Here is a 72,089-nt window from a genome sequence, read left to right as displayed (position 1 = left end):
AGAATTTTCAAATATTTAAGTTTTCACCCGTTTCCATGGCAACAAATGGTAAAGTTTGCTTCTAGAACATAATTCAAAGAACGTTCAATAGTTCCTGATTACATTCCGCACAGATATCAGTCAAGCCACGCCCTGGTGTTTTTTGCATTTTTTCGATATTTTGTTTCCATGACAACAGATTCAATAAACCATTGGTGATTTGTGTTTCCTCGCTCATCAATCAAGAGGACAGCTGCTTACTATAATACTTTTCGATATGTTCATCTTTTCTGTTCCTTCAAATTCCATCGAAACAAGTGGAAACCCCAGTGTATACAATGATAGCAACTACCCCCCAGCGATGTCCTCATAGGAACACCATCCTACTGAGATGACTGAAGGTGAGCTGCCAGCGTATCACTTTCATTCAATGACATTGACGTTCTGGCACAAGGGTATCGAGTCTCACACAAAGTTTAACATACCACTGGCAGGGATGTGAGTACTTCATGCTTGTTAACGATGGATCCCAGACTGAATTAGGTACAGGTATTTGGGAGTATTGATGACCGCACCTGACAGCATTCACTCGCTCATTCTGCTTGGGTTGTCATGTGTAACCATGTAAACTTATAGTCTTTATTTCTTGTTGTCAAGCGATACAACCCTTTCCATATTCACAAGAAATTTCTACTGAAAGCAGATTCAAATTATACACAAAAAAGTTAAGCACGCCCTAATATATTTCATTATTGTTTGGTCCCAATATTTGTAACGGTCATGAAAGATATAATTACGGGAAGAATTATGTTTTCTCGAGATGATGTAACCAGTCAAGGCGATTATCAAACGCCACAAGATGGCAAATAATCGGCATGCATAACGTAGGAATGTCTTGTAATGGCATTGGTCGGGGTATCATCACACTGTCGTAAACCGTTTAGTCCAGAAACATGCTCAGACCAGTGATGTACAAGACCGTCCCAGATCCGGAAGACCTCCTGTGACGACACATCGCGAAGACAGGGACCTTCTTTGTCCCATACGCCGAGAACCCTTTTTAACAAGTACTCGTCTGAAACAGCTGTGGTTGCCCAATCGCCATTTCAGCACCAGAACCGTCAGGAACCGACTGAAACTGAGGGCTTGGCGAGTCACGACGTCCCTTGTTGAGAGATCACCACAAAGCTGCTCGTTTAGTATGGTGTATTGCGCGACAGAAATGGAATCTGAGAACTTAAAGACGGATCCATTGGTCAGACGAAAGTCGCTTCCTGCACCACGTCACTGTTAGAAGAAAGAGAGTTTGGAAGCACCGGAACACGGCCTACACCCCCAGGAACAATAAACCGACTGTTGCATACGGCGGGGGCTCGGTAATGGTTTGGGGTGTATCTCTCATGATTGCAGGTTGGATTTGGTCACCATAAGGGGCAACTTAACAGGGGCTCAGTACATCCGGGACGTTTTGAGGCCAGTCGTCGTTCCTCATTTTGACAACCACCCTCTTGCTACTCGACTCATAGATGACAATGCCAGGCCTCATCGTTCGCATGCTGTCGTGGATTACAAGAGGGCTAATGCAATATCGACTCTACCCTGGCCAATAATGAGCCCAGATTTGAACTCCCGTGAACATGTTTGGGATATTCTGGGGCGGTGCATACAGGCACGAGATCCTCTTGTACAAGATGTACGCCAATTGGAAGCAGAATTGCATCAGGAGGGGTTGTTGTTGACCCATCAACAGACCCAACGTCTGACTGGAGGCATGAGACGTAGGGTGGATTCCGTCATCCGGGCACGTGGCGGTTATACCCGCTACTGATCTGTTTCACGTTTCATGTCAAGTAGAAACTTAAGCAACATTTTGAAACACGGGAACACATGAAACATCAAACGTAACTCGTTTACTTAATCCTGCAGCTTTCGTGTGAATATTTGCTACTACCAGCAAAGAAGGACGGGGGTCCAAAAGAACATTTTAACATATAGCAACTCAAAGGAAAATATGATATCCTGGAAGGGGCATTGTTGCGATGCATATGTCGCAATTTGAATAATATTTTTGGATTAATATTATTATACCAAAAGATGATAATAACATACAAGACGAAAACGGTCAAATTTCGCTTTGACGTGCCTTGGCTATTCTTGACACTTCCTCTTGTAAAGGCGACAATGCGGCAACGAGACAATATCCCTTCTAGGATTCCATAGAAACACGTTCAAAGGCAAGGATTGAGCATGCTGACAACCTGGATGACAGACGGTGAAGATGTTAATCTTCAATGTCGACCCGTGTACGCAAGTACATTGAAATACAAAACATTACTATTTTTATATAAAACTCTACAGGGCACCAAGGGCTAAGCTATAAACGATAGAATAAACCCTTCCAAACCAGATGTGCCGTGTACGTCGGACATACATAATACATCTTTCCAGTGCTCTCGGCGGCGACCGGTGACATCTGCGCTGAGTTAAACATATGTATTTGAATATAGACTATCTGTCTCCCTATACCTTAACAAAATGGCGGCCTTCTTCCTTAATGTGTGACGGCCTTTGAAACTAAACTACCAGGCAAAATGCTTTTACACCCAGGTTTGATGGTGGGTAAAAATGAAGCAAATTAGAAATGGTTTTTCGATGCTGATGTATTTGATGCGGGTATCATTGGTGATAGTACATGCATCGTACCAATAAGTGTCTCACAACAAGATGACGTAGACAGGACATCTCAGGGTACATGGAGGCTACAATTTCAAATCCAGTTTTCAAGTGTATACTTTCGTTTGGTCGGTAGTGTAGTTGTACAGAGGTTATTTACCAAGGATCTGCTGATCTTGGGTTCGAATCCCAGAATAGTGGAAACAGTCTACGATTTGCGTCACTTATGTATTTCCTCTTCCGCCGTGCCAACAGGTTATGATACTCGTATAATTGAAATACCATTTAAAATGTTCAAAACGGTGTTAGACCAAACTCCCTCCCTCGAAAAATTATAATTCTGAAGTTTACTCACAATAATTGTTCGTGTCGTTATTGTGCTCAATATGTTTTATACATTGTAAGCATATGGTACGTGTAGATATAATAACGACGCATTTATTAATATATTCAACTTGATAAAACCACCTCCCTTCTGTCACAACACAACAATCAGGCAGTGTCCCCGCGCGCCAAGGTGACCTGCACAGACGGAGTGCACTCGAGAACACCACAGTAAATGCCACGTTGAGAGTATCACACACGGAGGCCACGGGTCTGACATGATGTTTCTTCCTATCTTGATTTATTGCTGCCTGCTAATGTTAGCTGTAGAAGTCCAGTCACGTAAACACAATATAATGTATTTTATAACAATATACTGTAAGTATTTTATGACATTCAATCAGATTTGAGTTTCAGAAATGTTTTTTTTAAACTCGTAGGCAGTGAGGCAGTGTAGTTCCCGTTGAAACATAGAAATCGGATTGTCATAATAGGTGGTGAGTTTAAGTATGTTTGTATGGGTTGAACATCTCAACGTGGATATCGTAGATGTAACGTATCCCCAAGAGACGAGACCTGGATCAGCTAAACCAGTATCGAACCAGGACTATCGAGGAATGATGTCACATAAAGTTCTCTAGTGTGTTCGAGTGAGTCAGTGAGTCAGTGAGTGAGTTAGGTTTAACAGCATTCCAGTTATATCACGGCGTGTCAGCTTCATGTGGGAGGAAATCCTCACAGGTCACAATGATGCTGGTCTCAGACGTTTACCACTTCGGTGAAACCCACGAGCACGGGTATGGTGCTGACAAACCTAGAAACATTATTGGGGCGAACCAGGTTTCGAGAAAAACAATCATAGGTTGGGACGCAACTCTGCACTGCGAATCGCGGCGCCATAGGCGCCTGGGCCCCCCGTGCCCCCCGTGCCCCCCTGGTGTGTTCGAGGGTGGCACGGATGGTCACGTCACCGCTGTACGCTGTGCAGAGTTGTATCTCTTAAGAGAGAGAGAGAGAGAGAGAGAGAGAGAGAGAGAGAGAGAGAGAGTAGGGCTTGTGTAGTATTAACCAGTGGAAGAGATGGTGGGGAGGTGGGGTGACCGAACCTATTGTCCTCGCTAATGGAATCAGAATCGCGAAATATCGCAATGATTAACGAAGATAGCTGTATGGGTGCTGATAAGTGAAAACGAGACAGTCCGATGACGAGTATTACTTACGGTAAAAACAAAGTGCGCTTTTTAAGGTATATCCGTTTTGCTGGCGTTGTTTTGAAGAATCGGCAGTCGGGTGACTGCGGGCGGTTATATTTAGCAATGACGTTAGTGTTTGTGTGGTAAGGGCTAACCTTTGATATATATGTAAATAGCATGAAAAACAAACAGTATCTCTATCAAAAGTTGAATAGTATAAGAATAACATGGTGTTTAAAAGTCTTTTAGAACCTGAAAGAACCTGAAAGAAAATTCAGAAACATAATTGTAAGATTTAGAGCAGGTCTTTTAAAATTGAAGAATAATGAAGTCGATAGAAAAGTCTTTTCGAATATGTCCAGTCTGTAATAATGGTATAGAGGATGAATTTCATTTTTTACTCATTTGTTCATGTCATAATGATCTCAGAAAAGAATACTTACCGGCAAAACTTTGCCGATATCCTAGCTTGAACCATTTCAAATCTATTATGTGTAATAACAATGAAGCAGTCTTAAATAGTTTATCACGTTTCCTATATTACGTTTATGTAAAAAGAACAAGTAGTACAATTCAATTATGACATAAGTCATGTGTCACGTTCCTTTACCGTTGCATCTGTGAACAATTGGTATATTGTGAAAGGTAATTGTATATGGAGCCCGAGGCCTTCATGCAAATAAAAATTATTCTTCTTTTTCGTCTTAACATGGTGTTTGGGGGAACACGGCCCGATATTTAATTCATTGTTGTTCATTAATTGTTGTTGTTGTATTTGTTTTTTGTTTGTTGTTTAACGCCGCACTCAGCAATTTTCCAGCTATATGACGGCGGTCTCGACCAGACAATCCAGTGATTGATACGCGCATCGACCCACGCAACTCGGATACAATAACATGCATCAACCAAGTCACCAAGCCTGACCACCCGATCCCGTTAGTCGCCTCTTACGACAAGCATAGTCGCCTCTTATGGCAAGCATGGGTTGCTGAAGACCTACTCTACCCCGGATATTCACGGGTACCGTTGTTGCTATAACTGTCATTGTACCTAACGATATACGATCGCAATTAGAGACGTTAGAGGGAGTGGCATGTGCATCATAATTTGTCGCATTTATTATAAGCGGAAAAACAACGGAGGTTAAACCTGACAGCGATAAATAACACAGGGGCCCTTTTTCACAAATCATCTCAGCGCAATGCATATCGTAACTCCTATACTTTAGCAATGGCCCAGATGAAATGTCAAACAACACTCCTTTAACTTCGACGACGTGACCCCGGGCAATGTGACGTCAGTTATTATGTATATGCGAGATTACGAACACGCGTATCCTTTGTTGGCATTTTGCAAATAGCCTGGTTATTTCCTTGTTTAAGGAAATGCCCCATAACCCCAAATACTATGAAATGAGATTGGTTAGGACATTTCCTTTTGTAAAGAAACAAAACATCTGTCAAATTGCACAGTAACAGGTCGGATTATATATTTCTTCCGACCGACCCTTTTTTCCCCCTGTCGAACCAAAATACAACTGGAACTTTTCATTTCACTCCAACTCCATCCCAAGGGGCAGATTAGTTAGATGAGTTATACGCTCTTGGATTGCTGGAATAAAAACCATACTCACTCACTCACTGTACGCTCTTGGAAGCCGTGGTGTCCAGCACCGGATGGATGTTTGAGATTTGAACATTCACACGAGAATTATTCTGTAAGGAGTGAGTGAGTGAGTATGGTTTTGCGCCGCTTCTAGCAATATTCCAGCAATATCACGGCGGGGGACAGCAGAAATGGGCTTCACACATTGTACCCATGTCGGGTCCTCGGCGCGACGAGTGAATGCTTTAACCACTGGGCTACCCGACCGGCCCTGGTTCTGTAAGGAAGACAGGGCACATGTCAATAACAAGCACAATGAAACACTGACCACAGAAGAGTTCCTTACGTCTATAATAACTATATAATGATATTATTCTCGGTTAAGGGACGGTCGGGTAGCCCAGTGGTTAAAGCGTTCGCTCGTCACGCCGAAGACCCGGGTTCGATTCCCGACATGGGTACAATGTGTGAAGCCCATGAACATGCCAAAATGTCAATTTACAAATCAATAGCCTGTTTGTCCACCTCTGTTGCGATGCAAGCAACACATCTTCGTCTCATGAAATGGACCAGACGTCGCACAATGTACTGTGGGATATCTGTCCATATCTGCTGGAGCATGTTTCGAAGTTCCTGGAGTATTTGTGGAACACGTGGTTGACGTCGAAGGTGCCGATCCATCTCATCCCTCATGTGCTCGATTGGTGAGAGATCAGGGGAGCGAGCCGGCCAGGGGATGACATTCACGTTGTTTTGTTGAAGAGAATCCTGAACAAGTCGAGCAATATGAGTCCGGGCGTTGTTATGTTGAAAGGTAATGCCTGTGTCATGACGACGCAAAACCACTATCAAACGGGTACTCTGTCTTGCTGTAATCCCACCCCATACCATAACGCTGCCGCCCCCGAACCGATCTTCTTCCATGACACAATGATTGACGTAACGTTCACCTCGACGTCGGTACACTCGAATCCGTCCATCGCTGTGGCTGAGATGAAAATGAGACTCGTCAGTGAATGGAACTTGTCCCCACTGCATGGCCGTCCAGCGAAGACGCTGTCTGCACTACTGTAGACGTGTGTGACGGTGGTTTCCTGTCAAAATGGGACATCTGGCGGGTCTTCTGGCGACGATCCCAGCACATCTGAGGCGACGACGTACGGTTTGTGAAGATATTCGTCGAAGGCTAGGGATGCTTCTTGCAGTCACTATTGCTGGCTGGAATCGATTTCGTAGGTGTGTTGATCGAATCCAGTTGTCTTATCAATTATTGGTTACGCGTGGCCTGCCACTCCGAGGATGGTCTCTGACTGCATTCGTCCGTTGCCAACGTTGCAATAAACACCAAAAACATCACGTTGACTCGATCCTGCTTCAAGCATACCAATGGCTCGCAGACGCTCATTTTCGGACAGGCGTGGTATTTTGTAATGTTGAATAATTGTGTAATTTTTTGTTGTTGAGTGGTGGAATGCATGTGGAATCCCGTTAACGTTAATGTTTTTATACCCATTCTTGGGAAGTGAAATGCATGGGGCTTGCATAAAAGCCAACTTTTGCATGGAACGCATGCTTTTCTGTGGCACTTGACTTGATTCCATACATGTACTACAATATTGAAAACCAAACTTTACTTGTTTGAAAAATACACTAAAATATCGGTGTCACGGGAACTTTTGTTGTTGAGTATATATCTAAAACTTCTAAAGCTATTTACTCTGTTAGCTACATCATATTTCGGAGTTGCGTTTTGATGAATTATTCACAGATGCCTCTTGCGACCTGAACAGGAAACAAGGTACGTTGCTGTCGCAAAACTGTTCGCGTCTACTTCATAACGCTCAAAGCGACAACTTGTGCCTTGCCGAGATGTGCCGAATGATACACACGGAAGAAGGCGATATCTGACGGATGGACGGCCACATCTCGGCACGTGAAGATTTAAAACACGTCCGTCGGCTGCTGGAAGGCAACGCTATTATCTCACTTCAGGTTTGGATGAATGAGTGTCCCTTCACTTTAGACTCCAGCGGGAATGTATATTTCTTAACCTCTAAAGGTAATGTATAATACCACGAAGTCTGACCGCGGGTCTTTGAAACGGAACAAACGAGAAGTAGAGGAGTGAATGACTGCGGTTTTACGCCGCTTTTTAGCAATACTGCACACAATAAAAACAAAATTATAAACAGAGAGAGAAAGAGAGAGAGAGAGAGAGAGAGAGAGAGAGAGAGAGAGAGAGAGAGAGAGAGAGAGAGAGAGAGACCGAACCTATTGTCCTCGCTAAAGGAATCAGAATCGCGAAATATCGCAATGATTAACTAAGATAGCTGCATGGGTGCTGATAAGTGTAAACAAGACAGTCCGATGAGGAGTATTACTTACGGTAAAAACAAAGCATGTAAAGTGCGCTTTTCAAGATATATCCGTTTTGTTGGCGTTGTTTTGAAGAATCGGCGATCAGGTGACTGCGGGCGGTTATATTTAGCAATGACGTTAGTGTTTGTGTGGTAAGGGCTAACCTTTGATATATATGTAAACAGCATGAAATACAAACAGTATCTCTATCAACAGTTGAATAGTATAAGAATAACATCTTGTTTTGGGGGACAGATGTTCTTCATTAATTGTTGTTTTTGTATTTGTTTTTGTTTGTTTGTTGTTTAACGCCGCACTCAGCAATATTCCAGCTATATGACGGCGGTCCCGACCAGACAATCCAGTGATTGATACGCGCATCGACCCACGCAATGGGATACGATGACATGCATCAACCAAGTCAGCAAGCCTGACCACCCGATCCCGTTAGTCACCTCTTTCAACAAGCATAGTCGCCTCTTATGGATCTTCACAGGTCCATTGTTGCTATAACTTACATTGTACTTAACGATATACGATCGTAATTAGAGAAGATATTTCTGAGAACGAAAAGCTATCCTTAAGACAATTCCTCAACTAGCACATATTGCTGTTCTGAAACTTGCAATGAAAAAATTTAATTTATTATATTTTTATTTAAAAAAAGATTGCCAAAATCAGTGTAGTTTTCCATTCAAATATATTTTAAAAACATGCCACGTGTAAGCTGCATAACTGCTGCAGGATGTGAAATAAATCTTAATTTTTTTGTTTGTGTAATGTTCATGAATGGAATTCCTCAACTGTGGTAAACGATGCGGCCCTGTTACCGCGACCTTAACATTCATTCAGTCTGCCACACCGCAGACGGGGCGGTACTCGGTAATCGTACACAACAAGACAAATTCTTTTATTTTTTTGTCATTATATTTAATGTTTCTGTGTTATTTGTTTACAAAAGAACAAAACAGCCGACGTTGTTTAGAAGCATTTGTCTTGTCTGTTTCACAAATCTAAGAGCACGTAAAATTGCATCCATTACTAATTACCCTTAATGCGCTATACATATATTCATGTAGCTGTTGAAGCTGGTTCAAGTGTATCCGAAAAAAAGAGAGTTATACCTCGGACCTTATCTTCTCGATATATGGTTTAAAGAGAATAACTTCAGCGTCCAGTACAATGCCACATCGGCATTATACAGATTTCCACGTCGAAATTATACTTACTACTATATCAACATTATACAGACTTCCACACCGACATTATACCGTAATCCGTTTGTTTTGAACAAAGCAAATATATTTTCGACATTCTCAATGCAAGATTTTATTTGACAATGTTTTATTTAATACATGACCTATTCACGGATCTTTGGGCATAGCTATGCAGCTATTTAGCCACACCGCTCTGTTTATTTTGAACTCCAACTCTTAAATGACAGGTTAAAGGTATATTGGATAGCTTTGTTGTCAAAGTGTTCGGGTGACACTGATCGATTCCCGACATGGAAACAATATGTCCATTTTTTGGTGTTTCAAAAATAGGTGCGTTGCTCTAGTATTGCTAGAAGCGAAGCAAGCCCATACTCACTTAATACTCATAATCTCACTCACTAATTCAAACAATCAATCATTCAATACAGCTATCAATCCATCAATGATGGAAAATCAATCATTCAAAAGTCAACTAAATAATCCTTATTAATCAATCAATCAAACAAACAAACAACCAACAAACAGATAATGGTGAATGTTTCTTGCAGTGAAATGGTACATGTACGGGGTAGAATAGGTCTTCGGCAACCCATACTTGAGTAAAAGATGACTATGCATGTCGTAAAAGGCGACTAACGGGATCGGGTGGTCAGGCTCGCTGACTTGGTTGATGCATGTCATCGACCTCAATTGCGTGGATCGATGCTCATGATATCAATCACTGGATTGTCTGGTCCAGACTCGATTATTTACAGACCGCCGTCATATAGCTGGAATATTGCTGAGTGCGGCGTTAAACAACGAACCAACCAACCAACCAACCAACCAATCCGATGCGTCACGCCTAACGCTTAAGTCTGCAGGTACTGTATTTCGGCAACTGGTAAGCCTGTATAGTAACGTGTGATATTGTTTACGGTTTGTTGGTCAAATCCAAGTCCAGTGTGAATACTTTCTTTTGCCCGGCATTAACACAGAATCAACGTGGAGTTTCGGATCAAAACAGTCCCCAGTTCCCGTGCTTGTCCTCATGACAATCGGATGGTCGCAAAGAATGACTCGATTGGATGCGTGCATAGCGGCGTGGACCGTTGTCATTGTTGCGAAAAACAACATTAATACACTCACCAATCACACTTTGTTACAATCAAAAGATCAAACTGTTAATATTTTCAGTTCACATGTTATTAAAGAAGGGTTTATAGCACTCTAAAGAGCCCTAATTCTCCAGGGTGAGTGAGTGAGTTTCAGTCTCCGATCACCGGGGTAGACACCGCGGCCTGTTCCACCTACGACTGTCTTTCAGTGAGTGAGTCAGTTTGTATTAACATTATTTCAGTTATATCACGGCGTGAAAGCTTGGCGTGAGAAGGCTGAAGTGATGCAGGTCTTAGACGTTATATCACGGCGTGAAAGCTTGGCGTGAGAAGGCTGAAGTGATGCAGGTCTTAGACGTTATATCACGGAGTGAAAGCTTGGTGTGAGAAGGCTGAAGTGATGCAGGTCTTAGACGTTATATCACGGCGTGAAAGCTTGGAGTGAGAAGGCTGAAGTGATGCAGGTCTTAGACGTTATATCAAGGCGTGAAAGCTTGGAGTGAGAAGGCTGAAGTGATGCAGGTCTTAGACGTTATATCACGGCGTGAAAGCTTGGAGTGAGAAGGCTGAAGTGATGCAGGTCTTAGACGTTATATCAAGGCGTGAAAGCTTGGTGTGAATTAAGGCTGAAGTGATGCAGGTCTTAGACGTTATATCACGGCGTGAAAGCTTGGAGTGAGAAGGCTGAAGTGATGCAGGTCTTAGACGTTATATCACGGCGTGAAAGCTTGGTGTGAGAAGGCTGAAGTGATGCAGGTCTTAGACGTTATATCACGGCGTAAAAGCTTGGTGTGAGAAGGCTGAAGTGATGCAGGTCTTAGACGTTATATCACGGCGTAAAAGCTTGGTGTGAGAAGGCTGAAGTGATACAGGTCTTAGACGTTATATCACGGCGTGAAAGCTTGGCGTGAGAAGGCTGAAGTGATGCAGGTCTTAGACGTTATATCACGGCGTGAAAGCTTGGCGTGAGAAGGCTGAAGTGATGCAGGTCTTAGACGTTATATCACGGAGTGAAAGCTTGGTGTGAGAAGGCTGAAGTGATGCAGGTCTTAGACGTGGTATCACGGCGTGAAAGCTTGGCGTGAGAAGGCTGAAGTGATGCAGGTCTTAGACGTTATATCACGGCATGAAAGCTTGGCGTGAGAAGGCTGAAGTGATGCAGGTCTTAGACGTTATATCACGGCGTGAAAGCTTGGCGTGAGAAGGCTGAAGTGATGCAGGTCTTAGACGTTATATCACGGCGTGAAAGCTTGGCGTGAGAAGGCTGAAGTGATGCAGGTCTTAGACGTTATATCAAGGCGTGAAAGCTTGGTGTGAATAGGCTGCACAGCGAATTGAGCTACCTTAGCCAGATCAAAGTGTTTCAGAGGCATTAGAAGTTGGGAGAATGTGAATACATGACACTTTTTATGGATAGCAACTTCTTTTATTCTTTGTACGACGTTTCAGAGCTGCTTCAATACCGAAATTACCACAAACAATCAAAACAATCATAATGTATTCGTTGGCCGATATCAACGGTATCAGCTGACGCAAACAAACACTAAGCATACATAAAAAATAACAAAAAATAACATGATACCGAAAAATAATCCCCCCACATTGACAATAGAAAGAGCGTGACGGAAATGCTGACTGAGAGCTGGTTAGCATGTGGTAGGTAACGAGTAGGTTTAGCATCAGTGTACATATCACATGGACTAAACTGGTACAGCTCACCTATAGCAATATACATCACTCGTGACGGGCCTCGTGTCACTCATGACGCTTCTCGGGCGGAACTGTCACAATGTGCATGTTTGGTTTATTAAGTAATTTCCATGTTCAGAACCTCATACACAGAGCATTGACCTCAAGTTACATATAAAGCTGAATTACGTTTCGGTCCAAATAAGTAATGCATCTCGCAACATCCAATATAGAGGGGATATGTTTCACAAACATTCTAACACAAGTTGCAGTGTGCGCTTCGGGCATCAACTTGTGTTTCGTCTGGTTGTTTAAGATTACAGTGTAGTTTTTGTTGTTGTAATGATTACAAAGTATGTATTTGAGTTGTTTCATTTAACTGTCAGTGTGCCCCAGTCGTCTAAGGTAGAGTTGCGTCCCTTGAGCGTGCCAGAACCTAAATGAGTATGATCGTGGGTTCGAATCCCGGTTCAGCCATATTATGTTTCTAGGTTTGTCATCACCATACACGTGCTCTTGGGTTTCACCAAGTGGTAAACGTCTAAGACCTGCAACACGTCAGGCTTTTTCTCACACATGAAGTTGACACGCCATCATTTAACTTGAATACTGAAGTAAGACGAGTTCTATGGATGAACAACTTCTTTATTACAATACTGTTCAAAGCGGCGTTGAAACCAACTCACTCACTTATGTCCTATATACTCTTTCATGGGACATCTTTTATGAGATCTCTTAAAAGTATGTTGAAACGTTTGCTAACTGAGTACATATATAGTAAACACTTTCGTTGTGTGAAAGATACGCCTATAGTGGTTAAAGCGCGACAATGCAAGATCGCGACAACGCAACATTTTGACCCTTTGCCGCATTGTCGCCCTTGGGTTAATTTTGACACTTTTTGCTTGTTAAGGCGACAATGTCCCTCCTTGGATTCCATACTGGACCCATGTTCGATTCCTTACGTATGTACAAAGGTAGCTGTGAAGTTGAATTGTGCCGGTATTGTGTCTACATCGACTAGCCAATTACTCTGCATCGACAAGCCAATTACTCATTGACAACTCGACCCGTGAAGAGGGTAGAATAGGTCTTCAGCAACCCATGATTGCCGTAAAAGATGAATATGCTTGTCGTAAAAGGCGACTAACGAGATCGGGTGGTCAGGCTCGCTGACTTGGTTGAAGCATGTCATCGATCCCAATTGCGTGGATCGATGCTCATGATATTAATCACTGGGTTATCTGGTCCAGACTCGATTACTTACACACCGCCGTCATATAGCTGGAATCCCCCAAGAATGCTCCGCTGCTTGCTATTTCCTACATGGGACGTCCAAAGTATTTATAGACAGTTTATCGATCAGATAGATAACAAAGACACATGGCGATGCCGCGAAATCAACATTTATTGGTATTTGATTACAGACATAAGATGTCTTATGAAGATCAGACAGTGTGTCTAAATGTGTAAGTGAGTTGTGTTCACGCCTCTTTGAAAAATATTTCAGTTTATATCACAGCGTGTCAACTTGAAGTTGGGGGAAATCCCGAGCCGATGCAGGTATAGGTATAGAACGTTTGCAGCGTTTGTAACCCCGCGAGGGGCGGTCGGGTAGCCTAGTGGTTAAAGCGTTCGCTCGTCACGCCGAAGACCCGGGTTCGATTCCCGACATGGGTGCAATGTGTGAAGCCCATTTCTGGTGTCCCCCGCCGTGATATTGCTGGAATATTACTAAAAGCGGCCTAAAACCATACTCACAAACTCACTGTAACCCCGCGAGCACGGGGACTGTGTTGACAAAACTAGAAACAGTGCGAATCTTGAATTCGGACCAGGCATGTTGACTTCTGACACAGCTACGACCACGCTTCGCGGTAAGACTAGTTTTATTAAAATATAGATCTTGATTACCGATCAGATCGTCTTGACTTGGCGCCGCCATTTTGTTGGACGCAAATACAACGAGCTCCATCTATTGACGTTTTTAGTTATGACGCGGCCGGGGATCGAACCACAGACCTTCCGCTCTCGGGCAGACGCTCGAAGTGTGAACGGGTGGGAATCGAACCTCTTTTATCAACTTCCGAAATACCTTTAAGGAGATGGGGTGTCCCTCGTCGAATAATACTTTAAAGTACCTCAAATTCTGTCCTCAAGTATTCACGCAAAAAGCAAATTGTCGGTTACAAACATATGCCAAAGAATTGTTGTAGTTGAATCACTAGTCTTTCTCACAGTCCCTAAACCATATTATTTTCTCTTCCACCCAGCCTTTTCTGTAATGCAAAGACCCTAAATGAAGCAAGTCTAGATTTCCACGAATCTCCTATCTTACTGGGGCTCCTTTTCAATTTAAATGTAGTTACTTGTTTCTATTAAAAGCGTCTGTCTATCGAATCACAATAACACGCTTTTGTGTTACTGCATATGCTTTGAAGCGGCCTCACCACCCTGGTGTATTGTGGCTATTACCGGACTCCGATGTATGCTGTCATTTATTAATTTTTTTTATTAATACATCCTGGGTAGACGTACATGAAATATATGTCCGTCTTTATAAGCTATTATAAGACGCCATACGCCCTTCCTTATTCCCCGGTGTATTAACCTGTGCTGCCGGTACGTCAGATGTAGTCTCACAGGACACAGTTAATTCATAACTGTCTCGGAGATCGGAGGTCAACGACACTCGTGGGGAACCTACAAGTGACACAAGTGACGCTGTTAATATGTCTGGTGGTATATGCTGCAAAGCACTGGAGCGTTACATGGCTGCCGTGGATGTGACCCCCCCCCCCCCCCCCCCCCCCCCCCCTCATTTAAATTGAAAAGGAACCCCAGTGAGATAAGTGATTCAGGGAAATCTAGACTTGCTTCATGCTTCATTTAGGGTCCATGCACCACAGAAAGGGCTGGTAGGAAGAGAAAAATAATATGGTTTAGGAACTATGAGACAGACTAGTGATTCGACAACAACAATTCTTGGGCATATGTGTTTATAAACGTCAATTTGCTGTTTGCGTGGAGAATAACATCAAATACTTAAGGACAGAATTTGAGGTACTTTAAATTATAATTCGATGAGGGACACTCCATCTCCTTTAACGATGGAAGGTATTTCGGACAGAGGTTCGATTCCCAACCTTTCATACTTCGGATAGAGCGTCTGCCCGAGAGCGGAAGGTCGGTGGTTCGATCCCCGGCCGCGTCATAGCCAACAACGTTAATAGGTGGAGCTCGGCAATATGGTGATAAATCAAGTCTACTTGGCTCGGAGTCAGTATACTGTGTCTGAGTGGGGTATTCATGTTAAACTGCGGCATGGTATCTCACTGAGCTGGCACTATGGGCTAGTACAAGCAGAAACACAAGCACACGCAAATATACATCGCTATGCAAGCTTAATAATAATCTTGAACGCGAAGTTAAGCCCCGTTTCGCCTCACCCATCTTCCCGAGACATTTTTGCAGCGGTGATGTTTTAACTAACCTAGAACGTCTCCGTGGTCCAGTGGTAGTGCGTTCGCCCGGAGAGCGGAAGGTGGTTCGATCCCCGGCCTCGTCATACCAAAAGACATTGAAAGATGGTACGTGTTGTTACCCTGCCTGGGTCTCGGCATTTAGGGGTTAAAACAAGGACAAGTCGGCTCGGAGTCAGTATACTGTGTCTGAGTGGGGTATTCATGTTAAAATGCGGCGTGGGATCTAGCACACACACACACACACACACACACACACACACACACACACACACACACACACGTCGCTATATAAGTGCATATAATCTTGAACGCGACATTAATCCCTATATCACCTCACCTTAATCAATCTCACCAGCGCCATTCGCTTAGACCATATAAACAGGTGTGTGAATGTATCGTTCTGTTAATATTTGTAGAAATATTTGAAAAATAAATCTTCAATTCTATTACAGTCAGTTCGTCAGCCAGTACATCTTGTTATGGTGGGTTTTTTAAAAGTCGGTCAACTGGCCACAATAAGATATCAAATACCCACCGACCTTGACGTTCGTGTAAACAGGAAAGACATGACGGCCGACAATGACGAAGTGGAGTGCACGTCATGTAGACTTATATTCACTGCCATACATTAAACATTGGTCTGCTTACATACCCCTCACATAGTACAGAAATCAGCTGTTCTATGTTGTCATGTCAACCGAGTTTATTTCTACCGCGTTGTGTGGGCGGGATCGCTGTTGTGATGGGCTTTTTTCATAGGAATAACATTTTAGTGACAGTTTGATGAATGCTTGCACTTCATCATATTCTGTCATCTTTATTTTCTTACAACATATTGACGAGACAATTTTTTAGGAGTATTCTTCTCAGCATTGTTATAAAGGTTTATACAAATAGATTAGGCTAGTTTACTCTTTGAAGGATACAGTAACGAAATATAAGAAAATAATTGTTTACACTGACTGACGTTTAAAAGCTGCTTGTTTTCATTCTTCCAGTTTGATTTGACTTATTTCCAAAACGAACATGCCGAGTGATGTAGATAATAAGATCATAATACACATTTTGATGGTAGTGAAACCTTTTTACAAGACGTGATACGTTCTTATTTACGGATCTGTGAAACCAATAACGCCCCTCTCAATGCGTGCCATATTTGTTGGTGGATAGTGCTACGTTTGTTTCCTTTATCGTTCCTGGTTGGCAATTTAAGAAGGTGGGGTATGTTATATATACCGTAACAACGATGTGAAAAAAGGACTGCATATAATATATACTAGTATTCTCCCGTTATGGGTTTTCGGACGCTCACGAAACATTGTAGTTTTCACATCACATGGACATCTGTAAAACATCTCATTCACTTTAATAAGACAACTGTTGTCTACAAGATTCATTGTTAATAGTTCCTTCTTTGTGTAGCTAATTCCATGTAGAAATCTGTATTGAAAATCTAAGAGTTTTACATCCATCAGTTTATATCTATAAACAGTAAATATCGTTTTCCAATTAAAATCTCACTGCAAAATTGATTGCCATTTATCACAAACCTTAAGATTATTTTCATTTGATATTAACTTATCATAAAAGATTCTAGCGCAGTGTGAACTCCAAATATCAGATCACGTGACTACCCCTCCAGCCAATCAGCATGAAAGAAACAGTGTAAACTTCAAAGTATGAAATTATATATAAATTATGTAAAATTATTTTTCTAGTTTTCTTGATTGTTGTTTTCCATGATTCTGGTATATTGAAGATTACATATCTATAGTCTAATATTGTACCTTTTATCGGATATTTTAGTTTCAGTTCTTCAAAAGACACCAGTCCGTTTTCATTGCATATATCTTTAATTGTGTAAATTCCACTATTAGCCCATTCCTTTATGTAGTATGTTGCTTATTTGAAGTTGTGGTTAAGCCATAATGGTTGGGACAAAATGTATTCTATATTATCAACATTAATAAATTAAATATTCTTTTTGATCCGACGATACTTGTTAGATATGGTTTAGGGGTTACCCTGGTTTGAGCATACTCAAGCAATTTTTTATCTGATCCGACTTGGACTTAAGTCCTGAATATTGGCCAATGTAAACACAATACAAGGGAGTGCCACTCAGCATGATTATATTACGTGTCTGGCTACAGGCCTTCTGTTTTAAAATGGTAACGTGTATTGGCATGTCTCACTCTTAAGTGTTATAATTTTGGGTACATATATGGTATATATGAAGTGAATATGTTGATTTCTTTTGAGTTTAATTTTAGGACCACACAGGCCTCAGACCATACTCCTTATATCGTCAAATACACAGAAACGCAGATCTCGGCCATATCTTAACTAATCTTTATGCCTTTGGCTAAAGTTAGATTGTATGAACGCTTCATACACTCTTAGCCGCAGGGATACGTGTTCAGAGTAACTTCCCCTTTATATATTAGCGTCCATGGCACTTCCGGTAAAAGATGTAAACAATGTCAGATTGGGAACTCTCTCGTGATTTCTGGTTTGTCACGGTGTCATCGTAAGGATGTGATCGGCAACATGCCAAGGTGAATTTATGGTTTGATTGATGATATGTTATCGTATGAAAAAAATCAAGATATATTGAATAATTACCTGAAACATTTCAAGCAAATGTGTCAGAATGTGTTCCACTTGAATCAATGAAGCTGAACGTCACCGCTTACCCTCGCTTGTTTATTGTTTGGCCTACTATTATGTGAATCACTAAGTATATTCTACTAAGTCGAGTCGACATTTATTATCAGATGCTAACGGAAATTCCTGTTCTTTGAAAAAAGCCCTGTACCAAAAGAGTTGCACCCGACTCGCCTAAAATCCGACTCGCCTAAAAGAATCTGACCCGACTCGCCTAAAAAATCTATATAATATTTTGGTATGCGTTTGACAAATATAACTTAGGTTAGGCCTAATGATCACAATTACTAGTATATTCATACACAAGTATGGAAAAAATGTAAAAAACAACAACGTATCATCCATAGAATTTGTCTTCTGTCATATTTACATCTGCACTTCATGTTGAGTCAGTGAGTCAGAGCCCAGTCGGTTACGCTATTGGGACCGAGACTACAACACTAACATGTAGGTACATTATGTGTATAAAATGCATTACTATTTCTGATAGTTACATACTTATTCTAAAATACAAAAACCGACCGTACTTCGCTCAAAAACTTTTTGAGCGAGTCGGGTCAAAATCTTTTTAGGCGAGTTGGGTGTATCCCTACCAAAGTAGTGGACTCAAATCCATTTATCACATTGTCTTATGAACATAATACTGAATGACCCAGTGATACCAATCCCCTTGGTTTACAAAACTACCAAGATACAAAATGACCTGTTACCTGTATGCAAAAAACACAATTTCCTGTTACCTGTATACAAGATACAAAATGATCTGTTACCTGTATACAAGATACTAAATGGCCTGTTACCCTTATACAAGAAACAAAATGACAAGAGTGTTTGTTGTACATCCATGGTTGTGCTGTTCTATACATTTATCATTCCTCAGTACCCGTCTGTTACAAAATGAACTTCTAAGGCTGCAGAAGACTTAAAACTTTCCCCCTGTTTCTATTTTTACAGGATTGTAAAGGACGTGCGTGATATTTTCGGCAGTAGTCACTGACATGGAGCTGCAGTTGCAATCAGCTGCATTGCGCATATGCACACAGCAGAAAGTCTCAGAGAGAGTTCATTTAGGTTTGTGAAAAATTAGACATGTTCATCATCATCATACTTTACTGAACATCACTTTTTATTATTTTCATATCATTACAAATAAGAAAATGGACTTAGTATTGTTATTTTAAGATGTTTAAAGTTGATTTTTGTTGTATTTTGTAAAATGATGACTGACACTTCTAATAGAAGAAAAAGATGCAGATTTCAGATGTAACATGTGTAATGGATTATGTCACCGAGTATATTCTTCAGGATGGCAATATATTCATGATATTAATCTGATAATTTTTGTAATACATAGTGAGAAATTACTTGTTATATTGCATGCCATAATGCCGTTTATGTTATTAATATATATCATACAAGATCAATTTATAACCCTCTAGTAGTTGAAGTACTGCAAAAGAAACGTTTTGAATTATATTTTGTGCAGTTTAATATTTGTCCATTTTTTCAGACCTGTAGAATGGGTGTTGGGGGCTCATTCCTTCGAGGTCAGGATGATGACGACATACTTGGCACTGACCTTGATGGAAATGGGGTCATTAAAAGAATCCCCATTGAGATCAAGCCTCGAGGTAAACTCGGACCACTCCGAAGCGTCACTTCATTTGGGAAGAAATCTAAAGGAGGGAGTCTACGCTCAGCTCTCTCCATCGATCTGGAAAACCCAGAGGTCGATAGAATCAAAAAGGACTTTGACATGTACAAGCTCAACAAAGATAATGAAATTATGGCTATGCAGAAGAAAGAACAAAAGCTAGAGATGGAAAACAAGCGAATGAGAGCGGAACTATTGGCGCTGCAGAACACCTGTACCAAACTCCGGAACGAGAAGGAAAGCTGTCTGGATGCAGAGATGCAGGCGCTGGCACGGGCTTCGGCTTTTGAAAGTGATAGAGACAAAGTACAACGGCAGTTCAAGGTGCCAAATGCCTGCTGTGTAATGTTATGTCCCACGTTAATTTATTGTAGCCCTGAACATGTTGAAGCACAAAGTTGCTGGAATTCATATTATCATGATCATTGGATTGTTCTGTATACTGATTGTTATACTGATACCTTGCTAAGTAATGCTGACCTATACTGATAGCAATGCTGATAGCTATGCTGAGTTATGCTGACTTATGCTGATAGCTATACTGATAGCTATGCTGAGTTATGCCGACTTATAATGATAGCTATGCTGATAGCTATCAGTATGCTATGCTGATAGCAGTGCTGAGTTATGCTGATAGCTATGCTGAGTTATGCTGACTTATACTGATAGCTATGCTGATAGCTATACTGATAGCTATGCTGAGTTATGCTGACTTATACTGATAGCTATGCTGATAGCTATCAGTATGCTATGCTGATAGCAGTGCTGAGTTATGCTGATAGCTATGCTGATAGTTATGCTGACATACTGATAGCAATGCTGAGAGCTATACTGATAGCTATGCTGAGTTATGCTGAAAGCTATGCTGATAGCTGTGCTGAGTTATGCTGATAGCTATGCTGATAGCTGTGCTAAGTTATGCTGATAGCTATTCTGAGTTATGCTGATAGCTATGCTGAGTGTACTGATAGCAATGCTGATAGCTATACTTATAGCTATGCTGATAGCTATACTGATAGCTACGCTGATAGCTGTGCTGAGTTATGCTGATAGCTATGCTGAGTTATACTGATAGCAATGCTGATAGCTATACTAATAGCTATGCTGAGTTATGCTGAGTTATGCTGATAGCTATGTTGAGTTATGCTGAGTTATACTGATAGCAATGCTGATAGCTATACTGATAGTTATGCTGAGTTATGCTGACTAATACTGATAGCAATGCTGATAGCTATGCTGAGTTATGCTGATAGCTATGCTGATACCTGTGCTGAGTTATGCTGATAGATATGCTGTATTATGCTGACTTATACTGATAGCTATGCTGATAGCTATGCTGAGTTATGCTGACTAATACTGATAGCTATACTTATAGCTATGCTGAGTTATGCTGACTTATACTGATAGCTATGCTGAGTTATGCTGATAGCTATGCTGTGTTATGCTGATAGCTATGCTGACCTATACTGATAGCTATGCTGAGATATGCTAATAGCTATGCTGAAAGCTATGCTGAGGTTTGCTGATAGCTGTGCCAAGTTATGCTAATAGCTATGCTGATAGCTATGCTGAGTTTTGTTGATAGCTATATTCAAAGTTTTTGCCATCATGATTACCAGTTTATACAAAATCCCTCAATTTTAGTTTGTTTACTGTTGTTCTGAAGCAACATCATATAACATGCATCACTTTGGCTTTGTATCAAAACTGAAACTTACCAACATACATTTAATGCACTTCTTTTTGTGATGTCAAGCAGTTTCAATGACATAAACTCTTTGTACAGTCTTTTTTGACGCTCACAAAGCAGCAATTCTGCCAATTCTGCCAAAGAAGCACACAGAAATATATTACACAACAGAAGTTAAGGACCATCCGATTCTTTCAAATTATTTTAGTTAATTTGACATGATGCCATGGTAGAGTAGGTCTTCAGCAACCCATGCTTGCCATAAAGGGCGACTATGCTAATGGGATTGGGTGGTCAGGCTTGCTGACTTGGTTGATGCATGTCATTGATCCCAATTGCGTGGATTGATGCTCATGATATTAATCACTGGATTGTCTGGTCCAGGTTCAATAATTTACAGCCCACCGTCATATAGCTGGAATATTGCTGAGTGCAGCGTTAAACAACAAACCAACCACCCAACCATGGTACAGTAACTACAGTAACGAAAGAGTTGGGTGATCCTTAACTTCTTTTGAGTGGTATATGTTTTAACCACTTCATCAAGTGCATGTATGTGATTATTATGTTTGTATTTAGTAAATCAGTTTAAGTGGAATCATTGTGATAAGACTCTTACTCCTAGTGAATTTAGACATAGTTTTTGTTGAAGAAAAACAACAGCCTGACATTGATGATTATTAATTATGTGAATGCAGAATGGTATTTTTCTAATATGCAGATATTTCGAGAAACAAAGGAGAATGAAATTCAAAATCTCCTTCGAGCCAAACGAGAACTGGAGAGTCGATTAACAAAACTGTCCCACGGCTTCACACCAGAAGATCTCGACACAGCATCCAGATCAGAGGAAACCTCTATAGGTGGGTGGGGTGGTGAGATACCCTTGTGATTAAAACATTTGTCATCATGATCAAGGCCCAGGTTTAATTCCCCACATGTGTACAATGTGTGAAGCCAATTTCGGGCATCTACAGCCTTAGAAATTGGAACTAGGCCTATAGTCCTTGCCAAACTGCCCAATAGTTAATGTATCATAAGGACTAGTAGAAATTTGACGTTTTTAAGGATTTTTCTGTATGTTATCATTATAAGGACTAGTGGACTAAAACTGTTAGTATCTACCTCCTCTTATCTGTGTCGTGATATTGCAGGAATAGTGCTAAAAATGGCACACAACAGTACTAATTCACTGAATGAGTGAGTGAATCTGGTTTATCATGTTTATGCTCTTTGGGTTCATTCTTATGAAAAATAATACGTCACATTATGATTTTCACAATATATATATGTATATATGTCACATTTCGACCCGTGAAGATCCGGGGTAGAATAGGTCTTCAGCAACCCATGCTTGCCGTAACAGGCGACTATGCTTGTCATAAGAGGCAACTAATGGGATCGGGTGGTCAGGCTTGCTGACTTGGTTGATGCATGTCATCGATCCCAATTGCATGGATTGATGCTCATGATATTATTCACTGGATTGTCTGGTCAAGGCTCGATTATTTACAGCCTGCCGTCATACAGCTTGAATATTGCTGAGTGCAGCGTTAAACAACAAACAAACAAACATGTCACATTTCACAAAACTGTCAAATGAAAAACAGAGAAATTGAAATGATAATTCTATATATCCCATTTATTATTCCTACCTTCGCCAATAATTGAAGGATTTAACACGAATTCTACCATGAATTTGGAATTTACTCGATTCTTGATTGGTCAGTCAGAGGCTATGAAATCAGAATAAACCCCTTCTGATTGAAACAGCTGGTTTGACGGCCGCATCACTGCGGAAGCTAATATTCACAGAATAGTACTATTTTCAGTCATTGTCGGTAGGCATATTTAAATAATTATATCTACAATTACAGGTTATGAAATGCACAGATGCGGTTACTACGATATTCAAAGGATGTGTTGCAATACATTTCGTGCAGAAAAACACGACAGAAATCAACAAAGGGAATGTATTTATGTTTTGGAGACAACAGAGAGCTTGGAATTTTGGCGCTTTTCTATATACGACTGTGACGTCATATTTTTTGTGTCATAGTGGTGATGCGCGATGTAGAGCGAAAGCCTTGCAAAGCTTGCTTTGTTTTCTTTAGGGATGCCCACCTCATGTTAGCTTACCAAGTTGCCGTGCTTATATGCTTTCAATGCCTGTCATATGTTCGAGTGAAGTATAACGGTGTAAACAAACTGCTTGAGTATATACAGCACCATATTTTGTTCTGTGATTCCGTAATTCAGATCGATAACCCACTCAAAACACTGAACTCAACCCATGCCACTTCACTCAGTATATTTGCTAACACCAAAGAGTTCGCGTTTTATTTAGTCATGGTAGAATGGAGATAAACATACTGTGTTTTCAATGTAGAGCTAGGTTACCTGTAAATTTAACCGCGCTAAATTAAACATTTGAAACCTCACGCTGCGCGTTTGGTTCCAAATTCAATTTAGCGGGGTTAAATCTACAGGTAACCTAGCTCTACATTGAAAACACAGTATGTTTATCTCCTAATTGAAAAAACACATCATTCACCAACCCCAGGTTTTGAGAGAAACAATCTGTAAACCAACAAGCAAAGAGAAAAGCCTGAAGTATTATTGATGTGTTTTGAAGGTAACTCGAACCCCGGGGACTGGTGGACGGCCCTGGAGAGCGAGCCTTCTCTGGGTAGCACCGTGCAGCTCCACCAACCAGCCTTTCTCCGCGGGCCGGAGTTTGCCAACAGCGTCATGGAGCTGGAGGGACCCTTTACAAACGTTAATAAAGGTCAGTTGGCGCTTCAAAACTGTCCCCCCTAGCTTGTGAAGATCCGGGGTAGAATAGCTCTTCAGCAACCCATGCTTGCCATAAAAGGTGACTATGCTTGTTGTATGAGGCGACGAAATGGGTTCGGTGGTCAGGCTAGCTGACTTGGTTGATGCATGTCATTGTATCCCAATTGCGTGGATTGATATTCATGATGTCAACCACTGGATTGTCTGGTCCAGACTCAATTATTTACAGTCCGCCGTCATATAGCTGGAATATTGTTGAGTGCGGCGTGTCACCATATCATGTTAATAGCTTCTTTGAGATCAAATGGTGAGTTACAATATGGCTGAAATTTACCCAGGATTTGGTATTTAGATCTTTGACTTTGTTGGAATTCTACCCATGCTTTTCTTGGACACATGTAAATCCCAGTCCAAACCAAATGGAGGTGAAACCCAGTTGGCAGGCAATTTTCTTCAATTTGCCTAGTGAAATACAAGACACTTCTACAGTAAAACAAATTAGCCATTCCTATGTAACATGAATTATGAATTTGTAATTACAAATTGGGAATTTTTACTGACATTTGCTGCAGACTTGAAGCTGAATTTTGGCCTCTGAGCAGGTCTAGGTCTGGAAGACAGATACCTGAATATTCTTTTGACTGTTATTTTCATAACATATATCCACTTGTACAGGCTTATTTGAGTTTCCAACAACATGAAGTAAGATGTTTTGTGAAATAGTGAGAGATTAAGAAACCAGTAACAAAACCTCCTTATATCTCATGTTACACGTGGTACATGCATGGTTGACCAGATGACTGGAGCACCGCCCTGGCCAACCTGACCCAGGTGATCCCCGCCATCCCCGACCACAGCATCAGCAGCGTGTGCCGTCTCTACATCTCCGCACCAAACAACATGCACACTGAGGTCGAGCTCCTGGCAAAGGTAGATAACTTTGTTTGTTGTTTAACACTGCAATCAGCAATATTCCAGCTATATGACAGCCGTCTGTAAATAATCAAATCTGGACCAGACAATCTAGTGATTGATATCATGAGCATCGAGCTATGCAATTGGGATACGATGACATGCATCAACCAAGTCAGCGCGTCTGACCACCTGATCCCATTAGTCACCTCCTACGACAAGCATGGTCGCCTTTTAAGGCAAGCATGGGTTGCTGAAGACCAATTCTAACCCAGATCTTCGGGCGTGAGGTGGAGTAGGGGCTTGGGGATTGTGGGGGATGACAACAGAAGAAGTACAAATGTTGTAAGGGTTGATTTAGTGCTAAACTTCATGAAAATTACACTTGAAGTAACATAAATGCAAATATAGAGATGTCCAAAGAGCATAATTTTTTACTTATCCTGCATTACTCCTTAATGCATTCACTGCTTACTTACGACAACTAGAAGGACAGCCTGCGAAGGTCCTGGGTGAAGAAATAAAGTTGTTGTTCTCAAGTCCCAATAAGTGGCCTTCCGTCGCTGTCCTGTGACCTTGATGACACCTAAGGTAATCTTCACATCACTGCTTGTCGCAGCACAGCTAGGACGTGTCCCAGCGGAGCTCTCCTTTTGGATTAATTATAGACCTTCAGTTTGTCTACAATCTTAAAAATTGATCTGCGATGGGTGATGTATTCTTTTCATATTACTTTCACCATGTTGTGTAGTTTTATGTGAATTAATTAGGCGTGTAAAGACTCTTGTCTTTTTTCCCGCCAAAATATTGTTGTTCGCCGCCATTTTGAATTGTGTTACAATCGTTTGCCTGCCAAGGTAGTCATATTGTTTACAATTCTCAGCTACGTATGTATAACATATTCTTATGTTCTTAAATACTACTAGCTTTGGCGTAACAGTGAGTTGCGTATACTCAAATTATTGTATACTTTTTCAACTCGTTAAAAATATGGTTGCCGAATCTACGGCATTCTTCCAGTCCCGCTTTATCAACAATTCTTTTATTGCGTACCTATGTTTATGCAATTAAATAGGTTTTTGTTGGTCTTTTTGGTTTACATTGAGTTGCGTATATGAACTATTGTATACTCTTGCAACTTGTAGTTTTGCCGATAGATTATTGTTCAATTCTATGGCATTATTCCAGTACCGCTTCATCAACAATGGCGTAATTGTGTAACTTATGATTGAGCGTGGTACTAATTGTCGTGGGAAAAATCTTACAAGATCATCATCCACGTTGTTTGGTCTGTACGCAGATGTGCTCTCCAAACCCTAAATGAAAATATAAATACCCTTGGTTTACATTTAGTTGCGCATACAAAAAGATTGTATACCTTTGCAACTCATAATTTTGCCGATAGATTAGAGTTCAAATTCTTCGGCACTCTTCCAGTATTGTCTCATCAACAAGGGTTTAATTGTGTAACATACCTTTGAGCATTGTACTAATTGTCGTGGAAAAAACCTTACAAAGATTATCATCCACGTTGGTTGGTTTGCGAGCAGATGTGCTCTCCAATCTCTAAATGTAAATAGCCTTGGTTTACATTGAATTGCGTATATAAAAATATTATATACCCTTGGAATTCGTATTTTTGCCGATAGATTACTGTTCAATTCTACGGCATTCTTCCAGTACCATTTCTTCAATGGTTTAATGGCGTAACTTATGTTTGCGTGGTGTACATATTGTCGTGGAATATTCGCCCAAAGCTCTTTATCCACGGTCCTAGGCATGCATGTAGATGTGCTCGCCCAAATTCAAAATGTAATTTTTGTGTAAATCTCTAATCCAACGAGTTTACTATATAAAAGCAGATTACTCACAATCATATTTTGCAGTTATTCCGTCGTGAGACGAGAGGAATGTCACTATCGCAGAATAGCGAATGACATGGTTCGGTCATTACCACCCAACCGTTATTATCAGCAGGTATTATGACGCCTGTGACTGCAGAAGTACACCATCCACCGAAATCAACAATACCGGAGGATTTTGTGAGTATCGTAACTGCTCTTATTTTTTCAGCCGCCGGACACTTCCAGATACATGTATGTTAATCTGTGAGGTCGGCGACAGCACCAGCGTATCAAGATGCTATGATGGGGGTAGATTAGACGCAAGCCTTGATCCAGTCAATACTTTTGAGCTTTGTGTCTGATTTATCTGCGCCGAGCGCAGCACTTGACTACAACCCAAGCACTTCTATTACGCAAGCGACGCACGATCAGCTTAGCGCTGTTCCAACATATCCAGCATAGACATGCGCCGAGCGCAGCGTCTGACTGCTACCCAAGCGCTCCTATCACGCAAGCGACGCACGATCAGCTTAGCACTGTTCCAACATATCCAGCATAGACCTGCGCCGAGCGCAGCGTCTGACTGCTACCCAATGCGCTCCTATTACGCAAACGTCGCACGATCAGCTTAGCGCTGTTCCAACATTCCAGACCTGCGCTGAGCGCAGCGTCTGCGTACAAATCAAGGTCTCTACAATGACGTTAGCCCAAGGCTTACAGTGTACTCGGTTACGTAACCGGCACATGATCAGTTTAGCACATGTACCCGATTGGGAAGCAAACCATCTCGTGTCAGTAACGCCCTCCCCTGATAACAGGGTAAATAAGAGGGACACCACGAGGTCATTGGAGGAAGACTTCTCCAAAACTCACTTTTGCTCCGTCATTTAAGCGACCAATATCGTCAATGTTTGCAGTGGATCAGAATCTATTAGAGGATAACCCTATCTGAATAGATCACTTTCAAACTATCGTGTTTTTCCTACAGCGTCAGTTTGACCACAGGAAAATTCATCTTGAGACCGTTCTGACGGAGATTACCGTCACACCCAAGACTTTACAGCGTTTCCAACTGAGATGCTGGTTTCAAGGGCAGTCTATTACGTCAACCTTGGTCATCTACTCCCCTGTTCAACGAACAGATCGCAGACACGCACGTCAAGTTCCCAAAAAGCTTGGAAAGTCCAAGCGGGCTGGCAAGTCAGGGAATTATAAGCCTTGACGCGCGTTTCTCAGGGAAGACCAGCATTCCCTTACTGAGAAGGGAGTGGCAGAGACAAGTCTCAAGGACGATTTCGTACTTATCGCACTATATCATGGTGTCCGTATACGGGTAGAGATAACCCCACCGTTGACCACAGTTTGATTGGGAAAATCCAACATTGATATACTGTTGGTAAGAAGAGCTGTAGAGTGGGTTCACAACCCAGTTTTTACACCGGGGTTTTATCCTCACACCTACCTGGTACTCATGAAGGACCCAGACAAGATGAGAATGATCCACAATCTCTGTGTTCAACGAACGTTTGACTCTTGATCAGTCTCGACTATCCATCCCAACCGTAGACTTTTCAGGTCCAGTTCATTGAGGTTCACTACCAATGGTAGTATTTCCCATTTGACATGTCAGTGACACTTATGGCTATTTACAGGAGTAATGAAGCCAATAACTATCTACACGTGATGAACACTTGGTTCGAGTCGTAGATGGAGGGCGATCTACTGTATCATCAACACATGTCAATAACTGGGATAGACAATCAACGAGACGAAGTCGGGAGTATTCTCCTTCCTATTGACTTCAGTTCATAGGAGACCTGTTCAAGACAGACCAGGATATCCTATCTGTACCGAGGGACAGATGGCACAAGTTTCTACTTCTTTTGTCATCTACTCTACACCAACCACACACACTTCGCCAGTGGCAAGTGTTGCTAGGGTTAATCACCTCGGCACAGGAGTTAACTAGCATGGGCCGCTTACAACTGCGACCAATTCAATTTTTTCCTGAACCCTTACATCAGGAGTCAGGATCCACTCAAGGCCATCACTCTACCGACTAATCTAGAGCCTTGCCTCAATTTGTGGCGTTGAATGTCTGCGGAGTCTCTTTATTCGGGTTTTCCCCGAATACACACCTGTTTGTGGACGGCCCCTTTCAGGGGTGGGGTCTTCACTTACAAGACCAGATAAACTCAGGGCTATGGCCCGGCGCTCAATGGAAGTGGCACACAAACAACTTGGAGTTGGAAGCTTTAATTCTGGCTATATCACATTGGCAGAATCAACTACAGTTAGCCCGACTCGCAATATCCACAGACAACAGCACTGTGGTGTGGTGCCTGTGCAATCGGGGAACAACACACTCCCACTCTTTACTTCTAAGGACATTCAGATTTGTTCCATCTAGTGGATCGGCTGTGACTAAAGTTCATAGTTCAGCACATCCCCGGATGTAGAAACAGACTGGCCGATACTTTATCACGTCCAGACAGGGTGGCTCCCACCGAGTGGAAATTTCTCACAGAAGCATTCCAGTTACTGCTTCAGGAATTCAGGCAACCAAACATTGTCTTGTTTATTACTTGCCTAGGCCACCAACTCATGACGTATATCTCCCCGTTGCCGGATCCGCAGACTTGGGCGGTGGACGAGTTCAGTATCACTTGGGAAGGGCAAAAAAACTAACACTTTTCTGCCACCACTTTTACTTCCCAAGGTGATACAGGGGATCAAGGAGACAAGGTATCTCGATCTCTCCTTTGGTCGCACCCTGGTAACCGGCGAGAGGGTAGTTCGTCAAGCTCGGAAAAATCTAAAACGATTCACTACCCCTCTCACAGTGGTCCAACCTACTCATCCACCCTCAACAGAAAATTGCCTCACCCAACGTCTGCACGCATGGTTCGTCTTTAAAAGGCGTTTAAGTGCGAAGGGTTATTTCGACACGGGCAGCAAAGCTATAGCTTTAATTCATCGTTACTCTCCCAGAGACGACGATGACAAGTGGGGATCACTTGAGACTTTTTACAGGGAAGGAAAGAATCAAGACCCTACGATTGCGTCACAATTCCTAGAGGAATACCTCCTACATTGCGTACCCAAAAACACTTGGAAGGTAGCACCATTACTACGTAATTGGCTGCAATTATCTTAGTGTTGGCCGTTTCCGGAAAATCACAATGTGATTAAGGTCACGGAACTACAGGCCATATTATGCTCATTCAGGCTTGAGGATCAGAAGGCCAAGTTCCAGCCACCTGATTGGGACTTGAACGTGGTACTTCGAGGTTTGCGAGGGCCCCCTTCGGGCCCCTCATTGCATCCTCATTTCATCCTCATTTTCAAGCTCCTTCCCATCGCGTGACACCTTCGTTACACTCTCGGTATAGTATAGAGAGCTCCGCGAACGGGCTATCGCTGTGAGGAGCTTGGACATCACCAAGGAAACAATGGTTTCTCTTGGCATTAGCAATGGCGGTACGGGTGAGCGAACTACATGTGATTGACTCAACCCGGATCCGTTTTGAGCATGGGACGCACGGAACGGGACATCTAGGGTTATGCTGGGATTTTATTGCTAAAATCTACTACCGGGCCAACCCGACCGTTCCTTCACCATCCCACCGATATCGACTAGTGTGGGAATCGTACATGGTGAAGTTCTCCTGGGCTCGGTGCGAGCAGTTCGAGTTTTCATTCGACGCTCCAAGACTAGGAGTTCGACGAGGAGTTCGAGGAAGCGGTCATTGATACCCGTATTTACTTTGTCAACGACCGAAGTTAGTCGCATAATTGCAAACACCATATCTCTATGGTTACGTGCAGTAATCCTTCAGACATACGAGATCGCCAAACGGAACTCGCCGAGAGCGAATTACCCTCAAGATCTCAAGGTGTCAGCCTTACCAGGACTCAACACGGCACTTGTGGTTTTGGAACAATCACGGAAGGATATTTCTGGAGATTCGACACATATTTTCGTTAGTCATAACCTTCGCGTTGGGGCTCTCGGGGATGTCGAAAACGTTTGAAGTTTGGCCCTCTGGTTGTTATCCTGTAGGTTGCCAACCCCTGACGCAAGTAATGAACTCGCCCTATACAGAGCCAGTCAACTTCCATGTGCAGTCACTCAGTCGCCGCCAGTGGAAGAATATTAGACAATCTTGTTTGTCAGCGACGGCTCGATGACGTAGTAAGTAAAGAATTAGCTGAATAGCTATTATTTTCTTTATTACTATGCGTGTATATATAGGGAATTTCTCTTTAATTCCTATGTTCAATCTTTTTGATTTTTGAACAACCCTACCGTAATGGCGTTTTGTTTCCTTTCTGAACTTTTCCGCTTCACGGTTTATCGACCAACTGGTGTCGTATTGTAGGGTGTGAATTATTGAGGTTTCTGTATTCTGAAGGTTTACCCACCTCCAAACCGTCCGATACAGATGCATTAAGGAGTAATGCAGGATAAGTAAAAAATTTAGTAAAATCTAAATATTTTTTACATTTGTATACTTATCCTGCATTACTACGCTTAAGGCCCACCCGTCGTAAGACTTGCCTCCCCACTTTGGCTTCAGAAACCTCAAAAGTATGTTTTTCTAAGAGCTTGGGCGACAGGCAGTGATGTGAAGATTACCTTAGGTGTCATCAAGGTCACAGGACAGCGACGGAAGGCCACTTATTGGGACTTGAGAACAACAACTTTATTTCTTCACCCAGGACCTTCGCAGGCTGTCCTTCTAGTTGTCGTAAGTAAGCAGTGAATGCATTAAGGAGTAATGCAGGATAAGTATACAAATGTAAAAAATATTTAGATTTTACTAAGTTTTAATAAAAACCATTACAATCATGATCATATTTTTTGTTTTAATACACTTATAATGGCTGGGTGAGTCCATGAAATATTTAGCCTGAAAATATCATTTTATGTTTATTATTTCCCTGATTAATAGTGTACATGTTATAAGTTACGAGACAGTGACATGGGTGGTCGGGTAGCCTTGTGGTTAAAGTGTTCACTCGTCACGCCTAAGACCTGGGTTCAATTCCTGCTGTGTGTACAATGTGTGAAGCCCATTTCTGGTGTCCCCCGCCTTGATATTTCTGGAATATTGCTAAAAGCGATGTAAACCATACTAGACATTGACATAATTTAATGTTTTAGCTAGTTCATCTTGGTTTGCTTGTTTCTGACATTGGTCGGAAGGTGATTTTTAGCCAGGTTTGCTGGCATGGCCAGGGGTCCTCACAAACTAATAACCATGACAATCCTTAGTGAATTTGGAGTCTCTTGACATGTTTTGAACAACATGTGTTATGATCCTTTGCACGATGATCGGCTGAGTAAGTCCTGTCTGTGGTTATGTCTGCAGGAGTACGCCCCCAGTTTGAAGAGTCTGTGTGAGAGTGAAGGGAGAGGCCTTGTCATCGTTCATCTCCCGTATGACGACAGCGACAACTTGTCGCCACTGGTAAGTGTCATCTGCTGTTGGCTTTAACCTTGGTGACAACATTGCATTTATTGTGTGAATATACATGTATATTTGTTTTGCCAAATATTTGACTTTTTAGGATCATCATCTTGAGCATGTTAAAGCCTAAAAGGGCAAGTACAGTGAAAAAATGATTGTGATTTTATTGCGAACAACAATTGTCCCAGATATATTGAGTCAATTCCTGAAAAAAAAATCATAATATCCGAAGAAAGTATTTAAAAGTCCAATAACACGTTCTGTAATTGGATTCCAATGAAACAGCATTGTGATAATTGTTCACTGGTTTCTGGTTGGCTAGAAGTTGTCTCTTCTCCCTCTCATGGGCATAGTCTAGGTTTTAATACTTCGTCTTGGGTTTGCGCCAGACTACCTGTATTACGAAGTATAATCCGTCTCAACCTTCAGTATCAAAATGAATTTGTACATAGACATGTATTTGGATACCATCCCTTTTAAAGGATTTGTGGCGTCGTTCCACTGCACAGAGACAAATAACTGTGTTTCGTGACAAAGTCATCTTTGGTGTTAATAATGGCAAGGCATCATCTTTGATAACATTTCCAATGAATGGAAGTTTGTCGTCGGTCTTAATCATGAACTTGTATCCGGCAGTATTATCCTGCTTAACCTGAAGCATCTCAATGAATTTGAACAGATTTTGGACGTTACTTCTCAAGATGATTTGTTGACGTCGACCTACTGATCAGTGACATATTATTGTGCTTCACAAAAAAGCCATCCTTGGTCTTTGTGGTTCCTCTTTGGGAACATTTGAATGGAAGATGTCTGGTCTTAATCATGTACTTGTATCCGGCGAAATCCAAGTGCTGACCCTTCTTGGATTTGGGAATATACTGTAAATCAACCATTTGTCAACCTGCACATTTGCCACAGTGGAATACTGTTTCTTGTCTGTCATTCCTTTCAGAGCCCAACTGTACTCTATGATTAATACTTTCACTCATTTCATTGATATATATTTTAAAAGTTTTCACTCAGTACAGAGTATGCGAATAGAGTTCACCAATTATTTGTGTCGCTATATGTTGACAGATATTCACCAATTACTTGTCTTATGTGAGATGCGCCCCCTTTATCATGTTAATCATGTAAATCCCCTATTGTCTTACCCATGACTTTGCCGAGGGGAACTAGTACCTATAACAATAGGTGAGGGACAAGTAGGAAGACTGTGTGCGACGTATGCTTACAGTTGGAAAGCGCGCGTAAAATCCCCAACTTCGTCGTCATCAGTAAGAAGAGTCCTAATAAGCCACCAGGCAACTGGGTGCCAGCCCTACAGTTGAAATTGCACAGTGCGTCAAGCAGAGGAAACCCGTTTTAACCTCCAGAAAGGGGAATCCCCTTACTGGAGGAAGTTTTTGTTTGGGAGACGATTTCGTGTGTCGTTTTTTATCATCTTTTAATGCTATTTACAATTTTCAAATTTAATTTTGGTCACGCATTTGTGATTAAGTATGCAATAAAGTAGTACAATCTGCGAAGTTCCTATATTGACTTTACTTGCTCTTTAAGTTACAGTTCATATTTAAGATACTTGTGTATTGTTCTTTTTTCCTTCCAGATGGTTGAGAGACAGATCAAGATGAGGAAGAAACAAATTGAGCTTGCTTCTGTATTTCTTGTGTTGCTAGGAGACACTACAAATAGGTAATACTGTAATAACTTCCTCCCTAAATTTGATGGTTTTCAAGAAATTCATTACCAGAGTCTTGATCGTCCTGTATGATGTGTGGTAATGTTAAAAGGATATGTTGGTTTCCATTTTGATCCAAAAGTGTCTTTATCATACTGACTTGGACTACATGCTTATCTCATCGTGATTGATCTGATAACTATGTGGGACTTTAATCCCTTACTGATAAATTCAAGCCGGCCACATTTGATCATACAGTCGTGACAGACGCGGAAAAGACATACTGACTTCGTCACTGTTCTTGCTGTTTACATATTCCGCAATTCTTATTGGTTCCTGACCGCTGTGGTTTAACTCCCAGAAAGTAAAAAACGGCTGCCCCAACAATGTCAATTTATCCTATGTGCACTGCACGGTTCAAAAATCGTTGGTTTCTGTGGGTATGTTGATGGGTGACCATGTTTGACAGGTTGACTCCTGAGAGTTTCTAGGGCTTTGGTTCTTTTGAAGCAGGTCACTTTGTTTGAAATGTACCTCTTCTCACCCAGCAGTAAATGGGTACCTGGTAGGGTGAGATGGAATGTGACTGTTTGCGCCTCATGTGCAGGATGGGTTGTATATTCAGATTTACATGTTTCAGGTTTACAAGTTTCAGATTTACATGTTTCAGGTTCACAAGTTTCGAGGTGAAGCATGGTCATCTGGAGAGTACTGAGATCCGTCCGACGGTCTACTGCTTCAGAGAAACGGGTAACAAGAGGTTAGAAACTGGATTTAATCATTGCAGAGTTGCGTCCCTTATTTTCATTCAATCTGGTCTATTGGTCTGCATTACATATTCATTGGAATATGATCCTTTGGCTGTCAGCACCATAGCAAAACTTATGGACTTTACAGTCGTTACAGTGTACATCTTGGGGCCTTCGTCCCATAGTCGCCTTACAGGTTAGACCTGTGAAGATTTGGGGTAGAAGACGTCTTCAGCAACCCATGCTGGCCATAAAAGATGACTTACTGGATCATGTGGTCAGGCTCACTGACTTGGTTGATACATGTCATCGTATCCCAATTGTGTGGATCGATGCTCATGATGTCAATCACTGAATTGTCTGGTCCCTACTTAATAATATACAGACCCTGTCATATAGCTGCAATATTGCTTAGTGAAGTGTTAAACAACAAACAAACAAACAAACAAACAAAACAAAACAATTAAAAGCTGCCAGGTATAGGTGCGCGTGTGTAACGTCCTTATTACCGATGCACATTCTCAAAAGTGGCAGTACACAAGTTGTGAAATGCTATGATGATGTAAGTTTTGTCAAGAGCACTTCACAAACAAACCACATAGTCTGCTATTTGTTTCATTCAATTCTGAAGGACCAATGAAAGCTTTTTTTAGTGTTGTTCAATCAAATCAGCTGCCACCTGTGCTAGTTCAGGTAGACAGGAGCCCAGTCTATGTCTGAACTGGTTTTGCCCAAATGACCTGTGTCCGAACTCAATATGATTGACATACTCTGGTGGTGTGAAACAACCTGTACTTTTCCTTCTTCTCATTGTGATGCAGGACTAGTCTGGGTGAAGTTAAAGAAATAAAGACGAAGATCAAGGAAAGCCGCAATGTCAAGGTCATATCAGGGTACTCCTCGCCAAGTAAGGGAGCGGAGATGGTTTACACAGAACTTGTCAAGATATTCAAGATGGTAATATACATGACACAAGAATAGAAATAATAGGCTTATTATTGAACAATGCTGATACTGGCGTCCCTTTCTGTGATATTACTGAAATATGTCTAAAAGCGTAAAAATCATTCTCACTCACCTTTGCTGCTTCCATGGAAATAGAGGAAACCTAGAGGCTGAATTTGTTTCTGGAACTTCTCCCCATGTTTTTCACCATTCCTTGCCAAACTGTGCACAGAGGCAAGTGGTTAAGCTATCTCATAGGGTCTTGTTTCTCAGATTGAAATAGGACACATTTTTTATTTTTCTAAAATCTTGATAACACTCATATATACACAATGAAGGGTGTGACAGAAACAATAACAATTTGTAATCCATCCTAAGGATAAGCAAGATCATGTGATGAGTGATTTGTTCATTACAGGAGTTGGGGGCATGGGTGGCCCAGTGCAGAGTTGCATCCCTTGGGCACGCCAGAAACCTGTGATTGCGGGTTCGAATCCCGGTTCGCTCCGATTATGTTTTTAGGTTTGTCAGCACCATACCCGTGCTCGTGGGTTTCACCGAAGTTGTAAACGTCTGAGACCTGCATCACTTCGGACTTTCCTCCCACATTAAGCTGACACCCCGCAATATAACTGGAATACTGTTAAAAGCAGCATTAAACCTAACTCACTCACTCACTCATTACAGGAGCTAGGGGTAAGTCTGCGGGAGAAGACAGAAGCGGAGGAACTGACGACTGACGTCCCTGAGCTGTTTGAGGGTGTGGTGTGGGACGTCCACTACGACTATGAACAGATGGAGGCTCTCGGCTATGCTGTTCATTCCAGCTGTGAACTGGGTTTTGAAAGGGTAGGTTGTATTTCATTTATATGAACCAATTCCTTTGCTCTCCTTGACTAGATGTGATTGTGTACTTGCCAGTGGTTTGTGAATACCATACCTAACATCCAATGTGTCCCCATGGGTAATTGTTGTTCCCCAGCAATCTATGACTGTAATAGTAATATATAGTAATAGTAATAGTAATAGTAATATATAGTAATAGTAATATATAGTAATAGTAACAACCTATGACTGTAATAGTAAAGTTTATATATAGTAATAGTAATATGTAGTAATAGTAATATATAGTAATAGTAATATATAGTAATAGTAATTTGTAGTAATAGTAATATATAGTTATAGTAACAACCTATGACTGTAATAGTAAAGTTTATATATAATAATGGTAATTTGTAGTAATAGTAATATATAGTAATAGTAATATATAGTAATAGTAATATATAGTAATAGTAATAGTAATATATAGTAATAGCAAGAGTAATACATAGTAATAGTATTGAAGTATATAGTAATAGTAATATATAGTAACAGTAATGGTTACTTGTAGTAATAGTAATATATAGTAATAGTAATTTGTAGTAAGAGTAATATATGGTAATAGTAATATCTAGTAATAGTAATGGTAATTTGTAGTAATAGTAATTTGTAGGAATAGTAATATACAGTAATCATAATATATAGTAATGGCAAGAGTAATACATAGTTATAGTATTTAAGTATATGGTAATAGATTGAGTGGTCAGGCCTGTGACTTGGTTGATAGCGCATCAACTCTGACAGCATGGTCAATCCACACAATGTCAGCTCTGGTTTGCGTGGTCCAGACTCTGACAGGTTGTCGTCATGTAGCTGGAATATTGATGAGTTCTGTGTTAAAAAACAAGCAAAGCAAAATTACATTTTAATAAATTTAATGATTCAAAGTGCCATGCTTATTTGCATCCCACAGTATGCGTACAGGTGTAGTAGTTTGCATCCATTTAAGCCATGTTTATGATTAACTAATTGACTCAAATAGACTTTGATTCCATCATTTTTATGGCAACTATTTGTGACAGCTGTTGTGATGTTGTAGTACTACGAGAGGCTGAACGCCCACGTGTCTGCAGCTGGACCTCTGCCCCCCCTACTTGTGACCGGGGGCTCCGGGTCAGGACGGTCACTCCTCCTCTCTAAGTGGTCAGTATTCATTGTTTACAAGCTGCCAGTATACAGCTGATACTCTTGACTATGGTACAAAATAACATTGACTCACTTCAGGGTTGTACAGGCCTGAGTGTGGTGGTCAAAACAGTGGTCAGTCCCAAAGGAGACCAGTGATCAAAATACCTGTCCTGTGGCCAGTAGTTTTCTAGGGGAGGGGGGGGGGGGGGAGGGCAGTAATCTTTCAAATCCCCATTCTGCCTATCTGGTAGGTCTGCCTATCTTTTCCACTTTAGGGGCGGTAGGGTAGCCTAGTGGTTAGAGCGCTCGATCGTCACGCCGAAGACCCGGGTTCGATTCCCGACATGGGTACAATGTGTGAAGCCCATTTCTGATGTCCCCGCCGTGATATTGCTGGAATATTGCTATAAGCAGCGTTAAACCATACTCCCTCACTCACTTTTCCACTTTAAAATTCAAACATGCGATACGAAGAATGCACTAAACAAATCTCTCAATTTGCTATGTTTTCCCCTATCTGGTACTTAATCACAGTTACAGGGCTTTGTTTAAATATGTGCTCAGAACAGTTTTGTAATGTTCCTATAGCATTTGTAAACAGTAATTTGATTGGATGTAATTGATTGTGTGAACCAATCACATTCACTATAATACTACGGACTATACTACTGTTACTTTCTGCGTGGGGATCAGTCTCCATAGCACAGTCAAAGTTATACAACTTCTTTGGGGGTACGGGTAAATCAAGAAAGCAAGAATATTGGTGTTGAAAACGACATGGCGAAATGGACTACATACTTTCAGTGGTTAAGCTCAGACAGTTCAGTGATGTATTGCAGTGTTTGTTCTAGTTTCAGACCTCTTTCTCACTTTAAAGTACTGGTATCTTCATTATTGGAAAATACAACAATGAAATGAATTGAGGACCAGTAATTGCTGCTGTTGAGAAGTGTTAGTGAAAGGTAGCAGGACCCCCCCCCCCCCCCCCCCCCTCCCCTCCAGCCAGTTGACTGATGACAGAAACAAGACCTCCTTCTCTTTGCTAAATATGTTTTAGTCAAGACTGTTCTGGTGTTGCCATAAATATGTCTAGCCATTGAAGAAAGATACCTGCGAAATAAATATCTGTCATTTACAAACGATAAAAGTGATGCAATGCAAATACACTCGGGAACCAGTCTCCATCAGAAGGGCCTCACAACATGTGGCTCATTGGTTATGCTCTTGATAGGGCATAGGATTTAATTATGCAGGTTAGAGTTTATCATGAACAGTATGAGATGCGAAAAGGTGCTTGTTGTAATCCTACCTGGCACATAGCATTAGGGTGATAAAACAAGGACTCGCAGTCAGTATGCTGTGTCTGAGTGGGGTATCTATGTTAAAATGCTGCATAGTATCTCAGTGGGCTAGCACTATAAAATCAAGTCCAGACTACTACAAGCAGCCACACACACTCATGCACATCGTTATATAAGTGCAATAATCTGAAATAATGTTAAATCCCCCTTTTACCTTACCTTAATCCAAGGAGCTCCTGTCAATCAAGATGACTGTATTGCAGGATTCAGCTGCAGCAGGAGAAGTGTCCGGGCACGCTGGTGTTGTTCCACTTCGTGGGCTCCCCATCCTCCATCAGCGCCGACCCCATCATCATGATCCGCAGACTCACCTCACAGGTACAGCAGACACAGGGGTCCTGCAGTGTTGTGTCCCTTTGATGTCCCAGGATCAGCTGATTGTAGGATTTCATTACTGATGTTCACTGAAGATCTGTTGTCTGTTGTCTCATCACAGTGATGATTATGTAACATGCATCACTCAGGCTTCCCGCCAACATTGAACTGACATGGCATGATGGTACAGAAATCTGTTTAGTGCTTATTTAACAAACCGTCACAAAACTAGAATCCAGAAACCTATGATTGTGGGTTCTAATTCCGGTTTGCCCCGATTCTGTTTCTAGGTTTGTCAGCACCATACATGTGCTCGTGGGTTTCAACCAAGTCATAAACGTCTGAGACCTGCATCACTTCGGTCTTTCCGCCCACTTAAGTTGACAGCTGCGATATAACTGGAATACTGTTCAAAGTGGCATCACTCACTCACTCACTCAAATCAGTTACATCACATGGGGCTGCTTCATGTCTTCTGTATTGTCCTTATAGCTGATGCAGCATGTGACCACGCCCCCCGCCCTGACCGGGGACCCTGGGCGTCTGGTTGAAGAGTTCCCACGCTGGCTAGAGAAAGTATCTGCCAAGTCCCCAGGTGGAACCATCCTCATCCTGGACTCTATCGACAGATTCCCGGTAAGCTACTCTCAGCCCTTTACAGGTTCCTGGTAAGCTGCTCATGCCCCCTGATAGGTTCCCGGTAAGCTACTCCTATCCCTTGATAGGTCCCTGGTTGGTTACTATCAGACTCCATAGACTCCTTGTATTATAAAGCTGCTCTTGGCTCTTGATAGGTTCCTGGTAGGCTCCTCTCAGTCTATATAGGTTCTTACTTAGCTACACCTAGCCTTTCACATGTGGCCAGTAAGCTACTCTCATCTCTCTCTTGGTTCCTGGTAAGCCCTCTGCCCTTAATAGGTTCCTGGTAGGCTACTCACAGACTCCATAGGTTTCCGGTAATTAAACTACTCTCTTGCACTTGACACATTCCCGGTATGCCGCTCTCACCCCTTGACAGGTTTCTGGTAAGCTGCCCATAGCCCATGATATGTTCCTGGTATTGCTAAAACCATACTCACTCACTCACTCACTCACTCACTCACTCACTCAATCACTTCTTCAGCAGTCACCCAATGTGTAAGCTTATTATTGAAAATAATTTTTTTTAACCTCACCTGAAGGATAGTTTTATTATTAGACAATGTGCTTCAGGGGAGTTGCTGAGTATCTCTTCCCAGCCTTCACTGATAGCTTAGCATGATGTTGATGGTAATGATGATGATGATGATGATGATTAAGATGATGATGTTGATGGTAATGATGATGATGATGATTGATGATGATTGTTAAGATGATTGATGATGATGATGATGATGATTGTTAAGGTGATTGATGATGATTGTTAAGATGATTGATGATGATGATGATGATGATGATGATTGTTAAGATGATGTTGATGGTAATGATGATGATGATGATCATGATAATCATGGTTAAGATGATGATGATGATGGTAATGATGATGTGTTTTCAGCAAGTAGATGTTCACTTGAAGTGGCTGCTGGACCCTCTCCCGGTGGATGCCCGGGTGATCGTGTCATGTCATGAGGACACCTGTCTACAGACATGGAGGTATGTAACACCCAAAGGTTGCCAAACACATGACAGGTTCAGGGGGAGGGTTATGATACAGTAGACAGTCTGTGGAACGCCATGGAATAAGGGACAGTGACGTCATGGACATGCTGGATGAGGTAGTGTTGGTGTGATTTCTTTATAACAGACTTTCCATGATATTGATTTTGCTTCTTTGGGAGTTGGGTGGTGGGGTTAGCCCAGTAGTTAAAGCTTTAGATGAAGCCCGTGTTCAATTCCCCACATGGGCTCAATGTGTGAAGCCCATTTCTGGTGTCCCCACATTTCTGGTGTGCCCATGTGATATTACTGGAATATCGCTTAAAACTCACTCGGGACAGGGACAAGCACTTAGGAAGGATCGGTAAGAGCCTGACACACTTGTTGGTCACTCATTAATGAGCCTAGTGGTTAAAGCATTCGCTCGTCACGCCGAAGACCCGGGTTTATTCCCGACATGGGTACAATGTGTGAAGCTCATTTGTGGTGTCCCCCGCCGTGATATTGCTGGAATATTGCTAAAAGCGGCGTAAAACCATACTCACTCACTCACTCACTCACTCACTCACTCACTCACTCACTCACTCACTCACTCACTCACTCACTCATTAATGAAAGGTTTGTTTTAAGTGACCTGATGTACACTGATCTGAAAAGGTAATACTGCAGTTAGTGTTTTAGACATCTCCTAAAGCCTAATTTGTGGAGTGTGATATTGTTCTCCTCCAATCACTTTTAGTTTTAACTTGCTCAGGGCACAAATTGAGTTACATATGAAATCATTCAAAATTATGTTTCTGAATATGGACATATTATGGCGACTAAAGAAACCCAGTACAATTTGGTTTATGGTGGATATGGTAGGATACACGACTTACTGCCTTGTAGTGTAAATAGTATTTTAGTAAGGTAAGTACCTTTAGTAAGGAATAGCTAAGCATGTGTACTACATGAGTGGAATTTTGCTTACTCTGGAGTGAGTGAGTGAGTATGGTTTTAAGCCGCTTTTAGCAATATTTCAGCAATATCATGGCGTCGGACACCAGAAATGGGCTTCACACATGCTTACTCTGGAAATTATGTTTGAAATTTTGGCATTTTATGTTTGTCCAGATCATGGCCCACACTGTGTGTAGAATCTTTAACAAACAAGAATGTGAAGGAGTTGGTACGTGCGGAGGTGGCCACGCTGGATGCCTTTGTAAGCCCTGAGTTTGAGTCCAAGATACTGACACACTGCAGGACACCGTCCACTTGCTGTCCACTGTACGTCATGGTGCTAGCCAGACACATAGCCAGGTGAGCTACAACTTACGACCCTCGCAACAATCCCCATGAGTTCAGCATGGGCTACAGATTCATTGCAAGACTAATATATCATTAACCCTTTTGTTTTTATCATCGTTAAGTATGTTGAATTGAATTAAGAAATCATTTATTTTCAAAATGAAAATGTTTTTGGAAGTATGAAATTCATATTATAATTTGAACAGATCAATTTGTTGTTTATAATGACTAAATGACCAATATGATAACAGGTGAAAAAGTTAATCTTGTAATTCATAAGGATTCAGTGAGAAGAAGGAATAGAAAGTAAGAGTGACATGAGAAACGTTTGTGTGTACAAAATGTTTTAGTTACATTTTCAACATATCTTGATCTTAACATACAGTAAACTTTGTTTATGATGAACACACTTATAACAAACTGACGAATACAATGAACTGTATTTTTGGTCCCGGCCATTTGCTGCATATATGCTTTATATATGCTTATAATGAACTGCGGTTATGACAAACAAAAGTTAGTGGTCCCATTGAGTTCGTTATAACTGTAGTTTACTGTATATATGGACTTATATTAGCTGAGTTTGCTTGACCAAAATAGATTTTAGAAAGACACAACACACTTGAGGGACAGGTTCAATTTGTTTTTCCTGTAGGCAGAGAAATTGTATACATAAGCAGTTCTGTGGAAACATATGTCTTGTAGTAGGTGGGGTGAGGTAAAATGGGGTTTAACGTCGCGTCCAAGATTATTGCACTTATATAGCGACGTGCATGTACGTGTGTGTGTGTGTGTGTGTGGCTGCTTGTACTAGTCCGGACTGATGATGATTTATAATGCTAGCTCACTGAGATACCATGCTGCAGTTTAACATGAATACCCCAGTCAGACACAGTATACTGACTCCGAGCCGACCAGTCCTTGTTTAAGCCCCTTAATGCCGACCGCCAGACAGGGTAACAACAAGTACCATCTTTTAACGTCTTTTGGTATGACGCGGTCGGGGATCGAACCCCGGACCTTCTACTCTCTGGGCGGATGCTCTACCTCTAGACCACGGAGGTGGTTGTCTTGTTGTAATATCCTCCAATTAGCAAGAAGAGACATACAGTGTCACAATTCATTTTACAGATTATTTAGATGAATAAAAACACTACAGTGTGAAACATTCAAACTCATTGCCATAATGACTAAATTACTGTAGACCAAGAAGTTTCAGTCTAGGTGTCAGTAACATGGTTGTTGTCACAGAATGATAGTATATCGGACATTTTCTACCCAACTCTTGAGACATAAAGCGGGTACCCATGTAGGGTCCGGTCATAGGGAGTTGAGTACCCATGTAGTAGATTTTGACTCTTCCCAGTCAGACCGCCGTCAAATAGCTGGGATATTGCTGAGTGCGGCGTTAAACGACAAACCAACCAACCAACCCGTGATTCCCTCTATGCTATGTTTTACCAACAACCCAAGACATTACCTGGTTCCAGTGAGGAAGAAGCCATCAAGTACTGGGATGGATGAGAACTTGGTTTGCACAAGTGACTGTGTTTCTTGCTTCTACACATAGCTTGTTAGGGTTTGCACAAATTTCATGCACAGCATTGGGCTGATTTGGCTTCTGTGAATCGTACATGGCTTCATTTCATGAGCTGACTAAAATTAGACACATGGAACTACTGCACCACAAAGTGGTCATATGTGTCCATGGGTTATGGAGGAAGATACTTGTATGCAAACCTGTGTAGTATTGACAATGGAACAACTACAACTACAGATGTCGGTTATATGTTTTAGTTTATTTCCACAGCCAATCCATTCATATCATTCTTGATTCACATTTCATTGTTTTACATTTTATTTCTGATTCACATTTCATTGTTTTACATTTTATTTCTGATTCACATTTTATTCCTGATTCACTTTTCATTTTTTCACATTTCACACTTGATTCACATTTTTTTTTCACATTAAATTGCTGATTCACATTTTATTGTTTCATATTTCAACCTTGATATCTCATCTTTTCATGCTGTAGATAGCTCTCATTTCACGGATGGTTTGTTGACAAGTTAGTTTCACAGATGGTTTATTGTTTGTTTCAGTTTCTGCCAGCATGAAGACAAACTTCGAGGCAGCCTGGACAGCCTGCTGACCACAGTGGACTGTGAGGACCTGTACCTTGTCATTATAGACATCCTGCGGGCAGAGTATGAAACTGATGACACCAGGGGCTACATGAGGCAGGTGAGTTCACTGGAGCAGGAACAATGACAATCAGTTTTGTCCAGTGACAAGTGAAGCTTAAGCTCATGACATAAAACATGTTGTTTCACAAAGTGAACTCCCCATGTGTCTCAGATCCTGTGCTTCATATATTTCAGATCCTGTGTTTCTGATCCTGTGCTACCTGTGTCAGAACCTTGATCTACCTGTGTTTCTGATCCTGTGCTGCCTGTTTCAGATCCTGTGCTACCTGTTTTTCTGATCCTGTGCTACCTGTGTCAGAACCTATTTCACATCCTGTGCAGCCTGTGTTTCAGATCATTTGCTACCTGTGTGTCTGATCCTGTGCTACCTGTGTTTCAGATCATGTTTCAGATCCTGTGCTAACTGTGTTTAAGATCCTCTGCTGCCTGTGTTTCAGATCCCATGCTGCCTGTGTTTCAGATCCCATGCTGCCTGTGTTTCAGATCCTTTGCTAGCTGTGTTTCAGATCCTGTGCTGCCTGTGCTATGAGCTGTGTTTCAGATCCTGTGTTTCAGATCTTCTGCTACCCGTGTTTCAGATCCTGTGCTACCTATTTTCTGATCCTTTGCTACCTGTGTCAGATCCTGTGCTACATGTGTGTCAAATCCGGTGCAACCTGTGTTTCAGATCCTGTGCTACCTGTTTCAGAACCTGTTTCACATCCTGTGCTGCCTGTGTTTCAGATCCTGTTTCAGATCCTTTGCTACCTGTGTTTAGGATCCTGTGCTACGTGTGTTTAGGATCCTGTGCTACCTGTGTTTCAGATCCTCTGCTACCTGTGTTTCAGATCCTCTGCTACCTGTTTCAGATCCTCTACCTGTGTTTCTGATCATGTGCTACTTGTGTTTCAGATCCTGTGCTTCCCGTGTTTTAGATCCTGTGCTTTCTGTGTTTCAGATCTTCTCCTACCTGTGTTTCAGATCCTGTGCTTCCCGTGTTTTAGATCCTGTGCTTCCCGTGTTTTAGATCCTGTGCTACCTGTGTTTCAAATCCTCTCCTACCTGTGTTTCAGATCCTCTGCTACCCATGTTTCAGAACCTTTGCTACCTGTGCTTTAGATCCTCTGCTACCCGTGTTTCAGAAGCTTTGCTAGCCATGTTTCAGATCCTCTGCTACCCATGTTTCAGATCCTCTCCTACCTGTGTTTCAGATCCTCTGCTACCTGTGTGCCAGTCGGTGTGGGATGAGGGAGGAGGAACTATTTCGTCTGATCCCCAACTTGACGTGGAACCTGCTGGCACAGTTCTACGAGGCCTTCTCATCACACCTCCTCATCAAGTACCACTCAGGACTCCTGACATTTGCCCATGAGCAGGTACCTGGTGTGTTGTAACTTAGCAAATCTAACTGATGAACCTGAAAGCAGGACAGGAGGAGAATAATCTTGGTTATGAGACATTGCCCTGTAAGGAAAAGAAGCCAATTAATAGTGTGTTTTGTTTCTTCAGCACTGGAAGACAATATAAGTTACATTAACTGGATGTTGTGTAAACATTTTTCATGCTACTTGCAGGTCAGACAAGCAGTTTTTGACTACTGTTTTGGTAAAGACAATGTTGACGTCAGTTTCGAGGCCACACAACAAGAATTGGTGGAATATTTTACAAACTTTCTACAGTGAGTTATTCCCACTCTTTGACTGTGAATCTTTGTTTTGTGCTCCTCTTATCAGACAGGATATATTAACTTACTTCGTGTACAACCAAGAAACTATTTTATGTTTTATCCCTTTGTTGTTTGAGAAACTCAAGTACTCATTCATGTCAGGAAACTAGGATATAAGCCTTAGAGTTTCTTTGGCAATTGTGATTAGTGTCTTAAAAGTACTGTAATTATTCACGGGATAATAACCTTATTATCATGGGATAATAAATAAAACTAATTGTCTTTTGCACCAGGAAATTAATTTCAATAAATAATTATTACATTTGATGTTTGTGTTGGGTTTGAATGCTGTATAACCTATGTTCGGAGCACCATCAATTCTTCATGGGTTGCATACACGACCAGTACTCCATTCCCCATGCATCTTCCCGAGGCAAGAGAGTTAACTGACTTTAAAAGTCCAGTTTCCACCCTTGCCAAACTAGGCTGGAATTCCTGGTCTCGATCGTAGCGCCACCAGTGGCTATTATGAGTTATGTCCTTTCTATGCCTCTCCTATTGACCAATCAGATTCAACCTCTCGTATCACTTGCATTTGCTTCAAACAAAACGGTGGCGCCCAGTCAAGACGATCTGATCGATAATCAAAATCTATATTGTGATAAAACATCAAATCACGTGAGCACCTTGATTAAAAACATGAAAAGATTTAGTAAATATCTGTTGACAATGAGTGCACATGCTTTGCAAATCCTGCAGTCGACCGAAATCTGCCTAGCACTTTACGAACCGGATTTCGATTTTGGAGCGCGATTTTGATTGGACTATGCATAGACTCGTTAGTCCAGCCAAAATGTAACTCCATAATACCAGCCTAGTTGGCAAGGGTGGAAACTGGACTTCTATAGTCAGTTAACTATCTTGCCTCGGGAAGATGTTCCCCATGTGGACATGTGCAGTGTAGTCAGGACCAAGTCTTTCTCAAGTCAAGCACTGCAGTGAGGCTGTGTGAAAGTAACAGAGATCAAATGAGCCCTAACTCTGTGCATGATTTTTGTAAACCCGACCGTTGCCTGATCTTGAATCAATGTGTAGAGTAGAGCCTGCACGGCGTAGACACTTGCTGCAGAAGAAATGTTGCTATTTGTGCGATGTAATCTGAGCGCTCACTTGTCTGAGTACTCGGTGCTCTCCTTCTTCCTGGAACCATGCATTTTGCATGATTTGGTGGTTAAAAAAACCATAGAATAAAATCTCACTTCTAAAGTGGGGTACCCTAGAAGTTAGAGGTTAGCTCGTCACGCCGAAGACCCGGGTTCGATTCCCGGCATGGGTTAAATTTAAGTGTGAAGCCCGTTTCTGGTGTCCCTCCCCCCCCCCCCCCCGTGATATTGCTGGAATATTGCTAAAAGGGGCGTAAAACCATGCTCACCCACTGACTCACTCACTTCTTAAGTGTATCACTTCTAGATGCCATTCAAAGACTGATAGTGTATACATTTCTTGAGGTATTTATGGTAGTGTGTACAACCTGTGAAGTATTGTGCAGTGGTGAATACAGTAGTAGATTATTCCTGGCAAAGCCTGGTAACCTGGTCATGTTTCAGTCCAGGGAAGGTGACGTGCCGCGTGTGTGATGAGCTGCCCTGGCTCATCAAGCTGACAGGAGACAAGGAGATGCTCAAGTCCTGCATCCTCGACCTGTGTGTGTTCCAGAGACTCTATGCAAAGTGAGTTATGCTTTGGTTTTGTGTTCACTAGTATCAGCATTGAGTTTCCTCTCTGCCTGAATTAGTTAAACACAAGACTAGTTATTTGGCTTAGCCACATCAAATTGATTAATCAGGTTATAGATTTTCATCCAGATTTTAAAAAAGGTTTGAGACATTTTATTTTTTATATAGCCAAATACTGTCATCTCAAATTCCCGAGGACCAGATAAATAGATCTATTTATTCAAGATTCAACACATCCGTCTTGACCTTATTACCGTCAGACCACAAACATTCCATATGTTTTTGCTACATTTTGTGTTGAAGGTATGTTGAATTTGACTTTTCAAGTTTTATGATATTTCTAACTGCTGAGACTTACCGATAGTAACAAATTGATTTTGAGGCAACATATCCAGTTTGACATATCCAGGTTAAATACGGTGGCATGGATAGTACAAGTTTACCAGGACCGGACTGTAGGTTCATCATAACGGGGGATTCGACACATCCCGAGTTCAAGACAATGGGTTTGATGGTGTATTAGTTTTAAATGTGTGGGATATAAATACCTACAACTTAATTTATTATGGCCTAAAGTAACATGTTATCATATCAAAGAATCGCTGTGCAGAGTTGCGTCCCTTCTGCAAGCCAGAAACCTAAGATTGTGGGTTTGAATCCCGGTTCGCCCTGATTATGTTTCTAGGTTTATCAGCACCATACCGTGCTCGTGGGTTTCACCGAAGTGGTAAACGTCTGAGACCTGCATCACTTTGGTCTTTCCTCCCACATTAAGCTGACACACCCTGATATAACTGGAATACTGTTAAAAGCGGTGTTAAACCCAACTCACTCACTCACTCATATTAGAGAAGACAATTAACAGGTAAACATGCTGTGTTTTCAATGTAGAGCTAGGTTACATGTAGATTTAACCGTGCTAATTTTAGTTTTGAACTGAACACTCAGCTAAGATGGATTCTTGTGTTATTAACTTAGGTTTCCTTAGTAATTATTCATGACCAGTTTGTAAAGGTATCACTACCCAGATATTGGCATTTTGGCCTACAGTTTGGTAGAGGCAGACAAGTATATTGTCTGTGATAAGAACTTGTAGCAGCTCTGTGATGGTTATGTTTCAGAGGTCGGTGTTCGGAGCTCATCAGCTACTGGCAGATAGTAGGGGGAGATAAGAACTCGATGCCAGATGCCTATTTTACAGCCACTAAAAAATTAGAAGAAAGTAAGTGAAAATATTCAAACCTTTGATGATCGCTTCTCTGTAGACAAATAGTTCAGCTTCATATTTGCTTGCGAATGTAAGTTGGGTGTTAAAAATTTTGGGTCAAGGAACAATGTGTATTTTGAGAAAAATAGAGCGTCATGTGTTCTTTTCAGGGGTCAACGACAGCACAGCAACTTAAAAAAATATTTCACCTATAGGAATTCAGGGTTAGAATTGGTCCTCAGCAACATATCCTGGCTGTAGGAAGTGACCAGAGGGTGGTCAGACTTTGTGACTTGGTACTTTGCGTGTCTTGGTACCCTGACGGCAGAGATTGTTGCTCTTAAAATCTGTCACTGAATTCTCTGGTTCAGACTCCATTATTTACTGGTCAACGTCATACAGCTGGAATATTGCTGATTGTGGTGCCAAACAACAAACAAACAAAGCACAAACAAATATTTTCTCGACAACCAGGCATTGGTTAAAATTAGTCCGAATCATTTCTCATCAGAGGCTACTAGGTTGTATCGGTCGTCAGGCTCGTAGTCTTGGTTAATTGTATGTCATCATACCCTGACCTTGTAGGATGATGCTCACAATATCAACCACTGGTTTGGATGGCTCATACTTGAATATTTACAAGCAGCTGTGATATAACTTGAGTGTTGCTAACTGCAGTGTGAAAAATCAAAACAGGATTGTCCTCTGATAATAATAATAATGATGATGATGATGATGATGATGATGATGATGATAATAATAATTTGCTTTGTTGAGTTTATCATTCAGTTATAAATCTAGTAGTAGTAATTGTCATCCGGGCTGAGATGGGGATGTGGTTCTCGTAGGACCAGGAAGGGTAGATTTAAGAAGGTCCACGTATATTGTGTTGAGGAGGAACTTCTACAGTCTAGAGTGTTGGTTCAGCTTCAGGTCACTTCGATGGCCTCCTGACCCCGGCTCGGATTGCGGACATGTACGAGACACTGGGCAGGTTCCTCAAGGACATGGGGCTGCTCAAGCAGGTACGTGGCACAATACAGGCTAGAATAGATTCCCTCCTTGTCACATGAGGCAACATAATGGATCGGGAGGTCTGGCTGATGACTTGGTTGACTGCACGTCATTTTACTCCAGTGGTGTGGAACATTGCTTATAGTATGAATTATTGGTTTGCATGGCTCTGACTTGAAATTTTCAGGCTGCAATCATATGGCTTGAATGTTGCTGAGTTTGGATTTTAGCAACAAAACAAAGTCCTTCTTAGAAGCTGGTTGCCTTAGTGACATTACGCACTGGAACTCACTGTACCAGCTATGACCTTACAAGGGAGACTGGACAAATTGTTTGTCTGAAAACTCACATTTTAAGCAGTTGATTTTGAACCTAATTACACACAGTTACTGCCTCAGCGTGACTCTAAGTACAACGTCTTGAAAAGTTGAAAATGTACTCCAGTTCATGGAGTTATTTCCCCTTCTAAGTGCCAGGATCTGCTGTTTACAGGTGGACATCCCAGATTTGCACTGGTTATGGTACCAAGTCATGTTAACTTGTTGATGTTCCTCTGTATATACTGTGTCCTTGACAGTGGAGATTGTGATCTTTTTCCAATAATGTCATTTTAATAATGTCTCTCCAGGCCCTGCCCGCACTGCAGCGAGCGCTGGAGGTGCGAGAAACTGCCCTTGACCCTGACCACCCGGTAGTAGCAAGGTCACTGCACCAACTGGCAGGTCTCCATGCTCAGTGGGGGAAGTTCTGCACAGCGCAGGCGTACTACCAACAGGCCCTGGAGATCTATGAGAATGCTTATGGGAGTGATCACTACCTCTTGGCCAAGGAACTGGATGCGTTAGCTCTACTGTATCAAAAACAAGAAAAGTAAGATGGGATGTGTTGTTATTTGTGTTTGGATCGTTCGAATCATCATCTATCACTGATTGCAGTCTGCTTGTTCGGATCAATCATTGATTAAAATATGTTGGGTTATACTTGTGTAGTTTTTAGTGGCATATCATTTGAAATGTTCCACGTCTTATTTCTAAGATGAATTTTCCTCATTGCTTGTATATGAACTATGAGTGTGTGTTGCTTATTTATGTATGGATTAAGGACCGGTGGGATAGACTTGTTGTTAAAGTGTTTGCTTGTCATGCAGAAAACCTGGGTTCTATTCCCCACATTGGTACTATGTGTGAAACCCATTTCTGGTGTCCCCGCCATGATATTGCTGGAATATTGCTAAGAGCGGCATAAAACAATACTCACTCACTCACTCATGTATGGATTTATAGAATGATTTAACATTCAAGATACACAATCTCATTCCACAAAATGATTGTAGCGGTAAGATAGTCGTAAGTCTATGTGTAAGTATGGGAGTTATGATCGTCTTGGCGCTACAATTGCATTGGGAAACAGGGTGCAGTTTTAAGGTCTGTTTAGGACAATGTTTTTCTCCACTTTTAATCATGTACCATTGCAATCACTCAGTGGATTGGTACATGTGTGATTATATGGCATGTGGTCCTTTGTACAGCACACAGACCACAAATCAGACATTAGTAACTGTTGGTCTTGGAGAGTATGTTTGGCCAGTTTGTCTCCTGTGAGTTTCTAGGGTTTCGGTTCTGCCCACACTCAAACAAGAGGACAAGAAATGTTCCAAATATGCCGCTGGTTACCCAGCAGTGAATAGTAGGACAAGATGTAATGTACCTGTTAACCTTTTATCACCCAGCTTTTGCTGATTACTCCTCAGGAAGCTGAGAATGAAACTCCAGTGCACACTGATCCGGGATGATAATGTAGCACTTTGAGCTTGCTTTAGGCTGTGTATTAAAAAACCCCCCAAAAACAGTTTATTGTTATGTATATACAATCTCTGTTCCCCGGTAATATTTGTGACTGTGACTGTGATTGTGACTGTGACTGTGACTGTGACTGTGACTGTGACTGTGACTGTGATTGTGATTGTGACTGTGATTGTGACTGTGATTGTTACTGTGACTGTGACTGTGACTGTGACTGTGACTGTGACTGTGATTGTGACTGTGATTGTTACTGTGACTGTGACTGTGATTGTGACTGTGACTGTGACTGTGACTGTGATTGTGACTGTGACTGTGACTGTGACTGTGATTGTGACTGTGACTGTGACTGTGATTGTGACTGTGATTGTTACTGTGACTGTGACTGTGATTGTGACTGTGACTGTGACTGTTACTGTGACTGTGACTGTGATTGTGACTGTGACTGTGACTGTGACTGTGATTGTGACTGTGACTGTGACTGTGACTGTGATTGTGACTGTGATTGTTACTGTGACTGTGACTGTGACTGTGACTGTGACTGTGACTGTGATTGTGACTGTGATTGTTACTGTGACTGTGACTGTGATTGTGACTGTGACTGTGACTGTGACTGTGATTGTGACTGTGACTGTGACTGTGACTGTGACTGTGACTGTGATTGTGACTGTGATTGTTACTGTGACTGTGACTGTGACTGTGACTGTGATTGTGACTGTTACTGTGACTGTGACTGTGATTGTGACTGTGACTGTGACTGTGACTGTGATTGTGACTGTGACTGTGACTGTGACTGTGACTGTGATTGTGACTGTGACTGTGACTGTGACTGTGATTGTGACTGTGACTGTGACTGTGACTGTGATTGTGACTGTGATTGTGACTGTGACTGTTTCAGGCATGAGCAGGCAGAACCTTTAAAGAAGCAAGCGATGTCCATAAAGAAGAAAGCCAGAACACCAAGAGTCAATTCAGTGAGTACCTGATCCTGGGTGGCCTGACATGTTTCTTACGTTGCCTGTGAAGATTATTTGTTAAGATTATAATAGCTCTCATACAGTCCCAGACATGGAATAGCATCAGAGAGAATGTGTTCACATTCCCGGGAACAATGATCATTGTAAATGTCTAGCCACTGATATTACCGCTCTCACTGGGACTGAGTAGAGGAACGCGGATTTGGAAACTAACTTTTTGAGTTCATTGTGGACATTTTATGTCCGTTTCGGTTACTTTTGTCAGTTTCTTTTACGAATAGAAAAGGTCAATAAATGTTAACTTACCTGAAATAGGTTGAAACGTAGTTGCTATCTTTTCTATATGAAGTCACTTCAAAGCCATATTTGAGAAATAAGGTCTCTAAATACAGATTGGGTCTGGTAAAAGAGAAAATGAATGGCCTTTTTTCAGAAACCATATAATAAATAGTCCATGGCCTCCAGTGAAGAATGGGGACTTGGTTTCCCATAAACACTGGGTGTTTATAATGTCTCAAAAAATAATTGTGTGGGTGTCTATCATAGGAAATATGGTACACCCATACCAGTTGTAATGGCCAGCACTATCTTCTGTGTCTACACCTGTTCAGTGTATCTGTGTTATTATTAGGGCTTCAACGGGTCCAAAAATATGGACTTCAGTACCCGAGGGGTAAGACTCGGCTCATGCTCGAGTACCCAAAGGATAAGACTCGGCTCATGCTTGAGTACCCAAAGGATAAGACTCGGCTCATGCTCGAGTACCCAAAGGATAAGACTCGGCTCATGCTTGAGTACCCAAAGGATAAGACTCAGCTCATGCTCGAGTACCCGAGGGGTAAGACTCGGCTCGTGCTCGAGTACCCAAAGGATAAGACTCGGCTCATGCTTGAGTACCCAAAGGATAAGACTCGGCTCATGCTCGAGTACCCAAAGGATAAGACTCGGCTCATGCTCGAGTACCCAAAGGATAAGACTCGGCTCATGCTCGAGTACCTGAGGGGTAAGACTCGGCTCATGCTCGAGTACCCAAAGGATAAGACTCGGCTCATGCTTGAGTACCCAAAGGATAAGACTCGGCTCATGCTCGAGTACCCAAAGGATAAGACTCGGCTCATGCTCGAGTACCCAAAGGATAAGACTCGGCTCATGCTCGAGCACCCAAAGGATAAGACTTGGCTCATGCTCAAGTACCCAAAGGATAAGACTTGGCTCATGCTCGAGTACCCAAAGGATAAGACTTGGCTCATGCTCAAGTACCCAAAGGATAAGACTCGGCTCATGCTCGAGCACCCAAAGGATAAGACTAGGTTCATGCTTGAGTACCCGAGGGATATGACTCGGCTCATGCTCAAGTACCTGAAGGATAAGACTCGGCTCGTGCTCAAGTACCCAAAGGATAAGACTCGGCTCATGCTCGAGTACCCAAAGGATAAGACTCGGCTCGTGCTCGAGTATCCAAAGGATAAGACTCGGCTCGTGCTCGAGTACCCAAAGGATAAGACTCGGCTCGTGCTCGAGTACCCAAAGGATAAGACTCGGCTCGTGCTCGAGTACCGGAAGGATAAGACTCGGCTCATGCTTGAGTACCCAAAGGATAAGACTCGACTCATGCTCGAGTACTCGCAATTATACATCTGTTCAATAAAATTGGCAATTATCCTATGGTATACAAAATGAAAGAGTTACAATGACCTCACAGATCACTAAGAAAACCTATGTGATCGCATATCAAATAAAATACCTTTAAAATTTGTATGCTGATTCGCTGAAGCTTCATTTAAGTAAGAATTGTCAACTTGGGAAAAGAAATCGTTTACATCTCAATGTATTGCACGCCATGTTTAGGATGAAAAGAATATTGCACATGTGATCGTCACATGATGTATGTTGCAATTGGTGATTGGCTGGATTTTGGCAGGCTGGCTTCTAAGGTATACCTTAAATGATAAATAAGCTCATTTGATGCCAGCACTGAAGGAAATTTTCAATAAATGACAAAATATAGATAATAAGTTAAAAGCAACATTTTCAATGTTGTCACAAATTCACAAGTCAGTATTTACCTTTTTCTTAACAAAACATTGAAAGATTACTAGGCTTGTAAATTTATAGTTGACTTCTATAAGATGTTTTCCCGACATTTGAAGAGAAAATTAGAGTGAGATACAGTAACACGATATTAATAATCAATATAGTGATGTCCAGTTGTATCTTATGAAAATATTGAATTAATAATGATTAACGTTACGACGAATTTAGAATGAATAGGTCTACTGCTTGCTACAGTTTAATAGTTTCATAAAACATCCCTTTTAAACAAGAAATCAAGTACTTTTTGAAACCAGGAAATTTACTTTTGAAATGGTTGTTAATAAGTGTATTGTTTCGAAAAATAACTAAAAGAAAAGCTATTGACTCTTCTATTTGATTTTATTGATAACTCATGAAAAAGAAAGTTACATAAAGACACGTTTCTATTAACTTTTTGAAAGTCGACCAAATTAGAGTTATCTCCCTTGGTCGAGTACTCGAGTCCTCCAAACTGGACTTGAGTCCCACTAAACTCAGCCCATGCCCGAGTACTTGCGTACTCTTTGAAGCCCTAGTTATGATGTATTTTCCACTTTCCAGGGTCAGTTACGAGGCATTGACCTGCTTCGTAGAAGAACTCTCCACCTGGAGGAACTGGCCATGGGTTCCGACTCTCCTGAACAGGCTCGCACACTCAACGAACTTGGGGTCTTGTACTATCTGCAGAGCAACGTCGAGTGAGTGTTTACCTTTGATTTCAAATCATCTTGTTGTTTGTAAAATATATAAAGATTTCATAATGTAGTGTGTTTTAAAGGGTTGAAGTAAATGTGGTGTCAACTGGATCAGGAATACTACAGAAATATCCAGGGGGGGGATTCACAAGTATTTCCAGAAATGTGGGTAATTTGATTGTCATTGGGGTCTATAATTTATTTCAAAAGGGGTTGTTCGAACCCCATGACCCCCCGCCCAAAATGGATTCACCTCTGAACCTAACTTTCGATCAGTTCCAATTCCGGCAAATTTTATCAGGATCAAACACTTTTCTCTCACCTACCATCCCAGTTTTGAATAAAACAAAAATGTAAGAAAAGTTAACCGTACAAGTCATCGATATCGAGAGGGACCATGTCACTCATCAAAGTTATCGCATTATTTGCTGTGCAGAGTTGTGTTGCATTGGTGTGACAGAAGCTTAGATAAGGGTTCAAATCTCAGTTTTGTCTTGATTATGTTTCTAGGTTTCTCAGCACCATACCAATGCTCGTGGGTTTCTCCAAGTGGTACATATCTATGACCTTCATCACTTGGTTTTTTCCCCACATCAAGTTGACACACTGTGACATAGGTGAAATACCGATGAAAGCGGTATGAACCAAATAAATCACTCAATTCAATGTGTATCACGTTTCAAAAGTACATGTATTTTTTTCAGTACTGCTGAAACATTCTTCAAGAAGTCGCTAGAGATGAGAGAAGCGACGCTGGGTCCGGACCACGCTGATCTGGCACAGTCCCTCAACAACCTGGCAGCTTTCTACAATGACAGGAAACAGTTTGATAAGGCAGAGCCACTGTATGAGAGGGCGCTACAGATCAGACTGAAGGTGAGCACAATGACAGGAAACAGTTTGTTAAGGCCAAGCCGCTGTTTGAGAGGGCGCTACGGATCAGACTGAAGGTGAGTACAATGACAGGAAACAGTTTGATAAGGCCGAGTCACTGTATGAGAGGGCGCTACAGATAAGACTGAAGGTGAGTACAATGACATTAAACAGTTTGATAAGGCCTAGCCGCTGTATGAGAGGGCGCTACAGATCAGACTGAAGGTGAGTACAATGACAGGAAACAGTTTGATAAGGCCAAGCCGCTGTATGAGAGGGCGCTACAGATAAGACTGAAGGTGAGTACAATGACATTAAACAGTTTGATAAGGCCTAGCCGCTGTATGAGAGGGCGCTACAGATCAGACTGAAGGTGAGCACAATGACAGGAAACAGTTTGATAAGGCCAAGCCGCTGTTTGAGAGGGCGCTACAGATCAGACTGAAGGTGAGCACAATGACAGGAAACAGTTTGATAAGGCCGAGCCGCTGTATGAGAGGGCGCTACAGATCAGACTGAAGGTGAGTACAATGACAGGAAACAGTTTGATGAGGCCGAGCCGCTGTATGAGAGGGCGCTACAGATCAGACTGAAGGTGAGTGCAATGACAGGAAACAGTTTGATAAGGCCAAGCCGCTGTATGAGAGGGCGCTACAGATCAGACTGAAGGTGAGTGCAATGACAGGAAACAGTTTGATAAGGCCGAGTCACTGTATGAGAGGGGGCTACAGATCAGACTGAAGGTGAGTGCAATGACAGGAAACAGTTTGATAAGGCCAAGCCGCTGTATGAGAGGGCGCTACAGATCAGACTGAAGGTGAGCACAATGACAGGAAACAGTTTGATAAGGCCAAGCCGCTGTTTGAGAGGGCGCTACAGATCAGACTGAAGGTGAGCACAATGACAGGAAACAGTTTGATAAGGCCGAGCCGCTGTATGAGAGGGCGCTACAGATCAGACTGAAGGTGAGTACAATGACAGGAAACAGTTTGATGAGGCCGAGCCGCTGTATGAGAGGGCGCTACAGATCAGACTGAAGGTGAGTGCAATGACAGGAAACAGTTTGATAAGGCCAAGCCGCTGTATGAGAGGGCGCTACAGATCAGACTGAAGGTGAGTGCAATGACAGGAAACAGTTTGATAAGGCCGAGTCACTGTATGAGAGGGGGCTACAGATCAGACTGAAGGTGAGTGCAATGACAGGAAACAGTTTGATAAGGCCAAGCCGCTGTATGAGAGGGCGCTACAGATCAGACTGAAGGTGAGCACAATGACAGGAAACAGTTTGATAAGGCCTAGCCGCTGTATGAGAGGGCGCTACAGATCAGACTGAAGGTGAGTACAATGACAGGAAACAGTTTGATAAGGCCGAGCCGCTGTATGAGAGGGCGCTACAGATCAGACTGAAGGTGAGTACAATGACAGGAAACAGTTTGATAAGGCCGAGCCGCTGTATGAGAGGGAGCTACAGATCAGATTGAAGACGAGTACAAGGACAGGAAACAGTTTGATAAGGCTGAGGGTGTTAACAGACTGTAAAAGTCCAGTTTCCACCCTTGCAAACTAGTCTGGAACTTCCAGGCTCAATTGTAGCGCCACCAGTGGCTATTACGAGTTACCCCAATATACAGTCAAGTCTTGTTAATCCGACAATCGGCTTTATCCGACACAAATTATGGGAACCGATTTAATCAGGGCTATTTAGACCTGTTAATCCGACAGTCTCGCACTCCGTGTCATTAATCAGTCTTGTTAATCGGACATAGAGATAAACTTGCTTAACAATAAACAACTACTGCTTTAAATAAACAAAACAGGAATAATCACATGCCTAGATTACCTCAATCTCATTAAAATCGGATACAAGTTCTTGCTACCGCTGAGGACATCCCATTACAGGTCATGTCAGAATGACCTTTCGTGAACTTTGACCGACCAATGAAATTACTAACAAGAAATTGACATTAGCCACTAAGAAAGCAGCTTTCTGAAGCATTGCGGCACTAGTTTTAAATTAGCAGATGGTTTATGGACTTGGAACTGGATGGTTTATGGACTTGGGACTGGATGGTTTATGGACATGGGACTGGATGGTTTATGGACTTGGGACTGGATGGATTGTGGACATGGGACTGGATGGTTTATTGACTAAGGACTGGATTGTTTTTGACTGAGAACTGGATCGTTTGTGGACTGAGGACTGGATGGTTTATGGACTGAGGACTGGATGGTTATGGACTGAGGACTGGATGTTTTTGGACTGATGACTGGATGGTTCATGGACTTGGGACTGTATAGTTTATGTACTGAGGACCAAATGATTTATGGAAAGCCACCACAATACTGCTTTAATCGCAGTTTAATCATTGTATCAGTACTATACAGATAATGGCTGTCCTACAATTACCTCCATGTTGTTACATTGTGTTTCAGTACCTGAGTGGAGACAGCCCAGCCTGTGCTGGGATCATCAAGAATCTTGCCATGCTCTACAAGAAACAGGTACGTATCCTAGGATATTATTTAGCTTTGAATAGGTCCCATACAACCTATGCTGGTCGTATGAGGTCCATATGGATATCGGGTGGCTAGACTCGGTGACTTGGTTGATTTTGGGTCATTGACCCCTTGGATCATTGCTCATAACATCAATCACCGTGTGGAATTAGCCAACAAACAAACAAACGTTTGGATTCCCAGTGAGAAGTATGGTTATTCTCATTATGTTGACAGAACTCCAACTGATTATGGTTATCGTTTCAATGTCTTTCATAATTTTATGAATGCACTGCCATTTTTTTCGATGGATTCTTAAATTTTATTAGTGTACTTTTATTTATTTTGGACAAGAATAATGCAAGTGGTATGTTTTACACATTTATGAATGTATGTGATTGAAGTCTGAAATGTAGCATTTCCAGTTCAGTACAGTGCAGGGGATGCAACATAGGATAAGATTAAGTATTGCATGCTTAGTCAATGGCTTAACATTAAGCTTTAGGATCAAGGTTAACTTATATAGCTAAGAAAGACCCTTTTCAAATCAAATAAATGTTTTAAGTTAGACTGAGAGTATGTGACAGGTGTACTGGGTGGGTGTTCACAGGGCAAGTTTGAGAAGGCGGAGCCACTGTACAAGCAGGCTGTGGACATCAGGGAGAAGTCTTTTGGTCCACATCATCCATCTGTGGCAACTGCCCTCGTTAACCTGGCTGTCCTGTACTCTCAACAGGTGAGTTACCTGGCTGTACTCTCAACAGGTGAGTTCCCTGGGTGTACTCTCAACAGGTAAGTTACCTGGCTGTACTCTCAACAGGTGAGTTACCTAGGTGTACTCTCAACAGGTGAGTTACCTAGGTGTACTCTCAACAGGTGAGTTACCTAGGTTTACTCTCAACAGGAGTGTTACCTGGCTGTACTCTCAACAGGTGAGTTACCTAGGTGTACTCTCAACAGGTGAGTTACCTGGCTGTACTCTCAACAGGTGAGTTACCTAGCTGTACTCTCAATAGGTGAGTTACCTGGCTGTACTCTCAACAGGTGATTTACCTAGGTTGTACTCTCAACAGGTGATTTACCTAGGTTGTACTCTCATCAGGTGAGTTACCTAGCTGTACTCTCAACAGGTGAGTTACCTAGGTGTACTCTCAACAGGTGAATTACCTAGGTTGTACTCTCATCAGGTGAGTTACCTAGCTGTACTCTCAACAGGTGAGTTACCTAGGTGTACTCTTAACAGGTGAGTTGCCTGGCTGTACTCTCAACAGGTGAGTTATCCAAATTGTCCTGTAGTCTGTACTCTCCAAAGGTGAGGTAAACCTGCTTACTTTGGTTACATTTGTCTGTTTCCTGAAAGGTATCTATTCAGTACTCAACAGTTGCACACTCTCTGTTTGCCCAGAACAAGTTCAGTGAGGCTGAGCCTCTGTATGAGAGAGCGCTGAAAATCTATGAGGAAAGCTTTGGCCCGAGTCATCCCACCGTTGCCGAGACCCTGCGCAATCTTGCTGTCATGAAGTATGAAATGGTGAGTAGTATTATCTTGCCTGGGATATTTCTATCATTTATATCCAAAGTAGAATTTATCCCAGGGCCCCTCAGCACCCTTAATGAGGCATCAGGTGACTAAAATAGCAACATGCATTCACGTGTGTGTGTGTGTGTGTGGCTGCTTGTACTAGTCCGTACTAATGCCATTTTTATCATGTTATCCCACTGAGATACCATGCCGCAGTTTAACATGCATACCACACTCAGACACAGTATACTGACTCCGAGCTGACGAGTCCTTGTTTTAGCCTCTTAATACCAAGAGCCAGGCAGGGTAACGAAACATCTTTGGTATGAGGCGGCCAGGGATTGACCTCCAGGCCTTCCGCTCTCTGGGGTGACGCTCTACCACGGATGCAGTTGAAACAAATATGTAGTAACAGTGATTTGACTTAAATATATATATATATAATATCATTCTTTAAAGAACTTATTTTTCGTGTTTCTAATGGAGTGAGGTAATATCCTGCAATTGGTTGTGCAGAGTTGTGTCCCTTGGCCATGCCAGGATCTACCTGTCTTGGGTTTATATCCAAGATTTGACCTGATTGTGATCCTTGGTCATCCCAAGACATGTCCTCATGGGTTTCAATATGGCTGTGAATGTCAATGACCTGCAGCTGCATTGTGGACTCCCACATGAGCCTGGGGGCACGGGGGGCCCAGTCGTCTAAGGCGCCGCGATTCGCTGTGCAGAGTTGCGTCCCTTGGGCACGCCAGAAACCTATGATTGTGGGTTCGAATCCCGGTTCGCCCTAATTATGTTTCTAGGTTTGTCAGCACCATACCCGTGCTCGTGGGTTTCACCGAAGTGGTAAACGTCTGAGACCTGCGTCCCTTTGGGCTTTCCTCCCACATTAAGCTGACACGCCGTGATATAACTGGAATAATGTTAAAAGCGGCGTTAAACCCAACTCACTCACTCACTCCCACATGAGCCTGACACACTGTGAAGTAATAGAAATACTCTACAACAGTGGCATTGAACCCCCTCACCCAAAGTCTCAGTAGTGTTATGCTTTGTGTTATATCCTTTGCTGAATGAGAACTTGTCTACTTCACAGAAAGACTTTGAGACGGCAGCCAAGCTGTACAAGAAGGCGACCGAGATGAAGGAGAGTGAGACTAACTACGCAGGGAAGGTTCTATCTCGGAGAAGTTCTAGTGGAGATACAAACTCTACCATCAAGAACATCCTACACAACTAGCTACAGCAGTGTCATCTAATACTAAAATCTCATAGAAGCAGCCATACACAACTACAGCAAAACCATCATTATCATCTTCAGACAGTCACATCTTGAAGTGTATCTCGACTACAGTTATATGTCTGCATGTCATCTTTTACTGAAGTACCAGTATGGATCCTCAAACTTGTCATACAATCAACCCTGTGGGGAGGAGACTGTGTTAGAATAGGTCCCCAGCAACCATGCCGGTCGTTAGGGGTGACCAAGCCTCGGTCAGCCTCAGTGACTTCATTGATTGCACATCATCCTACCCTGATGGCTTACTCACAAAAGCGATCACTTGATTGTCTCAGTTATTTACAGGCCGCAGTCATTTAGCTGGAATATTGCTAAGTGCGCAGTTAAACAACAAGCAGACAAACAAAACTAAAATGAATCTTGTGGCATCATGATTTTTTATGTGATCACACTTAATTTTCAGGTTATCATACAGATTACGTGAATATACAGAATACTGAATATATTCGATAGTAACTTGTGATAAATGTGACATTGTTTTCTAATGGTTGTCCAGAACCATTATAGCTCCTATTGGCTAACTTGGACAAAGCTCTCTTTGGAACACTTGAGTTATCTCCCTTTGACAAAATAGTCATGTAATTGTCTCCCATTGAGTGGCTTGAAACCTAGTTATCTCTCTTTACCTAGCTTGGAAAACTGTTATGTCCTATGACTAACTAATAACGTAGTTGTCATCCATTGGGTGGCTTGAAACATACTTGTCTCCCTTTGCCTGGAACATTGTTATCTTGCTTTGACCAACTTATGATGTCTCCCATTAGGAGGGCTCGAAACATAGTTGTCTCCCTTTGACTGACTCTTCAATGACATAGGTGACTAACAGGCATGATGATTCTCAACCATGACCATCATCACCACCATCATCCACAGATTCAAACAATATATCCACTGTTGATAGTTGTACAAGATGGACATAATACCTCAAAAATACATCATTGTATGTGTTCAGTGTACATGGCAAGGGAACTGCCTCACACTCAATGTGCTACAAGCATGGGGAATGTGGTGTGCCGGCTCTGTCAGTACGTTCTCAAGGGTAAATAACACTGATACGTGTCATCCTAGATTACATGGGAGTTGCTGTTTCTGGAGACTTAAGGGAAGAAGGGGGTTCTTGTCACACACTATTGAGTTCATACAAACAATGTAGACGGGATCAACTCTGTGTGACATTCAGAACATAAACAGAATGCACAGTTTATTGAGTGACAATTGCGGTTGTTTTGGCTCCTGCAATAGTATTTAGTTCAACACACTTTTGGGGTACTATTGCAATAGTGTTGAAATATGTTGATAGGTACCTTTACAGTATACAGATATGTGCTTGATTTATTCAACATTGTAACAAATACTGAAAATGGCTGAAATACTGCCGATGTGACGTTAAATCTTGACTCACTCACTCAACATTGTAACAAAGCCTAACAAGTCCAAGATTCAGCAGGCTTGGGAAATTCTGATGGTGTCTTATGGGGACGGACCCCTGATTATTCCGGTAGAATAGGTCTTCAGCAATCCATACTTGCCATAAAAGGCGACTAAGCTTATCTTGAGAGGCGACTTACGGGATCGGGTGGTCACGTTCGCTGACATGGTTGATGCATGTCATCGTATCCCGATTGCGTGGAACAGTGCTCATGATGTCAATCACTGGATTGTCTGGTCCAGACTCGATTATTTACACCGCTGTCATATGGCTGGAATATTGCTGAGTGCAGCGTTAAACAACAAAAATAAAAAAATAAATTATTTCCTCTTCAATCAGGGTGTATTTTGGATGGAAACTAATAGAAAAGTTAATGGTTAATATTATTCTATTTTCCATGTTATTATGTCAATCAATGCTATCGATAGTCTTATAAAACACTGTCAACAATCCATCTTTTGGCTTGCAATGCCTCAATGATTGGAACAAACATAACATCCATGTTATACTTTATCTGAAATCTTGCACCTCGTGATTTCTTGTTTTATACACAAGTGTTATTATGTATTAAATATATATGTCATACATTATGTATACAGGAATAATGTTATTACAAGTGATCCAAAGTTATTACTGCTGAGTTTATAGTCACATGATCGTCATTGTCACCAGTGATTCCACCATTACTGTTGTCCATCCTCGTCCTCTAACATTAATGTAGAGCATTTGGTACAACCATCTTTTCCCATGACAACACGAACAACAGCAGAAGGAAGGCCATACATTTAAACTAAATTTCTCAAGAATGTACATCAAAACTTTTGCCATTAATTTCTTGAAAACATTTACATTATCATGTTGGAAAAATTGAAATATTATATTATTTTATTATTTACTTCAAAAATGCTCATGTCAAAATAATTTGTTACAAAATTGTGAGTTTGAGCAGTGTCTGTTAAAGATTTGTTATTTGTACATAGTAAAGTTGTTTTAGTGTGTGTGCCAAAGTATGTATACAAGGGTATAGGCCTGTAGAAGCATGAAAATTTGTTTATGGATATGTCTATTATTCCTATCCCATAGTTGTAAATGCTGGTGTGAGCAGTTTTATTTTGAGAATGTATTCATCAAGGGAGGAATACTCTCTTGATAAACAATCATGACAATTTAAGATACCTAACAGCTTGAGATATATACTTAACTGTTTGAGAATTCAAGTCATACGGGAATTGTAATAGAGTTATCTCCCTTTGTTCCTGTTTACGAAGCTATACGAAGAGTAATTGATAGTATTTGGTGTTAAATTTTTAAGAATAAGGGACTGGTCATTTATGGGTGGGGGGTGGGATGTGTTGGCATGAAAAAAATGATATCCTTTGTTTATTTACTCCTCCACGCGCGCACAAGTTGTGTTAGTGTTAGCTGAGCAGTACATAGCTACGATATCGAAGCAAATATAGGCTACTCTAGACATGAAATTAGCATAGTCGTAACTACAAGAAACCAAGTTGTTTTTGTTGATAAGATTATTAAGATTGTAAGTAAATTACCAAGATTCCTACCCGCGATATACCTCAATGATAGCTCGTGTTGCAATAGAACATGTGGAAACATGGTCGAATTTGACAGAGTCTCAAATCGTATGGAGAATCCCTGGTTCGGGCACGTGTGCAGGGGCACTTCTACGAGTGAGTGAGTGAGTGAGTGAGTTGGGTTGAACGCCGTTTTGAACAGTATTCCAGTTATATCACGGCGTGTCAGCTTGATGAGGGAGAAAAGCCCGAAGTGATGCAGGTCTCAGATGTTTACCAGTTTGATTAAACCCACGAGCATCACTTCTACTTAAAGACAGCTATTATATCACAAAAATATATTTTTCTCATGTATGATGGCATCAAATATTGGTGTCATGGTTCACCTATTTATGTAATGAATGTCATAGTTTCGCTTTTGTAATCCGGTCGTTTGTTTTCAAACGTTGCAGGTAGGAGAAAAATAGATCTATCATGTTGTTATGGATTTGTTGATTGTTTTGAAAATGAAATCACATATACGGCCATACTGTTGTATTTGACAGTTATGTAAATATGAACGTAAAGTCCGTCCACGAAGGGGGTCATATCCAAAGTCTGCATGTTCCCAGTTTGAACATTTTAAGCAGAAAATCGATTATTTCGTATTGCTTCATGCGAGCAGCGTAACCGGGACCATTGAACTTCGCTAGATTATCACATTTCCGTATTAGCGAATAACTGTTTCGATGTTATGTCGTTTCTATACAGGTTGACAAACTAATTGTCCAGTTACTGGGAATCCGGATTTACAACGCTTCACTGTATAAGATGATGCATCGTCCAACCTTTTCGGGTTCGATAATGTATGTGGAAAAACATGTTACCGCTTTTGAGATGACCCCCATGAAACTGCTGGTCCCATTTTGTCAAGAATTTACACCAATTTCATATCAAATGTATATTCTGTTTATTTATTCATTTCATACGAAGGGGTTTTACATGGCTAGTTAGATTTACGCGTACAGTTGCTGGTGATTGTTGAGAGATGTTGGAAAGACCCATTGTGATCATGATTATACATTGTTATAAAGTCGAATTTAATATCAACTGAAAATAAATAAGGAGAGGGAATATATTTTTCTCTTTTGTTCTTTTTCGATTATGGTGGGATAATCTTACGCAGAATCGTTGGGTAATATGCCATGAAAAGTTCCCCTTGTATTGTCTTGTGTCACATGCAAAGACCCATGGTCTGTTATATTCATAGGGGACCGCCTTCGTGGTCTAGTGGTAGAGCGTCCGCCTTGAGAGCGGTCCTGGCCGCGTCATACCAAAAGACGTTAAAAGATGGTACTTGATGTTACCCTGTCTGCTCGGCATTAAGGGGCTAAAACAAGGACTGGTTGGCTCGGAGTCAGCATACTGTGTCTGAGTGGGGAATTCATGTTAAACTGCGGCATGGTAAATCCCTAGCACTATCAAATCGGCATTAGTCTGGACTAGCACACACACACACACACACACACACACACACACACACGTGCACGAACGTCGCTATATAAGTGCAATAATCTTGGACGCGACGTTAAACCCAATTCACCTCACTTCATATTCATTGGTGAAACGTGTGATGGTGGTCTTATACCAACGAGTGACCTCATCTCCATAGTGAAGTAAATTCCGAGCCTAGATATCCGCCATGTCAACCATGTATGCGGCAGTGACGGTCTTCAATATCTTTGGGTTGCATTTAGAAGTTGAAGTAACTATTGAAATCAGTTCTGATGATCTTCTTTATTACAATTGTACCAATGTTGTACAATGGTGTAGATGTTTACACCGTATTCACGCGACGCTGGTTGATACTACTCAAAGAAGCCAAAGAACTCCCGCTTCTTTCATATACTGTAGTTCATCTGTCGTTGCATGACATATTAACTATGGTAAAATGAAAGAATTGGGTTTTCTTTAACGGCTTTGAGTAGTATACACCAATGGCAGATTAATTTAGTAATATGAACGAATCGGGTGTTTCATCAAAACGTCGCTTCCATTGTTATAAAGAACATTGTGATCATCCAATGAATATAATCTTAATGTTTGTGATAAATGACAATCAGTTTTTTTATTGTGAGTTTGATTGGAAAAAAATATTTACTGTTTATAGATGTAAAATAAAGGAAATAAAGCCTGTAGATTTTCAATACGGATTTCTACATGGAATTGTCTACACAAAGAAGGACAATGAATCTTGTAGACAACAGTTACAGTGTATGTAGCTTTTGTAATGCTGTCAATGAGGACGTCAGTCATGTCCTCTGGGAATGTAATAAAACTAAAAATGATCTCGAACTCTGGCTCAATATTTATCTTTCACAAAACAAAACAAAATGAAAAAAATTCTTATTTGGTTTAGTTTTTACTACTCTTATACTTCAATCAATAATATACTTTGATTGGGAAAAAGTCATATTCATGTATGCGGAATCAAACGAATCAAACCGAAAAGAGAAATACTTTTAAAACTACTTAAAAGCATATATTCAATCGAGAAATCTATTACTATGAAAAAAGGATGACAAAAAATAGTCACTTTTATCCTCAGCTTTTGTTTCTTAGCTCATTGTTGATACACGCTGATTGTGTGTTGCATCCTATTTTAGTATGAAATGTGACATTTTTTGTTTTAAAACCTCATTAATTTTTAAGGGTGCATTGTGTCATTCTATGCAATCCCAAATATGTTTTTGACGGAATACTCTACAACTGTGGAACAATAAAAAAAATCATAACAAAAAGGTGATCACCCATACTATCTTGTCCCATGTGTTGCTTATAAATTAATTCAGTTTATATAGAAGCGACTCCCACCCATGTTTCATTACGTACACCACGATGACTGGTTCCGTGATATGCGTATCGTTCGTAAGATGCATCCTGGATTTCACAGGGTACTATATTTCCGTTCTATTATGAGAAATCACCTGGACCCAGGTTTTCTGTTATCTCTTTTATCAGTAACGATTCACATGGATTCCCTCGCAATGAGTGTAATTTGATTGGGTGGCTATATTTAGCATCGTGTAATTCGAATCGGACTCAAAACGAGGCTACATGTGTTTGATAGACGGCCACGTTTTTTTTGTATAAATCTTTTGTAAACTGCTTTATTAAGATGAAAATTACAAGTTTGCTTTAACCATGATAAATTTACTTGACTACATTTAACGAATTTTGTCTGTGTCTCTTTCATTTTTAATGACGAAAACGTTTAACTAACATGCTGCGTATCGAACTTTCATGCACATGCATGTCATATCCTGCATCATATCGCGACTTGAGTATCGAGTATGATGATGCATACCATATCGCGATGAAGTGTATCGTTTCAGCCATGATATATCTACGCAGCATACAATTTGGATTTTCTTTCAGATGGTATGTGGAAGTTTAAACAGTTCCCTTTAATGGAACTGGCTATATATATCCCTTTGTTCGCAGATAACATATAAAGAAATTTACATTTTAGAAACTTCATTTTTAAAAGGTGACTGTGATATTTCTGTTAATAAATTAGGAAAGAATGACGGGATACTGAGACAAGATCGTCAACATTGAGAACACAGCTTCCTATAGTGTTGACCCACTATATACCCAAACCACGCTTGTCGTGAGAGCCGACTTAATGGATCGGGAGTCTGAACCAGACAATCCAGTGATTGATATCGGGCTCAGAGACTTTGTTTACACATGTCATCGTTCCACAACACTTAGCGTTGCGTACAACATTAATCACTTGATTGTCAGGCCAAGGCTCGATTATTTACAGACCGCCGTCATATAGCTGGAAAATTGCTGAATGCGTGTCAAACTAAAATACAACAAACAAAATCAACGCAATTTTCATAATTTTCGAAGAGACTAATACATTTTTATTATGTGTCTGGATTTGACCTAAAGTGCCAAATAAAAACTTAATCAAACAATTATACAAAAAATGTCCATCCTCCTGTACAAAACAAAAAAGCTATCCCACTACAAAAATGATTGCCATTGAGGCTTCTTTATTAGCTTAACTATCATATTATTTCATCCTTACAGCTTCGAACAATGCACCGTTCTAATTTCCGACAGAACATCGGACCTTAAGAGGTCATTAATCAAAATGGTAAATGAAGTTTAAACAACCCCTACCCTTCTCTTTCCTGTACTACATTGTTTTGTCATAATGCCAAGCGAGGCAGCTAAGGATTTCGAATTATCGTCCACAAATGCGGAACTTTCGGCTGTTTCGGAACAGTTCAAAGATATATGCTTGAGAAAGCCGATTGGTATGTTTAACAGACCGTAGACATTCAACTGAGGTTTTCATTTGCCTTCTAATTTGTGTCAAGCATCGTCGAGGACGCACAAGCATCGTTGAAACCTCTCGCCAATTTTACAAGGCAAACACACATTTTTAAGCAGTTCTGAGGGCCCAGCGGTGGCCGATTCGCCGCGCGAAATTGTCTGAAGTTGGTCTTGGGCATTGTTGGAGCTTTTTGTGCAATCGTGGATTCTTTCTGGGTAGGCCTTTCCTCGCAACCCATCTTCTCCCCCGTGGAGTTTTTCACGATGATTGTCAGAGCGGCATAATTCCTCCAAATTAACCTAAAGAGGCGATGGCTGGGCCCTGGTTGATCATTACGCTCTTTATGCTCGTCAAGACTAATTACGCTTTCCTGGTGGGACAGTAGCGGTGTGTTTGTACGGTGCGATCTTCAACGGCTATCTGCCCGGATCTAAATCGCCGCACTTGTCGGTATGTTTGCGATCCCCGGAAAGTGTGAAGGTATGGACATTGATGCCTAGGGCTACCAAGGAGAGAATATAGACACCTAATCAGTGTCCGATCTAGATTGCTTGTTACTTGTAACAGATTGCGCCGTTAAATAGATTGGCCCGGGATTAATGAAGACTGGCATATATTGCTATTTTATGTAGCCAATATGAAGAGGTGTCTTGCGATAGAAGATTGGGTAACCAGAATTGACAGTTATGAAAATAAGTTGCAACCTGGACCACGTGCTTAAATCTGAACAAAAATGGTATAATGTTTGTGATATTTAAAAATATATATGTATTTTTTTATAATTTAAAATTAACTTTTACGGTTTAAAACCATTTGTTTTGATTTAATTTATTGCATTGCAGAAGATTTTTATTTTTTATCTGATTAATGATTTAAGTTTTGTAAACATATAAAATGGTATAACTTAATTCGAAGATAATTTTAATTAAACATAATGTGATTAATTATAAGGAAATGCGTAAAGGTATTCCTTTTAATGTTATCCCCTAAATATATTTTGTTTGTTTTCGAGTTTTCGTGTGTTTGCAAGATTAATAATTATTTAGTTATTTCAGTAATGATTATGTTAAAGATGGCTATTTAATGTCCACAAAGAAATGGTTTCATGAAAGTCTGATGAACATATCACGTCAAAATTTCCATACCGTAAATTTCAATTATGAGCCTTCCCACGATTACACAATATCTTCATTATTGCCTGGGGCGATGAAGCAGTGTTAATAGTGTAATTGATGCAGCGAAAATTTGAACATTTGGCTCGCAGACCGTAGCCAGGTCTTTGAGATTAAACCCAATTCCTAATTCCTATAATCTCCGATATGGTCACGTGTATTTCAGACTACACCCTATCATGTGAAATGCGATATGTGTTATTTAATATGCTAGCTTCGTAATTAGGAAGCAGTGATATAATAACGTCAAAGTTGATGATTAAAATCACTAAGACTGATATTCTAAAGGATTATATTGGGTTTACATATAGCTATGTGATAAACACAATTAACTTTACGTTTCACTGTCATTTATTTATTTTTGTATCAATACAAATTATGAAAATAGCAAAAAATGTATTGATCTTAAACAAATATTGACTGACTTTTTTGAAAATTTATAATGCTTGAAATGCACGTTCACAAGTCTGAGGATATTTTATATTGATGCCCGAATGTTTATCAAACTGTGTAAATTATACTTTAATCAGTTCAGTAGCTTGCGCGAGGATTAAACAATTATGAAAATAGAGGAATATTTTATTTCTTACAAAGTAAAGTTTATGCATGTATGTATGTATACATATATGTGCTCTGAGAATATCCCCCTGAAATACGTACGGATACATTTTGCAAGCAGACGACACCCACCTCAGCAGACGACAATGATGGCGGGCAAGCAGAGGAACTAATAAATCATGCTTTTTGTTGACGGTGACAATGCTTAACCGTGAAGGACAAATTTCCAACACTGGTGACTATTTCTGACTTTCTTTGGGTATTATTGTCTGTGCACAAGCGAAGACTCCCCGCAGCTTGACCACAAAGCTAGTGACTCGAGGCTACGCGATACACTGAGTCCCAGCCCTGCTCGGAGTTCAGAGCCCAGAGTCTGTTCAAATAGAGCGCAGTGGGTAGCGGGCTTCCTTTGTTGCCCAGCCTGCTTGTTTTTGATAGAACTTTGGAATATGATGAACCCGAACATTGCTTCTGGAGTAATAGGACTATTAGTATTGTAGGAGCGCCTCTACAGGGACCCACCCGCGCCCTTTCTAAGACCCCATGTCCCCATCATGATTTATGGGCTCCGTTTTGACACTGGGGGTGCGAGAGTTGTAATAGCCCTGCACCGTGACTTGACGGATTCAGGGACTGTGTTACAACAATATGGACATAGACTTCTAGCGAGGTGGCCCCAAGTCACGCGCGATATGTATAACACGAGTTTACAACTGAAATTGGTTGTAAACCCAGGTGACACCTGCCATCGCCCAATGTCAAGATACTAGTGTGTGTTTTAATGTGAACAAATTTCGTAATGTCGGTTCGAGAAATTGTGTTTTAAACATGATTCTGTATTAATAGCGCTTGACAAGGATTATACAGTCCAGGACAATACG

General features: G+C 41.3%; 1 protein-coding gene across 1 annotated transcript; it reads left to right on the top strand.

Annotated features, from left to right (window-relative positions):
• The first annotated feature begins 18,084 nt into the window (after positions 1–18,084).
• LOC139465734 (nephrocystin-3-like) lies at positions 18,085–64,876 on the top strand. Its single transcript, XM_071247564.1, has 30 exons — positions 18,085–18,178; positions 19,242–19,358; positions 19,798–20,265; positions 22,353–22,494; positions 24,267–24,419; positions 25,224–25,357; positions 32,559–32,657; positions 34,267–34,352; positions 35,009–35,098; positions 35,909–36,044; positions 36,720–36,881; positions 37,951–38,054; positions 39,604–39,718; positions 40,208–40,351; positions 41,250–41,347; positions 42,464–42,649; positions 44,743–44,884; positions 46,038–46,202; positions 46,401–46,504; positions 48,100–48,222; positions 49,350–49,450; positions 50,363–50,460; positions 51,078–51,319; positions 53,147–53,222; positions 55,860–55,996; positions 56,698–56,869; positions 59,300–59,368; positions 59,973–60,098; positions 60,768–60,893; positions 61,981–64,876. The coding sequence occupies exons 3-30, from the start codon at positions 19,807–19,809 to the stop codon at positions 62,122–62,124; spliced, it is 3,933 nt and encodes a 1,310-aa protein (XP_071103665.1). The 5' UTR covers positions 18,085–18,178; positions 19,242–19,358; positions 19,798–19,806; the 3' UTR covers positions 62,125–64,876.
• Positions 64,877–72,089: the final 7,213 nt, after the last annotated feature.

The sequence above is a fragment of the Haliotis cracherodii genome, unplaced genomic scaffold (assembly GCF_022045235.1).
Source record: "Haliotis cracherodii isolate W230 unplaced genomic scaffold, xgHalCrac1.p SCAF_18, whole genome shotgun sequence".
Taxonomy (NCBI): domain Eukaryota; kingdom Metazoa; phylum Mollusca; class Gastropoda; order Lepetellida; family Haliotidae; genus Haliotis; species Haliotis cracherodii.
This window is presented reverse-complemented; position numbering and strand designations above follow the sequence as displayed.

Coding starts and splice junctions, on each gene's coding strand:
- LOC139465734 (XM_071247564.1), top strand. CDS start 19,807: ATGGGTGTTGGGGGCTCATTCCTTCGAGGTCAGGATGATGACGACATA. Junction 34,353..35,008: donor CTAGGAGACACTACAAATAG/GTAATACTGTAA, acceptor TACATGTTTCAG/GTTCACAAGTTTCGAGGTGA. Junction 38,055..39,603: donor TCACTCCTCCTCTCTAAGTG/GTCAGTATTCAT, acceptor ACTGTATTGCAG/GATTCAGCTGCAGCAGGAGA.